The following is a 72,089-nucleotide window of genomic DNA, read 5'->3' as shown; positions in this document are numbered from 1 at the left end:
TGCAGGGTGGGATGAATCTAGGATGGAGCAGGGATTTGTAAAACCTTCCTTTAACCCAGGCTTGTCCAAACTTTCAGCTCCGGGGGACACATTTGCATATTTTTCACACTCAAGAGGCCCACGAACAAATTTCAGAAAGATAAGATTTGGCACAACAATAAACTGAATATTTTTTAAAAGCTGAAGTTTTAAGGGAAGAAACATTTGCTGAGCAGAAGTACAGTAATGTCATAGCAATAAACTGTTCAGTTAAAAAAGAGTAATTAATAAAAATGACCAGAGTGTGAGAGGGTCAGATTGTGTGTGTGTGTGTGTGTGTGTGTGTCTGTCTCACTCCCAGTCTCAGGGTGCTCAGTCACTCACCCACCCTCAACCACTGTGTGTGTGAATGTTGCTGTGTGGTTGTGGGAGTGAGTGACAAACCTGAGACTGGGCGCAAGGCAGGCTCAGACTCACCACCCCCCACACTCAGTCACTCAGTCACTCACATTCCTGAATCACTCAGTCTCTCACACTACCCGCCACACTCACTCACTCAATCTCTCACACTGGCCCCCTGCACACTCAGCCACTAAGTCTCTTGCATTCCCCCCGACCCACACATTCAGTCACTCAGTGTCTCGCACTCCTTCTCCACACGCTCACTGAGTCACTCACTCTTACTCCTACACAAACTCTTAGACACGCGCTCTCAGTCCCACACACACTCAGTCACTCACTCTCACCCCCACAGAGTCATTCAGTCAATTGATTTCACTCCCACATGAACACTCAGTCACTCACTCTCTCATATGCACACAAACAGTGCCGCCCACTCACACACACACTCTCAGTCACTCACTCTCACTCCTAAACACACTCTCAGTCACCCACCCTCACTCCCACACAATCGTTCAGTTACTCACTCTCACTCCCACAGGGTCAGTCAGTCAATCTTAGTCCCACATATTCACTCAGTGACTTGCTCTCACTCCCACACACACACTCAGTCACTCGGTCTCACTCCCACAAGCAGATAAGGTCACTCACTCACTCCAACACACACTCTCAGTCAGTCACTCTCAATACTACAAAATCACTCAGTCGCTCACTCTCACTCCCACAGTCAGTCACTCACTCTCACTCCCACATACACAATCGCTCACTCTCACCTCTACACACACAGGGGCCACATTTGCATATTTTGCACACTCAAGAGGCCCATGAACAAATTTCAGAAAGATAAGATTTGGCACAACAATAAACTGAATATTTTTTAAAAGCTGAAGTTTTAAGGGAAGAAACATTAGCTGAGCAGAAGTACAGTAATGTCATAGCAATAAACTGTTCAGTTTACTCACTCTTAATCCTACATAGTCAGTCACTCACACTTATTCCCACACAGTCACTCAGTCACTCGGTCTCACTCCCACAAACTTAGTCAGTTACTCAGTCTCTCAAACACACACACGTACTCATTCACTCACTCTTGCAAATGTACACATATGCTCAGTCACGCACACGCACACATACTCACACACTCTCACACACACACACTCACACACACACACACACACACACACTCTCACACACTCTCACACTCACTCTTGACTCCCACATTCTCACCATGGCGTCGTCTCCTCCCCAGGCCACCAAGCCTTTGCCCTCCCCGTGCCAGACATACATGGCTCCCCAGGCTCCAGCCCCACCATACCTACACCTCGGCAGCCCCGAGCATGCTCGCTGAGGCCAATGTTTGATGCTCCTCCAATCAAAGAGTGTTTATTTCCCACATTTGGAAAGAAACGGCCTGTGATTGGAGGAGCTTGATGCAGAATCTTCCATTGAAAGTCACCTATTTGACGGGAATTTTGAAAACTGGCTCAGGGGAGCACATAAAGGGGCTCCGGGGGGCCACATCCGGCCCATGGGCCATACTTTAGACAAGCCTGCTTTAAACAATCTCTTAGTGACAAATCGGGATTTAATTCCCAAACTTTGCAAGAATAATAAAATGGGCGATAGTGAGTCAACGTCCTGTTTTACATCACTCCCGGTTTTTAGTTTCTTACATTCATTTTAACGAGGTCAATTTATAATTCCTCTCATCACAGGACAACCCTCCTCATCCCAAGAATGAATCCCTTGAATCTTCACTACGTCACCTTTAAAGTGTGTACATCCTTCTTTAGATAAGGAGATCAAAACTGTACCCAATACTCCAGGTGTGGTCTCACTAAAGCCTTGTACAATTGGAGCAAGACTTCATTATTCTAGAACTCCAATCCCCTTTCAATAAAGGGCAACTTACTATTTGCCTTTCTAATCATTTGTTGTACCTGTATACAAACTTTCTGAATTTCTTGGATTAATACACCAAATGCCTCTAAATACCAAAATGGTAAGGTTTATTTTACCAATTTAAAAATTCTGATGTTCTTCCCATCGAAGTGAATAGCCTCACACTTACTCAAATAATGTTCCATCTGCCAACTTGTTACCCAGTCACCTAACCGGTATATATCTCTTGGCAGCAGAACAGAAAACACAACCTTTGGAACACCCGGTCTGAGCTGTGGAGAAGTGTATCGATCCACCGGACTGAACCTTAGGATGTAAACTATCAAATGTAGGGAACTGGTCAGATTTTAGTCTCATTCGTTTCTCTGGTACTTATTTTCTTCTATATTAATTACTTTAAATTCCACAATCTCTTTTGCGCTTTGGTTCCTCATTATTTCTGGTGTTTATTGACTCTTTAACTGTGAAGGCAGATACAAAATATTAGTTTAACATCTCGGTCATTTCCCTCTTCACCATTTTAATTTTTTCTGGTCTCAGCTTCTAAGGTGCCAACAGTTACTTTTGCTAAACTCTCCGCTTCTCACTTGTAGAAGCTCTTACAGTCTGTTTTAATATTTCTGACTAATTTACTCTCATCTTCTATTATTTTCCCTTTTTATCAATTTTGTCATCATTTGCTGGTTTCTAAAAGTCTCCCTGTTGTCAAACTTACAACAATTGTCACAAATCTTTTCATCTAATGCTATCGTTATTTGATGTGGTAAGCCGTGGGTGGACCAGTATTCCTGCAGAATTTATTGTTTCTCAATGGAATGTGTTTTCACTGAGAATTTGGAATTATTTCTTTAAATGTTTATCACAGTTTATCAACTTCCCGTAGCTCTTTCTGTCCATTATCCAATCCCCTATTCATGTTAATGACTCATGACACCCTTCGGGTGATGGAGGGCTGGGGGTTCCAGTGGTGGGGGGAGTAGTCAGGGTGTGGTGGTTAGTTTGTGTGGTAATCACGGGCTGGGAGGGCCAGGATGTAGTTGGAGGGGGTGGTTAGTAGTCAGGGTGGAGGGAGGTATTCATGGTGTGGGAGGAAGGCCTGGGATTTGGGTGGTGGGTGGTGTTGGGCAGGAGCTAGGGTAGTGGAGGGGTTAGTCAGTGGGTCGTGGGCCAACAATGTGGTGTGAGGACCAAGGAGTAGTCGGGGGGCGGGTAGGGAGTAGTCGGGGCCGGTGGGTTGGGGTGGTAACGGTTTGGGGTGGGATCTGGGGTTTGGGTGGTAAGGTTGGGTTGCAGTCAGGATTTGGGGGTAGTCAGGATTGTGGGCTAGTTTGGGGTATGGGATAGTTGGGGCTGGGTGGCTTGGATGGGAATTGGGGGCTAGATAGGGGCAGGGGTAGTCGGCGGTGGGGGGGTGGTAATTGGAGGGGCGGGGTAGTCGGCGGTTGGGGATTGGTAATTGGAGGGGTGGGGATAGTCGGGGATGGGGGGTGGTAATTGGAGGGGTGGGGGTATTTGGGGGTTGGGGGTGGTAATTGGAGGGGTGGGGGTATTTGGGGGGGTGGTGGATGGTAATTGGAGCAGTGGGGGTATTCGAGGGTGGAGGGGTGGTAATTGGAGGGGTGGGGGTATTCAGCGTTGGGTGGGTGGTAATTGGAGCAGTGGGGGTATTCGAGGGTGGAGAGGTGGGGGTATTCAGGGTTGGGGAGGAGGTAATTGGAACAGTGGGATATTCGGGGCTGGGGGTTTAGTCAGGTGGGTGGGGGGCTTTAGTTGTGGTGGGTGGGCAGTTGGGGATAGGGATAGTTGGGGGGTGGGATGTTTCAGGTGGTAGCCGGGGTGGTGGGTGGGGGGGGGTGCGGGTGGCTGCTGGAGGGTAGTCAGGCCTCTCACCGGGTTACTTTTTCACTGGCATTGCCAAGGGGCGCTGTTCCCCTGGCTTTGATCCCACTGGGTTTCTCTTTCCCTCGCACTGACTCTCACTGGGTTTCTGTTTCCTGGGCACTGCCTCTCACTGGATTCCTGTTTCCTGGCACTGCCTCTCACTGGGTTTCTGTTTCCTGGCACTGCCTCTCACTGGGTTTCTGTTTCCTGGCACTGCCTCTCACTGGATTCCTGTTTCCTGGCACTGCCTCTCACTGGGTTTCTGTTTCCTGGGCACTGCCTCTCACTGGGTTTCTGTTTCCTGGGCACTGCCTCTCACTGGGTTTCTGTTTCCTGGGCACTGCCTCTCACTGTGTTACTTTTTCACTGGCATTGCCTCTCACTGGGTTTCTGTTTCCTGGGCACTGCCTCTCACTGTGTTACTTTTTCACTGGCATTGCCTCTCACTGGGTTTTTGTTTCCTGGGCACTGACTCTCACTGGGGTGCAATTTCCCTGACACGGACTGACAGGGGTGAAAGGGAACCTGGAACGAGGGGGCACAGTGTAAAAATAAGGAGAAGCCTAGACATGTGCATCTTATTAATGTTTTGAGGGCTTCCTACTGGACAAAGAGGACAGGGATAGATAGTACAACCACTTGAGACTGTCGCTCCATTCAGGACCAACAGTCTATATGAGTGTCACTCCAGGATCCACTCAAAACCCTTGTCCACCCTCCGGTACAGGCGTCCCTTCACCTTCCCGAATTCTAATCACTTCTGGAACTTTTCCCTGAGCGCTTTCCCAATGCCAGGGAATTCTCTCCAGTCTCAAGTGGTGGCATTTTTTATGGTTCGACTATTTTTAGTTCCCGGCAAAGTAAGCCAATTCCCTTCAACTTATTGCTCATTTAAAGTCTCAACTCAGAGAGATTTTAAGCATTAAATGAACAAAGTCTTAAATTGGGTCCACAAATACAAGCCCTCTTCTCCAGAACTCTCAAAGCCCACAAAATTATCTTAGGACGGGACATATATTGAGGCATGTCTTAGTGGACCAACCTCTTTGAAAATGTACTAATATCAGCTCCTAGAAATCTTAATAAGACTTCTGCAGTACTGTATTTATGTGGATTGCCGAGATCATAAATATTTCAGACTACACGTTCCATATGCTTCAAAAACATACACATTTTAGTGAAGCCCATTTTAGTTTATAGCTTATAAATGAAGTTATAAGTGATAATCAAATCTAAACATAATGTGTCAATAAAAGCCTTAAATACATGAAATTTATAAATCCAACATGCCTGCAAATATTAAAACAGAAATACCGGGAAAAACTCAGCAGGTCTGGCAGCATTGGCGGAGAAGAGCACAGTTGACGTTTCGAGTCCTCATGAACAAACAATAACAATTAAGAAAGATATTTACTCACAAATTCAATATGGTGATATTGAAGTTTGATATATCTCTGTCTCAACCCAGGGTAATTCTCAAAAGGGAACTCTGACCCTTTATGTTCCAAAGGTGCCTGACTGACCTAATCCTCATGGTGTGAACTATTAAAAGCAGTGGGTGGAATCGCCTGTGCCCGCTGGCATCGGGCGTGTTCGGTGCTGTGAGCGGACAATATGGCAAGAAGGCCAAAAATGGGTTCCAGGGAGTTGTGAAACCAGTTTGCGATCATCCTCTCAGCTTGGATGTGGGGAACCTCAATGTCGTACACCTACATATCATTGTAAGGTTCACCTGTCAGACTCATTCCTCCCCCGGCCGGATCGTCCACCCACGCTGATGTGTTTCACAACAGCATATAAAAGGCGTGCACTTGACAGGCTGCACTTTGAGGCAAACTTGGAGGCGAGTGCACAGTAACATTGCAGAGCACTCACCAAGGACGCCTGTTAGATTTCAAGTTTCAGGCGTGTTTTTCAGGGGGTTTGGGGCAAAGGCTGCCCTGCAGTTGAAGGTAGTGCACAAGCCGGTGTGGGGTGGTGGGTCGGGGAGTGGGTAAGGGAAGCGGCCATGCATTAGGGACACCTTGTATAAAGTGACCCTTACTCTGCAGCTGAGACAGTTCAGGAGCAGCCACATTGATATGATTGGGGTTGGGCCTCGAGCTTATCTGCCCACTCAAGCAACACAGAGGCATTAGAGTGCCACCAAGTGCTCCAGAGTTTATTACCCCTCGGGCACAGACTGTAAACTAATGAGCGTTTTAGTGGACTGCAGAACAGTTGGATGACTGGACACATTGTACAATCTCCTTGCTAAAGCTGGTCATGGAGCAGTCACTGGTGGAGGTGCTCACAGCCCTTTGCATTGTCATCATCCCGGTTTGGACCAGTCTCCCCCATGGTACAAGCTAACAGGGCAGTTTTGCAGCACGGGTTAGGAGAATGCCTGTGCCTGAGCTGAGAGCACAGCATGCAGTCCAATGGGCAAAGCTGCCGCCAATCGGCCGGGTGGAGTGGGGTGGAGGAAGGTGGGGTTTCGGGCAGCCATGCAGCGCAATAATCTCTGGCCATCCAAGTGGTGACCAGCAACCTCCGGGATGTGTTAAGGGGAATTCAGACTTAACCCAGAGAGGCCCTTTGTGCAACCATGCTAACCCACATGTCTCTCTCTTTCATCCTGCAGGAGGACTACACCAGGATAATGGAGTTGGCTGAATTAGCTGTCTGTCTCATGGCTTACAGGGAAGGAAGATGATGGCGAAGAGAGTGACTGAGGCTCCTGGCTGTGCAGAGGGAGGAGTAGCACCCTCAGGAAGAAGGGGCGACTGGGACTCCCGCTCACGCCGCTGAAGGGCCACAGTGAGCCATCACTGGTCGGCACCTAGCTAGACCTAGGGACTATACAAGAGCCAGGATGCAAGAGTGATTAGATTTGTCCAGATCTCATGTTTCCCACATGTGCAGGGTGCCATCGACTGCACTCATGTGGCGCTGAGATCTCCGTCGCAACACTCGGTCCACTATGTGGGTTTCTGCTCCCTGTCTCCCTCCCTTTTGGAATAAAGAAGTTACATTTGTTATTTCCAAATCTAACGCACCCTTCTCCAAATATAGGAAATTTTGGAAAATTAAAACCTGTGCATCAGCTATCTCACTAGCCACTTCTGTCAAGACCTCACAGTGAATTCCATCTGTTCCTGGGGATTTGTCAGCCCGCAGCCCCAACAATTTTCTCAATACCACTTTTCTGGGGATTGTAATTTTCCCGAGTTCTTCCTCCCTTCCATTTCCGGATTTACAGCTAAGCCCATGATGTTACTTGTGTCCTCTATAGAAGATCGAAGCAAAATATCTGTTTAATTCATCCGCCACTTCCTGACTTTCAACTATCAATTCCCCCGACGCACTCTCTAAAGGACCAACACTTACTTTGTTAACTCTTATTTAAATATCCATAGACCAATCCATAGGCCAATCGGATGACCTGTTTTAGGGTTTTGTCTTTTGTGCCAAAGGGGAAAGGGCCGGAGTCAGAAAAAGTGTATAAACGTCAGAGCCCAAGAAGACATCAGCACTGCAGGTGGAGGATAGGGGCCTGGTCAGTCACTGGGAGACATGGGGAGACATCGTCCAGTGGGCCGACCACCTCAAGGGTGACCCTGTGCACGGGGAGTGACCAAGCACCCGGTACAGTGAGTACGAGCTGTCACTAGTGAATGAATAAAGGTTTCCCACCTGAAGTAGAAATTGCATCCAAGACTGGTTTTGTGTTGTTGATACCCAGAGAACAGGTCCTGAACCTTGTAGACTCCCTGCTTCTAGTGTCTTACACCTCCAGGACAACCGTTGCAGTTCAGAGCTGCATACAGCAGAACTAGACAACACCCTGGCTTGTCTGATGAGGGGTAAGGAAAATTCATGCCACCCAAGTGCCAGGCAATGACCATGAACGATGGCATTACCATTGCTGAGACCCAAGCATCAACCTCCTGGTTATCATCTTTGAGCAGAAACTGAAGTGACCAACCTCACAAACACTGTTTCTATCCGCCCAGATTAGAAACTTCATACTGGATCACCTCCTGCACACCCAATACTCACTGCAAGGCAGACGTCTGGGTGTAATGTAATCCTCACCACTTTCCTGGATGTGTGAAGGTCCAGCAACACTCCAGGAGCTGACACAACCGTCCACAACAAATCAAACCCTTTAACCAGCACCACATCTATTAGCTTAAATATCCACACCTTCCACCATCGGTATGTTGTAGCTACAGGCTGTAATCTCTACAAGATTCACTACAGCGAGTTACTAAGACTTCTTCTGCAGCCCCTCCCAATTCCACAACCTTCACCACCTAGAAGGACAAGAGCAGCAGGTCAATGCAACACCTTCACCTCCAAGTTCCCCTCCAAGTTCTCAATCTCCATTTTCTCACTGTCGCTGGATTAAATCCTGGAACTCCCAGTTTAACAATGTTGGTTTCCCTGCACCACATGGAATGCAGCCGTTCAAAAAGAGGCCTCACCACCATCTTTGGGCACCAAGGGAAGGATAATAAATACCAACCTTGTCGGCAACTCTCACATCCCAAGAAGCAATAATAAATACCATGTGACCATAATGTGCAATGACTCAACTAAACGTGTTCCTGGTTAAAGTTTTTACAGTTTCATGTTTCTATGTCATTGAAGGGCACTTGAACAATTTAAAATATAAAAAATCAGCTCCATCTATTACTCTGAAATGTAGGCCTGTAAATGTCCAGATGGACAATTGGGATGTGTTTTCAGATCTGCCTTTGGAGGCAGCTTTACTTCAGTGATCATTGGGTGGTCCAGATCTCACTGACATTTACAATGACCCTGTTTTTGAGTGAGGTACTCAGCTTATTTTATTACTTTGCATTGAGAGAGCCAAAAGTCATGTCTTGGCCACTCTTCTCAGGAACATTTACAATGTGCTTTGCATCTTTTGATGTAGAACTCATGAGAGATGAAGAAAAACAGCATCACAAGACCTCAAGTGACTTCATCTGCACCTGGACAAACCAAACACCTGAATTTTAATAATTGGAGATTTTACAACCTGAGACACAAAATGTACTTGTAATTCTCTCTGGCTCTTTATTCCCTGGGTTAGTTACAAAGCTTGTAGTCAAACCCGAATCTAGCAGACATGAGGAGGTGAGTGTTGGGTAGCAGTGCGATTGCACACGGCATGAAGGTGTCAATTAAGTTACATATTAGGTGGCGAATCTAAGATTTTAAACTGTTAATCCCAAGATTAGCAGCATCAGGTTAGAAACATAAAATGGCAGAATTAACTTTGGCTAGATAACTTGAATTATTGCCAATGTATTTATAAAACAAAGGAAGCTTCAGATGGTAAGAAATTGGAATGTATCCAAAATAGACATCTGTGCTCAGAGTCAGTCTGAACGCGAAATTACTTCAGATAAGCAAAAATTAAAAAACACTTAGTACAGCGAAACCTTAAAGTTAAATTACTTTTAGAAGGTAGCCAACCGGTCAGTCATTTCAAAACGCCCCATTACACAGGTTGGAAAGAAAACATTTAGCCTTCACTAATTCTTAAATTGATAAGATTTATTAACAAAATAGACAATAGGAGCTTGTTTCGTCTCTGCAGACTGTCTAGAAAAAGTACACACCATTAGCTTTCAGTCAGTCAGCCATCTTTGGAACATAAAGGGTCAGAGGGCAGTCTTTTGAGAATTCCCCTGGGTTGAGACAGAGATATATCAAAAGTCGATATGACCATAGTGAATTTGTGAGTAAATATCTTTCTTAATTGTTACTGTTTGTTTGAGTTACCCAACAATATTTGCTGATAAGATAGATTTATAAATTTCATGCATTTAGGGCTACATTATTTACATGTTATGCTTAGCTTTAGTTATCATTTATAACTTAATGTATAAGATATGATCTATAATGGGCTTCAATAAAATGTCTATGTTTTTGAAGCACATAGAATGTGTAGTCTGAAATATTTATTATCTCGCCAACCCACATAAATACACTACCCTAGAAGTCTTAGTCAGATTTCTAAGAGCTGATGCTGGTTAACTTTCAAAGAAGTTCGCCTACTAAGACAGGCCTTAATGTATGTCCTGTCCTAAGATAATTTTGTGGGCTTTGAGACTCCTGGAGGAGAGGGCTTGTATTTGAGGACCCAGTCTAAGATTATCTTCCCTTAATGCTTAGAACCCCTTTTAGTTGAGAATTTAAGCTGGCAATAAGTTGAAGGGAATTGGCTTACCTTGCTGGAAGTTAAACTTGTAGAACCATTAACAGCTGGCGCCCAACGTGGGGCTCGAGATAATTTTAATTAAAACCATCCTAAACTAGAGTTATCCTCATTGAGATAAGATATTTTAAAGGAATTCCTAAAAAAACCTCAATTATAAGCACTTACCTAGATAGGGCTTTAGCCTGGTGTAATAACCATGGCAACACAGCATGGAACAGGGCTGATTCACTCTTTAGGTGACACAGGCAACTGCTTTGGCAGTCAACAAAATCTGATTGCACTTCCAGAAGCTGATCATGTAGTAATTTCTGCTGTGGAGGGAGGCAGGATAAGATGGGACACAGTTAGACCACCAGGGATTGAGGAACTTATTTATTTATTGGTACAGTACAGAAGGAGGCCATTCAGCCCATTGTGTTTGTACTAGCTCTTTGAGCATTTTAACTTGGGCCAGTCTCCTGCCTTTTCCCCATAACCCTGCACATTGTTTCTGCTTAAATAATCATACAATGCCCTCTTGAATGCCTCAATCAAACCTGCCTCCACCACACTTCACAGAATCACAGAGTGCACCTCCAGGCAGTGCATTCCAAACTCTAACTACTTGCTGCGTGAAAAAGTATTTTCTCACCTCACATTTGCTTCTTTTTCAAAACACTTTAAAACTATGCCCTCTGATTCTTGGTCTGCTTACGAGCAGAAACAGTTTATCTCTATCTGCACTGTCCAGACCGCTCATGATTTTGAAAACTTTTATCAAGTCTCCTCTCAGCCTTCTCCTCTCCAAGTAAAACAGTCCCAACTTCTCCAAACTTTCCTCATAACTAAAGTGTCTCATCCCTGGAACCATTCTTGTAAACCTCTTCTACACTCTCTCCAATGCGTTCATATCCTTCCTACAGTGTGGTGCCCAGAACTGTACACAGTACTCCAGTTGAGATCTAACCAATATCTTGTATAAGTTCATCATTAGCTCCCTGCTCTATGCCCCTGTTAATGAAGCCTAGAATACTGTATGCTTTAGAAATAGTTCTCTCTCCCTGTCCTGCCACCTTTAATGACTTACGTACAAATACACCCAGGTATCTCTCCTCCTACACACACTTTAGAATAGTATCCTTTATTTTATATTGTCCCTCCATGTTCTTTGTTCCAAAGTGCATCACCTCACACTTCGCCGCATTGAACTTCATCTGCCACCTATCTGCCCACTCCACCAATGTGTCTGTGTCCTTTTGAAGTTCTACACTGTCCTCCTCACAGTTTACAATTCTTACAAGTTTTGTGTCATCCGACAACTTTGAAAATGTGCCCTGCACACCAAGATCTAGATCGTTTATATATATCAGGAAAAGTAAGTATCCCAATACCGACCCCTGGGGAATTCCACTGCAAACCTTCTTCCAGCCTGAAAACGACCCCTTAACCATTGCTTTCTGCTTCCTATCCCTCAGCCAATTTACTGCAAATGATGCTGGAATAGCACAAATCAACTGGCAGCCGAAAGTCACCTTACAGCCTTTAGACCAATAGGGTGTCTACTTAACAAATATACAGGCATTAGGTTACAGCCCATAAGATGCAAGCAGGACAGGGGCCCCAGCTTTTATCGAAGGGCAAGGCACAGCTTTCGCCCCTGGAGGGTTTGGTTACAGAGAAACCCCATGAGTGGCAAATTGTGATTTAAATGCTGTCAGACAAGCTTATGCAGTCTTAAAGGGTTTATTACGCCAGTAAAGATGCTTCAAATTTTGAAGAGGCCAGAACAGGCCACTACATTCAGATGGTCACATTATCACACAAAATACTTAGCAAATTTCTGGGAAGCCAAAAGGCAGGATGAATATTTAAAAATTAGAATGCATATTACAGAATTTAACTAAATTTAAGCTTGTACAAAACATTGGGGAAATGAAGACTTACACACAGTGGCCAGTCTAATTCCTGGCCCTGCGACAGTCCCTAAGCTGTACATCCTGGGAGCCAATTTATGGCCTTGTTTATAATAAAGCACATGGAAAGCCACTCATTTCTGAGATTACTCCTATGTTAGGAAGAATAACAGATGGACGTGGACTGTCTACAACCTATGAAATAGGGAGGATTTTAAATGACCATAACTGGAAATTGGGTCACAGGAGCCTATTGTGCAGCTATTTCGATTCAGCAATTAAATTAGACTGAAAAGGCATTAGCTCAAATCCCAGATCAACAGGAAAAATTCTTACGTGTCCATAGAATTATTGAAGAAGTTCATGCTTTGTCGAATATTCCACTCGTAAAATTCATCCTACTCTCCGTCAGGATTTTCGAATCTCTCTTTTGCTTTGTTGACCTTCATTGCTTTCCATTTCTCTCCTGGTGTTTGACAAGGTGGTAAACATCTCTTTGTTCTTTTGTCTGTGACATCTTTTGGTTATCTCCTCCTATCACTGCTTGCTTGTCCCAACAACCTCCCCCACCCACTTCTCTCCCACCCCCACCCCCTTAAACCAGCTTATATTTCACCCCTCTCCTATTTTTACTTAGATCTGTTGAAGGGTCATGAGGACTCGAAACGTTAACTGTACTTTTCTCCGCCGATGCTGCCAGACCTGCTCAGTTTTTCCCAGGTATTTCTGTTTCTGTTTCTGTTTTTGTTTTGTAACGGAGATTTACAGACAAGTTAGCATAACATTAATAGTGGGGAAAATGCTAGGGTCTATTCTAAAAGACGTGTTAACAGAACACTTGGAAAGCATTAACAGGATTAGACAAAGTCAGCATTGGTTTATGAATGAGAAATCATGCTTAACTAATCTACTGGAGTTTTTTGAGGATGTAACTAGTAGAATAGATAAGGGAGAACCAGTGGATGTGATGCATTTGGATTTCAAGGAGGCTTTTGATAAGGTCCCACATATGAGGCTAGTGGGCAAAATTAAAGCACAAGGGATTGGTGGTAATATACCAGCATGGATTGAGAATTGGTTGACAGGCCAGAAACAGAGAGTGGGAATAAATTGATCTTTTTCCGGATGGTGGGTGGTGACTTGTGGTGTACTGCAGGGATCAATGCTTGGGCCCCAGATATTCAGGAGAAATATAAATGACTTGGATGAGGGAACCAAATGCAATATTTCCAAGTTTGCTGATGACACAAAACTGGATGGAGTTGTGAGTTGTGAGGAGAATGCAAGGAGGTTTCAGGGCGATTCAGACAAGTTGTGTGTGCGGGCAAACATATGGCAGATGCAGCATCTTTTGAATAAATATGAAGTTATATGCTTCGGTGTGAAGAAGAGAAAGGCAGAGTATTATTTAAATGGTGATACATTGGGAAATGTAGATATAAAAAGGGATCTGGGTGTCTTTGTACACCAGTCAATGAAAGTAAACAGGCAAGTGCAGCAAACAATTGGGAAGGCACATGGTATGTTGGCCTTCATTGCAAGAGGATTTGAGTTCAGAAGTAGGGATGTCTTACGCAGTTATACAAGGCCTTGGTGAGACCACACCTGGAGTGTTGTGTGCAGTTTTGGTCTCCCTACCTAAGAAAGGATGTACTTGCCATAGAGGGAATGCAGCGAAGGTTAACTAGACTGATACCGGGGATGGCAGGACTGTCGCATCAGAAGAGATTGGTACGACTGGGACTGTATTCACTAGAATTTAGTAGAATTAGAGGGGATCTGATTGAAACATATAAAATTCTAACAGGGCTAGACAGACTGAATGCAGAGAGGATGTTTCTCCTGGTTGGGGAGTCCAGGGACCACACTCTCAGGATACGGGGCAGGCCATTTAGGGCTGAAAGAAGGAAAAATGCCTTCCCTCGGAGGATGCTCAATCTGTGGAATTCTCTACCACAGAAGGGTGTGGAGGCCAGGCCGCTGAGTATATTCAAGAAATAAATTGATAATTTTTTGGATATTAGGGGCATCAAGGGGTATGGAGAGAAAGTGTTGAGATTGAGGATCAGCAGTGATTATATTGAATGGTGGAGCAGGCTCGAAGGGCCGAATGATCTATTCCTGCTCCTCGTTTCTATGTTTCTTGTGCCACAGGAATCAGTGCTGGAGCCTCAACTTATCACAATTTATATAAATGACTTTGATGAAGGGACCTAAGGAATAGTTGCTAAATGTGCTGATAACACAAAGATAGATCGGAAAGTAAATTGTGAAGAGAATGTAAGGAGGCTACAAAGTGACATAGGTAGGTTAAGTGTGTGGGCAAAGATCTGGCAAATGGAATATAATTTGGGCAAATGCGAACTCGTTCAATTTGTCAGGGAGAATAAGAAAGAAGCTCATTATCTAAATGGTGAGAGATTGCAGATCTCTGACATTCAGAGGGATCTGGGGATCTTAATGCATGAATCATCTGGAGTATTGTGTACAGTACTGGTCTCCATGTTTAAAGAAAGATGTAAATGCGTTAGAAACAGTTCAGAGAATATTTACTAGACTAATGATAGGAATGGGCAGTTTGTCTTATGAGGACAGGCTGGACAGGTTAGGCTTGTATCCACTGGGATTTAAAATAGTAAGAATTTACTTTATGGAAACCTTTGAGATCCTGAGGAGCCTTGACAGGGTGGATGTGGAGAGGATGTTTCCCCTTGTGGGAGAATCAAGAATGAGAAGTCACTGTTTAAAAATAAGGACAGCTCATTTCATACAGAGAGGAGGGGAGATTTCTTCCTCTCAGAGAGTTGTGAGTCTTTGGAACTCTCTTCCTCCAAAGGCGGTGGAAGCAGAGTCTTTGAATATTTTTAAGGCAGAGCAAGATAGATCCTTGATTTAAAAAAGGGGTGAAAGGTTATCAGGGGTAGACAGGAATGTGAGGTTCAGTTTACATTCATATCAGCCATGATCTTATTGATTGGCAGAGCAGGCTCGAGGAGCTGAGTGGCCTACTCCTGCTCCTAATTCGTATGTTCATTTGTATAAGCCAAAATTGAAAGAAGCACAGTGTACAGCTAAACCCTGAAGCTAAATTACTTTTGGAAGGGAGCCAACCAGCCAGTCACTTCAAAACACCCCATTACACAGGTTGGAAAGAAAACATTTAGCCTTCACTAACTCTTCAATGATAAGATTTATGAATAAAATAGACAATAGGAGCTTGTTTTGTCTCTGCAGGCACTGGGCGGAATCGTCCCAGATTTGCTTTAAGTGCGGTAGCGGGCGGGTAAAACGACATTTTACCCATCGGCCGGAAAACAGCTTATTGTCCCAAACCCACCGTGTTAATTATGCATTCCCAGGAAACACACCATTTCCATGCCAGGCGGCCTCTCATTTGCCCTCCACACCATCATCTCACCGCTTCACACCCGGCACCATATTGAAAGTGTAGCTGCGGCAAAACCTCTCAGTGCTTCCAGCCCACGGCTGCTGCCATAGACATAGTCCTGAATGGAAAAAAGACTGCAGCCCTCCCAGTTCAATGACATGTCTCTCGAGCACCTTTTGGACGTAGTGGAGACTCACCGTGATGTCCTCTAACCCCCGCTCTGGCCTCAGGATGGGCAGCAACATCACCAATCCGGCTTGGCAGGCTGTGGCAGTGTGGTCAGTTCCAATGCCCTGCACAAGAGGACTGCCACCCTGTGCCACAAGAGGATGAATGACCTTCCCCATTCCACCAGGGTAAGCCTACCCTTTCTCCTCACAGCGTCAGCCAGGGGCCCTTGGGCACCCATAGGGGGGAGGATCAGCAGGTGCACACCCTGAGGCCATCCATCCAGGTGACGCCGGGAGTGTCCGGCACATCTGAATCCCCTCTTCCTGTGGCCTCAGCAGCTCCAGCGGCAAAGGCTGAGGAGGGCTCCACTGCCACACAGCAGGACCCCGAAAGCAGGCCGGGGCCCTCCAGGTCTCAGCCTCCAGAGGACGCCAATCCTCTGTCTCCTTGTTCTGATGAGCACTGTTCATGTCACTCAGATGTGAAACTTTTCTGCACAAGATAAAGGCAGGAGACTCAGCCCATGGCCTCTCCCCTGTTCTCTGTGCAGCCTTCAGACTAAAGTAATGGTGTATCCTCACGTTCCCTGGACACATTCCTGATGCCTGCACCTCGGCTGTGCTTGTTATTGCTGCCGGAATGTCGTGGGCAGGCATCCCAGAGATCCGTCATTCTCTCTGTGTGTTCTCAGCACCTTTAAGGTGGGGCTGGCCCCCATATCCTCAGCATCTGTGACCAGTGACGCTGTGCTCCTGAAGGGCTCAGTTTCTGAAGGTGGACAAAGGATCAGATGCTCCTTAAGATTCAGGGCTATGTCTCTTTGATTTGACCCTGATCACAGAGCGGAAGCGAGCTGCCCTTAGCCAGACAGGAGTCAGACATTCTCAGAGGCTATGTAAAGATATTAGGGGAGTCCTCACTGAATTTCGTCACCATCCTTCTGCAATCAAGTGACTATTAGGGCCTCCACTGCCATGTGTTCTGCCATAAGCCAGACTGGATTCAAATATTCATAGCTGTAATGTGAGGATCTTATGGTGTCTCTCCACTGCATGTTGTCATCATCCTCCACAAGTCTAGAGGCTATGAGGGCCTCCCGAGCACATCTGCCTGCTCTGGCCAGTGTGAGGGCCTCATCCTAGTCATGGTTGCCTTCAAGGCCCTCCTCACCCTTATCACAGTCGATGTCCTCAGAGGTGATGGAGGAGGAGGAGACCTCCAGTTCCTCCATCTCCTCCTCAACCAGCTCCTCTCCTGTTTGCAGCACCAGGTTGTAAAGGGTGTAGCAGGCGACGATGATGGGAGACACACACTGGGGACTGTGTTGCAGGGCTCCTCCAGACCGGTCCAGGCACCGGAACCTCCTTTTCAGCATCCCGATGGTTTGCTACACCAGGTGGAACCTCCATGAGCCTCACTATAGCGTTGCTCTGCTACAGTCTGAGGCCGCCGCACGGGTGTCATCAGCCAAGTCCTCTGTGGGTAGCCCTAGTCCCTGAGGAGCCATCCCTGCAGCCTCTGTGGACCCTGGAAGACATCAGGGATCTGTGACTGAGTGAGAATCTAGGAGTTGTGAACACTCCCTGGAAACGGTGCACGGACCTGCAGGATGTGTTTGTGGTGGTTGCACATCAGCTGCACATTCAGCGAATGGAATCCCTTATGGTTCACATAGTGGACCGTGTGTAGCGACGGAGATCTGAGCGCCACATGAGGGCAGTCGATGGCACCCTGCACCTGTGGGAAACCTGAGACCTGGACAAATCTAATCACTCTTGCATTCTGGCTCTCGTATAGTCCCTAGGTCTAGCTAGGTGCCGACCAGCGATGACTCACTGTGGCCCTTCAGCGGCGTGAGCGGGAGTCCCAGTCGCCCCTTCTTCCTGAGGGTGCTACTCCTCCCTCTGCACAGCCAGTGCCTCAGTCACTCTCTTCTCCATTGTCTTCGCTCTCTATAAGCCATGGGACATACAAGTAGTTCACCAGGCTCCATGATACTGATATACTCCTCCTGGTAGATGAAAGAGAGAGAGGCGTGGGTCAGTATGGGTGCACAAAGAACCTCTCGGTTAAATTTGAATTCCCCTTAACACATCCCGGAGGGAGCTGGCCACCACTTGGATGGCCAGAGATTATTGCGCTGCATGGCTGCCCGAAACCCCACCTTCCACCACCCCACTCCACCCGGCCGATTGGCGGCAGCTTTGCCCATTGGACTGCATGCTGTGCTCTCAGCTCAGGGGCAGGCATTCTCCTAACCCGTGCTGCAATACTGCCCTGTTAGCTTGTACCATGGGGGAGACTGGTCCATTCCGGGATGATGACAATGCAAAGGGCTGTGAGCACCTCCACCAGTGACTGCTCCATGGCCAGCTTTAGCAAGGAGATTGTACAATGTGCCCAGTCATCCAACTGTTCTGCAGTCCACTAAAACGCTCATTAGTTTACAGACTGTGCCCGAGGGGTAATAAGCTCTGGAGCACTTGGTGGCACTTTAATGCCTCTGTGTTGCTTGAGTGGGCAGATAAGCTCAAGGCCCAACTCCAATCATATCAATGTGGCTGCTCCTGAACTGTCTCAGCTGCAGAGTAAGGGTCACTTTATACAAGGTGTCCCTAATGCGTGGCCGCTTCCCTCACCCACTCCCCCACCCACCACCCCACATGGGCTTGTGCACTACCTTCAACTGCAGGGCAGCCTTTGCCCCAAACCCCCTGAAAAACACGCCTGAACCTTGAAGTCTAACAGGTGTCCTTGGTGAGTGCTCTACAATGTTACTGTGCACTCGCCTCCAAGTTTGCCTCAAAGTGCAGCCTGTCAAGTGCACGCCTTTTATATGCTGTTGTGAAACACATCAGCGTGGGTGGACGATCCGGCTGGGGGAGGAATGAGTCTGACAGGTGAGCCTTACAATGATATGTTGGTGTACGACATTGAGGTTCCCCATGTCCAATGGATGGAAATGCGGCCCGCCATCGATGGACTGAGAGGACGATCGCAAACTGGTTTCACAACTCCCTGGAACCCATTTTTGGCCATCTTGCCATATTATCCACTCACAGCACCGAACACGCCCGATGCCAGCGGGCACAGACGATTCCACCCACTGTATTTAAAAGTTCACACCATGAGGATTAGGTCAGTCAGGCACCTTTGGAACATAAAGGGTCAGTGTTCCCTTTTGAGAATTACCCCGGGTTGGGACAGAGATATATCAAAATTCAATATCACCATATTGAATTTGTGAGTAAATATCTTTCTTAATTGCTCCTGTTTGTTTGAGTTATCCAACAATATTTGCAGGTAAGTTGGATTTATAAATTTCATGTATTTTCAACTATTATTGACACGTTATGTTTTGCTTTAATTATCATTTATAACTTCATGTATAAGCTATAAAGCATAATGGGCTTCAATAAAACGTGTATTTTTTTGAAGCATGTGCAACATGTAATCTAAAATATTTATTATCCCGGCAATCCTCATAAATACACTACTCCAGAACACTTACTAAGATTTCTAAGAGCTGACATTGGTTGACTTTCAAGGAACTTGGCCAACTAAGACATGCCCCAATTTATGCCCCATCCTAAAATAATTTTGTGGGCTTTGATACTCCTGGGGGACAGGGCTTGTATTTGAAGACTCAATCTAAGACTATGTTCCGATAATGTTTAGAATTTCTTTTACTTGGGACTTTAAACGTGCAATAAGTTGAAGGGAATTGGCTTACCTTGCCAGGAGCTAAAAATAGTAGAACCATTAAAAAGGCCACCACTTGAGGTTGGAGAGAATGATCCCTGGTATTGGGAAAGTGGTCAGGGAAAATATCTGGAAATGATTGGAATTGGGGAAGGTGAAGGGATGCCTGAACCGGAGGTGGAAGAGGGGTCTGAGTGGATCCTGGAGTGACACTCAGATAGACTGTTGGGCCTGAATGGATGGTCAGTCTCGAGGGGTTGTGCTATCTATCCCTGTCCTCTTTCCCCAGCCTTCAAAACATTAAAAAGATGCACATGTCTAGGCTTCTCCTTATTTTTACACTGTGCACCCCCCACCCTCCCATTCCAGGTTCCCTTTTACCCCAGTCAGTCAGTGCCAGGGGAATTGCACCCCAGTGAGAGGCAGTGCCCAGCAAACAGAAACCCAGTGAGAGGCAGTGCCCAGCAAACAGAAACCCAGTGAGAGGCAGTGCCAGGGATAAATTAACCCAGTGAGAGGCTGTGCCTAGAAAGCTTTTTTTAATTATTCATTAAGGGAAGTGGGCTTCGCTGGCTAAGCCAGCATTTATTGCCCATTCCTAGTTGCGCTTGAGAAGATGTTGGTGAGCTGCCTACCTGAACCACTGCAGTCTGTGTGGTGCAGGAACACCTGCAGTGCTATTAGGAAGGGAGTGCCAGGATTTTGACCAGGCAACAGCGAAGGAACGGCAATATATTTCCAAGTCAGGATGGTGAGTGACTTGGAGGGGAACTTCCAGGTGGTGGTGTCCCCATCTATCTGCTGCCTTTGTCCTTCTATAAGGTAGTGGTTGTGGGTTTGAGAGGTGCTGTCTAAGGAGCCTTGTTGAATTCCTGCAATGCATCTTGTAGATGATACACACTGCTACTACTGTGCGTCGATGGTGGAGGAAGTGAATGTTTGTGGATGTGGTGCCAATCAAGCGGGCTGCTTTGTCCTGGACAATGTCAAGCTTCTTGAATGTTGTGGGAACTGCACTCCTCCAGGCAACTGGGGACTATTCCAGCCCACTCCTGACTTGTGCCTTGTAGATGGTGGATAGGCTTCGGGGAATCAGGAGGTGAGTAAAATGTGGCAGGATTCCACGTCTCTGACCTGCTCTTGTAGCCACAGTATTTATATGGCTGGTCCAGTTCAGTTTCTGGTCAGGATGTTGATAGTGGGGGATTCAGTGATGATAATGCCATTAAACGTCAAGGGGCAATGGTTAGATTCTCTCTTGTTGGAGATGATCATTGCCTGGCACTTGTGTGGCACAAATATTACTTGCCACTTGTCAGCCCAAGCCTGGACATTATCCAGGTCTTGCTGCATTTGGACATGGACTGGTTCAGTATCTGAGGAGCGGCGAATGTTGCTGAACATCGTGTAATCATCAGCGAACCCAAGGCAGTGTCAGGAACTGGACTTCAGTGGGAGTTGTTACCAAGGGTTATGTACCTCAGCCAGTCTCAGTTACCTCAGGAGAGGAGGGGAAGAAACAAACAGGAACAATGTGAAATGCTCAAGTCATTGGGCAGTGATACCCACACCAGCTTCACCTACTCAGTGAGGAAATGGCGGTCTGTCCCGCGGTTGGAGTGCAGCCTGGCCACTGGGTTCCCACTTTCAGCCATTGCAGGAAACCCAAGAAATGAAACTGTGCAGACATGAAACCCGAATGTGAAATTCTTTTCTCCCGGGTCACTAACACCAGCGACCGGCAGATCAATCTTCCATTCCAGGCGACTCCCAAACAGGGAGGGTTGACAATCCTGAATGTGTGAACTGGAATCAATTGTAAAATAGCTTCCCGAGTGTTCAGACTTCCCGGGAACCGGCACTCAGAGAGTTAATAGTTTCTAACTTCAAGTAACATTTCCATAATGAATCAGCTAGTGCGTTTCTTCAACACATAATGTTGCTACCTGCAGCTTAACTTTATTCAAAATCATCTTCATAAAACAGTATAAAAAGACCTGAGCTCTCTGCTCAAACTGCAGATCCACCTGAAGGTGCTGAGAGTCATTCAGTGCGTTCACCAGTGATCTGAGCGGACACCAGGATGCTGAGACTCTTCCTAACTGTGTCTCTCCTCTTCTGGCAGCAACTTGCTGGTCAGGATGAGGTGGAGAACTTCTGTTATGAAAATGACTGCATTGAGCCCGCAGAAGTCATTGTGGACAAGGTAAGTATTGTTCAGAGTTTACTGCGTTCTGTCATGTTTGTCCTAGGGGAAATTATTCAATGCCCGTTTTTGGGGTAAATAACCTGCGGTGAATCGACAGCGCATCCCCCAACCCTGAAACATGAGGCTGGGCTGAAATTGGTCCTTGCATCTCGGTAACATTTTATACATGAGCTGCTGTCGGCTGATTGGTCTCCACTGCCAGCTTGTGTAGTGAGAATATCAGGGTTTCTGTCTCCAGCAGCGGGTCTAAAGTGGGGTTGGTGTGGAAACAGAGAGGTTAGAGGGACAATGCGAAGGACTGTAGAGTCGGGACACATTCCTGTTACTCCTGTATTCACTGAATTTAACCCAATTTCTGAAATTTATAACAGACTTAAGATCACTATGTTACATCTGTAAGAAACCAAGTCTTGTTTTAGGTGATACCCCCACACCACAGATACCTGGAAAGTCACATCAATACAGCAGTGTCCTTAAAGCAGGTTTGGCTATGAGAATTACACTCCGTCCTTGCTAGGGTAATATAAACCGGGGAGTTTTACCCAAGAGGTTCCCCTGAAGATGTGCCGGGGACATCCCGGAAGTCCCCATGCAAGGACTGCATGGGATATGTCCGGGAATATTTAAGCTTGTGATGGGCAATTATCCTGTACTGGGAACTATCCGATACTCCAACTTCTATCAGTGACTTTAGATGGTTCCGACTCTCTTAGCAGAATAGTTACCTGGGAAAAGTTAGACAGATTAAACCCACTTCTACCCCCTGTGGTACTGACCCTTCAACTCCCCACTGAAACACATCCCCCCGAACACCAACCACCCCCCCACTGCCCAACTACCCCTATCCCCAATCCCAAACTACCCACCAACCATAACTAACCCCCCACCCACTGACTAAACCTCCCACCCCTGACTACCCCACCCCTCCAATTGTCACCCCTGGACTAACCATCCCACCCCCAACCATTTCCCAACTGCACTCACCCCTCAAATTTCCACCCCCGGACTAACCATCCCACCCCCAAACATTTCCTGACTACCCCCACCTCTCAAATTACCATTCCCCCACCTCCGACTACCCCCACACCTATTTAGCCCCCAATTAGCATCCAAGCCGTTCACCCCCAACTATCCCATACCCCAAACTAGCCCACCATCCTGACTACCCCAATGCCCTGACTGGATCCCAACTCTTCCACCCAATCCCCAGATCCTCCCTCATACCATGACCACCGACAACCACCCATCTACTCCCCACTACCCCCCGACAACCCCCTGGTCCTCCCACCCCATGGTTTGCCCATGATGCACTGACTTACCCCCCCGACCCACTACTCTACCTGATACCCCCACCACCCAAACCCCAGACCCTCCTCCCACACCACAAATACCTCCCTCCACCTCAACTAAACCCCACCCCCTCCAAATACCCCCTGGCCCTCACACCCCCTGGTTACCCCACAACTCCACAAACTAACCCCCACACCCTGACTACTCCCACCGCCCCAACGACAGGACCCACCCCCGCCCCAGCCCCCCTCCACCCCAAGGAAGTTGTGAGCCATTAGCACGAATGGGGGTTTGGATAATAGACAGAAAGAGGACAGAAAGACCTTCCACCACTCTGACCACTCACCACCACCCCCCACCATTATCCTCTGACCCTCCCACTCCCTGATTACGCCACAACCCCCTGACTAAGCCCCACATCCCACCCCTTTGAACACTGGACTCCCCGCCCCTCCTTCAATCCATGACTATCCCAAAACACTCTGAATACATCTCACCCCTGACTATCCCCCAACCACCACACCCCTTTTCTACTTTGATGACGCTACAACTAACCCAGAGATAAAAACAAAATACTACTGCGGATGCTGGAAATCCAAAACAAAAACAGAATTACCTGGAAAAACTCAGCAGGTCTTGCAGCATCGGCAGAGAAGAAAAGAGTCGAGGTTTCGAGTCCTCATGACCCTTCAGCAGAACTGAGTATAGTTAGGAGAGGGGTAAAATATAAACTAGTTTAAGGTGGGGGGGGGTGCGGTGGGGAGAGAAGTTGAGGGGGGTGTTGGTTGTAGGGACAAGCAAGCAGTGATAGGAGCAGCTAATCAAAAGATGTCACAGACAAAAGGATTAAAGAGGTGTTGAAGGTGGTGATATTATCTAAGAAAATGTGTTAATTAAGAATGGATGGCAGGACACTCAAGGTACAGCTCTAGTGGGGGTGGGGTGGAAAGACTGACAAGGTATTAGTTGTAGATTTTAAAATAATGGAAATAGGTGGGAAAAGAAAAATCTATATAAATTATTGAAAAAAACAAAAGGGAGGGGGAAGAAACGGGGTGGGGATGGGGGGAGGGAGCTTAAGATCTTATGTTGTTGAATTCAATATTCAGCCTGGAAGGCTGTAAAGTGCCTAGTCGGAAGATGAGGTGCTGTTCCTTCAGTTTGCGTTGGGCTTCACTGGAACAATGTAGCAAGCCAAGGACAGACATGTGGGCAAGAGAGCAGGGTGGAGTGTTAAAATGGCAAGCGACAGGGAGGTTTGGGTCTTTCTTGCGGACAGACCGCAGGTGTTCTGCAAAGCGGTCGCCCAGTTTGCGTTTGGTCTCTCCAATGTAGAGGAGACCGCATTGGGAGCAACAAATGCAGTAGACTAAGTTAGGGGAAATGCAAATGAAATGCTGCTTCACTTGAAAGGAGTTTTTGGGCCCTTGGATGGTGAGGAGAGAGGAAGTGAAGGGGCAGGTGTTGCATCTTCTGCGTGGGCATGGGGAGGTGCCATAGGTGGGGGTTGAGGAGTAGGGGGTGATGGAGGAGTGGACCTGGGTGGCCCGGAGGGAACGATCCCTACGGAATGCCGCCAGGGGGGGTGAAGGGAAGATGTGTTTGGTGGTGGCATCATGCTGGAGTTGGCAGAAATGGCGGAGGATGATCCTTTGAATGCGGAGGCTGGTGGGGTGATAAGTGAGGACAAGGGGGACCCTATCATGTTTCTGGGGGGGAGGAGAAGGCGTGAGGGCGGATGCGCGGGAGATGGGCCGGACACGGTTGAGGGCCCTGTCAACGACCGTGGGTGGAAAACCTCGGTTAAGGAAGAAGGAGGACATGTCAGAGGAACTGTTTTTGAAGGTAGCGTCATCAGAACAGATGCGATGGAGGCAAAGGAACTGAGAGAATGGGATGGCGTCCTTACATGAAGCGGGGTGTGAGGAGCTGTAGTCGAGGTAGCTATGGGAGTTGGTATGTTTGTAATGGATATTGGTGGACAGTCTATCATCAGAAATTGAGACAGAGAGGTCAAGGAAGGGAAGGGAAGGGACGCTACCTTCAAAAACAGTTCCTCTGACATGTCCTCCTTCTTCCTTAAGCGAGGTTTTCCACCCACGGTCGTTGACAGGGCCCTGAACCGTGTCTGGCCCATCTCCCGCGCATCCGCCCTCACGCCTTCTCCTCCCTCCCAGAAACATGATAGGGTCCCCCTTGTTCTCATTTATCACCCCACCAGCCTCCGCATTCAAAGGATCATCCTCCGCCATTTCCGCCAACTCCAGCATGTTGCCACCACCAAACACATCTTCCCCTCACCCCCCCTGACGGCATTCCGTAGGGATCGTTCCCTCTGGGACACCCTGGTCCACTCCTCCATTACCCCCTACTCCTCAACCCCCACCTATGGCAGCTCCCCATGCCCACGCAGAAGATGCAACACCTGCCCCTTCACTTCCTCTCTCCTCACCGTCTAAAAGCCCAAACACTCCTTTCAAGTGAAGCAGCATTTCACTTGCATTTCTCCTAACTTAGTCTACTGCATTTGTTGCTCCCAATGCGGTCTCCTCTACATTGGAGAGACCAAACGCAAACTGGGCGACCACTTTGCAGAACACCTGCGGTCTGTCTGCAAGAAAGACCCAAACCTCCCTGTCGCTTGCCATTTTAACACTCCACCCTGTTCTCTTGAGCTAGAGCTGTACCTTGAGTGTCCTGCCATCCATTCTTAATTAGCACATTCTCTTAGATAATATCACCACCTTCAACACCTCTTTGATCCTTTTGTCTGTGACATCTTTTGATTATATGCTCCTATCACTGCTTGCTTGTCCCTACAACCAACCCCCCCGTCAACTTCTCTCCCCACTGCGCCCCCCCCCCCCCACCCTCCACCTTAAACCAGCTTATATTTCACCCCTCTCCTAACTATACTCAGTTCTGCTGAAGGGTCATGAGGACTCGAAACGTCGACTCTTTTCTTCTCCGCCGATGCTGCAAGACCTGCTGAGTTTTTCCAGGTAATTCTGTTTTTGTTCTACAATTAACCCACACTGACCCAACTCTCCTACCAGCCCCGTTGATTATCACCTGAACTCCCATCCCTCCATGAATAACCCCCACCTCCTCTCACTGCTCCCTACCCTTCCCGACATCCTGACCCTCTCCACACTTGGGTGAGTGAAAAGGAGCGGAGTGGCATCCGAAGGTGATTATCACTCCCCGGATGTTGTGAGCCATTAACATGAATAGGGGATTGGATAATGGACAGACAGAGCTATGGGATTTTGATAAACTGTGGTCAACATTTAAAGAAATAATTACAAATTCTCAGTGAAAACACATTCCATTGAAAAACAATAAATTCTGCAGGAATACTGGTCCACCCATGGCTTACCACATAAAATAATGGGGAGCGAAAGGGTGAAAGAGAGTGTGGAATTTAAAGTAATCTATCTAGAAGAAAATAAGCACTAGGGAAACTAATGGGAGTAAAATCTGACCAATTCACTGTACTTGATAGTTTATATCCTTGGGGTCAGTTCAGTGGATCGATACGATTCTCTGCAGCTATGACCGGGTGTTCTGAAGGTTGTGCTGTCTGTTCTGCTGCCAAGAGATATATACCGGTTAGGTGACAGGGCAACAAGTTGGCAGATGGAATATTTTGTGAGCAAGTGTGAGGCTATTCACTTTGATAAGAAGAAAAACGGAGGGTCACCAGAATGGTAGGGTGGTAATTAGTGAGGAGGGTTGCCTTAGATTACAGGAGGATATAGGCAGGAGGGTCAGATGGGCTGATCAGTGGCAAATGGAATTTTATTCGGATAAGTGTGAGGTGATGCACTTGGACAGGACAAACAAGGCACGGGAAGACACGATGAATGGTAGGGCCCTGGGAAGTATAAAGGATCAGAGGGACCTTGCTGTGCATGTCCACCGGTCCCTTAAGGTAGGATGGCAGGTGGATAAGGTGGTTAATAAGGCATATGGGATACTTTCCATTATTAGCCGTGGCATAGAATAAAAGAGCAGGGAGATTATGCTGGAACTGTATAAAACGCTGGTTAGACCATAGCTAGAGTATTGCATGCAGTTCTGGAATCCGCATTATAGGAAGGATCTGATTGCACTAGAGAGAGTGCAGAGGAGATTTACCAAGATGTTGCCTGGGCTGGAGAGTTTTACTTATGAGGAGTGATTGGATAGGCTGGGGTTATTTTCCTTGGAGCAGAGGAGATTGAGGGGGACATGATTAAGTTGCATAACATTTTGAGGAGCATAGAATAGGGTAGACAGAAAGGAACTCGTCCCCTTGGTGGAGGGTTCAATAACTAGGGGGCATAGATTTAAGGTAAGGGGCAGGAGGTTTAGAGGGGATGTGAGGAAGAATTTTTTTGTCCAGAGGGTGGTGTGAATCTGCAAACTCAATGTCTGAAAGGTTGGTATTGGCAGAAACCCTCATAACATTTAAGAAGTATTTGGGTGTGCACTTGCGATGCCATGGCATACACCGCTATGGGCCTAGTGCTGGAAAATGGGATTAGAATAGTAAGGTAACTGTTTGACCAGTGCAGACTCGATGGGCCTCGATGACTCTTTAACTCTAATTTTTTAATTGGTATGAAGAACATTTCCATTTTGGTATTTAGAAGCATTTGGTTTCTTAATCCAAAAAACTCAGAAAGTTTGTATTTGGGTATAACAAATGATTAGAAAGGCAAATAGTAAGTTGCCCCTTATTGAAAGGGGTTTGGAGTTCTAGAATAATGAAGTCTTGCTCCAATTGTACAAGGCATTAGGGAGACCACACCTGGAATACTGTGTGTAGTTTTGATCTCCTTATCTAAAGAAGGATGTACACACTTTAAAGGTGATGCATGAAGATTCACGGGGGTGATTTCTGGGATGAGGAGGGTTGTCCTGTGATGAGAGGAATTATAAATTGGGGCATGCTCTCTGGAGTTTAGTAGAGTGAGAGGTGATCTCATTGAGGCTACAAGATTGTGTAGGGGCTTGGCAGGGCAAACACAGGGAGGCTGTTTCCCCTGATTGGGAACCGAGAACACGGGGGGACAGACCCTGGTTAAGGGGTTAATCATTTAGGGCTGAGAGGAGGAGAAATTTCTCACTCAAAGGCTTGTGAATCTTTGGAATTCTCTATCCCAGAGGGTTATGGATGTTTAGTCATTGAGATAGATTTCTGGATTCTAGGAACATCACAGATGGGGGCTGGGTGGGAAAGTGAAGTTGAGCTAGGGGTGCGGGAGGGTGGTGTGGGTTGGGAGGTCACTTTTAAGGTTTAGTACCAAAAATTAATACTGTACATTTCTAAAAATTCCCTTTTCAATTGAAACCAACATTCCAATAGCGTTATAACTTTTCATGATGTCCTAAAGTAGGAACAATTCGAATGACATGCTGTGTGGTGTACCAGAGGCTTGAGAGTCTTGGACCTCATTGAAACGAGTGGTATAAAAGAGGACATTGACTCACTTATTGCTCTTGCAAAGTCTGGGAATTAAATCCTTATTTGGCATTGACCTAGGCACTACAAACGACAGTGGGAATCGCAGCCCTGTCGACCCTGCAAAGTCCTCCTTATTAACATCTGGGGGCTAGTGCAAAAATTGAGAGAACCGTCTTACAGACTAGTCAAGCAACAGCCTGACATAGTCATCCTCACAGAATCAGACCTGAAAGGTAATGTTCCAGACACCACTGGAAGTTTCCCTACCACTGACGTGAGACTCACTGATCTGTAGTTCCCTGGCTTATCTCTAAAACCATTCTTAAATAGCGGAACCACATTAGCTGTTCTCCAGTCCTCTGGCACCTCCCCCGCGGCCAGAGAGGAATTAAAAATTTGGGTCAGCGCCCTTATGATCTCCTCCCTTGCCTCCCTCAGCAGTCTGGGACACAAATCATCCGGACATGGAGATTTGTCCACTTTTAAGCCCGCCAACACCTCCAATACCTTGTCACTCCCTAAATCAATTTCCTCAAGAACCTCGCAGTCTCTCTCCCCGAATTCCACACCTTCATCCTCATTCTCCTGGGTGATGACGGATGTGAAGTATTCGTTCAACACTCCAGCGATGTCCTCTGGTTCCACCCATAGATTGCCACATTCGCCCCTAATGGGCCCTACTCTTTCCCTGGTTATCCTCTTCCCATTGATATACTTGTAGAATATCTTGAGATTTTCCCTACTTTTCCCAGCCAGAGCTTTCTCATATCCCCTCTTTGCTCTCCTAATTGCTTTCTTAAGCTCCACCCTTCACTTTCTGTACTCCACTAATGCCTCCGCTCTTTTACTCCCCTTGTTCCTGCTAAAAGCCTCTCTTTTCCTTCTCATCGTATCCTGAATATCTCTGGTCATCCATGATTCTCTGGGCTTGTTACTCTTTCCTATCACCCTAGAGGGAACATGTTCAGCCTGTACCCTCCCCATTTCCTTTTTGAACGCTCCCCACTGCTCTTCTGTAGATTTCTGCACAAGTAGCTGTTCCCAGTCTACCTTGGCCAGATCCTGCCTTATTTTACTAAAATCTGCTCTCCCCCAATCCAAAACACTTTTTTGCAACTTGTCTATTTCTTTGTCCATAAGAAGTTTAAATTGTACCATGTTGTGGTCGCTATCACTAATCCACTCAGCAAATGTTTCTTTTCTGAAAATTTTCAATGAAATTCAGTTTATTTTTGTGCCAAATCTTATCTTTCTGAAATTTGTTCATGGGCCCCTTGAGTGTGAAAAATATGCAAATGTGGCCCTCGGAGTCGAGAGGTTGGACAAGCCTGGGTTAAAGGAAGGTTTTACAAATCCCTGCTCCATCCTAGATTCATCCCACCCTGCACCATCCTGTTTAAAATCTAGCAGAATGTGGTCACACTGTGGGACTAAAATGTCCCTGGGGAGGACTATTCCTGATCATTCGTTGTAGCTTTGGCAAAAAAAAATTAATTGAAATCCCAGAGAAACAGCATAAAGTGCTTTTATAAAAAGGGTCTTTACAGAAAACAACCCTATGACTGGAGTGCTTCTAGAAATGATTTCTCTCAGGATATGAAGATGCAATAATACAAAATAGGAGCAGAAGTAGACCATTTGGCCCCTCAAGCCTGCTCTATCTTTCAGTAAGACCATGGCTGATCTGCTTGTGTTTTGATTTCCACATTCCCATCTACAACTGACAACTTTGATTCCCTTGCCTAACAGCAATCTATCTACCTCTGCCTTAAAAATATTCAATGACCCCGCCTCCACCATCTTCTGAAGCAAAGAGTTCCAAAGTCGCACAACCCTCTGAGAGAAAAAAAATTCTCTTCATCTCTGTCCTAAAAGGGTGACCCCTAATTTTAAAACAGTGCCCCCTAGCTCTGCTCTCACCCACAAGAGGAAACATCCTTTCCATGTCAACCATGTCAAGGCCGTTCAGGATCTTATATACTTCAGTCAAATCACCCCTCACTCTTCTAAAGTCCATTGGAAACAAACACAGTCTGCCCAACCTTTCCTCGTAATACAATCTGCTCATTCCAGGTATTAATCGAGTAAATCTCCTCTGAACCGCCTCCAATGCATTTACATCCTTCCTTAAATAAGGAGACCAAATCAAAGAATCACAGAATCACAGTGCAGAAGAGGCCCTTTGGCCCATCGAGTCTGCATCAACACGTGAGAAACACCTGACCTACCTACCTAATCCCATTTACCATCACTTGGCCCATAGCCTTGAATGTTATGACGCACCAAGTGTTCATCCAGGTACTTTTTAAAGGATGTGAGGTAACCCGCCTCCACCAGCCTCCCAGGCAGTGCTTTCCAGACCGTCACCACCTTCTGGGTAAAAAAGTTTTTCCTCACATCCCCCCTAAACCTCCTGCCCCTCACCTTGAACTTTTGCCCCCTTATGACTGACCCTTCAACTAAGGGGGACAGCTGCTCCCTATCCACCCTGTCCATGCCCCTCATAATCTTGTACATCTCGATCAGGTCGCCCCTCAGTCTTCTCTGCTCCAACGAAAACAACCCAAACTGCAGCAGTATTCGAGATGTGGTCTCACCAATGACCTGTATAGCTGACGCAAAACATCATTACTTTTATGTTTAACCTCTCTCGGATTAGAGGATAACATTCCATTAGCCTTCTTAATTACTTGCTTTATTTGCGCACTAACTATTTGTGACTCCTGCACTCGAACAGCTCGATCCCTCGGCACCTCGGAATTCTGCAGCCGTCTTCTAGTTAAGTAACACTCTGCTTTTTTATTCTTCCTGCCAAAATGTAAACAATTTCATATTTTCCTACATTACATTCCATCTGCCAGATTTTTGTCCAATCGCTCAACCTGTATATATATCTCTCTGCAAACTCCTTGTGTCCTCTTCACAACATACTTTCCTACCTATCACCTGTAAATTTAACTACCGTGCCTTCACTCCCCTCATCGAGGCCATTAATAAGTTGTAAAATGCTGAGGCCCCAGCACAGAGATTTGCAGAAGCCCACTCATCACATCCTGCCACCAGAAACAGACCCATTTATGCATACTCTCTGTTTTCTGTCAGCCAGCCAATCCTCTTTCAATCCTAATATGTTACCAGCTACACTTTGCGTTTTTATTTTCTGCAAAAGCCTTTGGGTGGCAGTTTATTTTTTGTTCATTGATGGGATGTGGGCCTTGGTGAATTACTGCAATGCATCTTGTAGATGGTACACACTGCTGCTATTGTGCGTCAATGTTTCAGGGAGTGAATGTTTGTGGATGTGGTCCCAATCAACCAAGCTGAACGGTGTCAGGCTTCTGGAGTGTTGTGGGAGCTGCACTCATCCAGGCAAGTGGGGACTATTCCATCAGACTCCTCACTTATGCCTTGCAGGTAGTGGACAGGCTTTGGGGAATCAGGAGGTGAGCTACTCCTCGCAGGATTCCTTGTCTCTGACCTGCTCTTGTAGCCACAGTATTTATATGACTCATTCAGTTCCGTTTCTGGCCATTGGTAACCCCGAGGGTGTTGATAGTCGTGGGGGATTCAGTGATGGTAATGCCATTGAACATGAGGGGGCAATGGTTGGATTCTCTCTTGTTGGAGATAGTCTTTGCCTGAAACTTGTGAAGCTCAAATGTAACTTGCCAATTGTCAGCCCAAGCTTGGACGTTTTCCAGGTCTTGCTGCTTTTGGACCTGGACGGCTTCAGTATCTGGGGATTTGCGAACGGTGCTGAACATTGTGCAATCAGCAGCGAACATCCCCACTTCTGACCTTATGCTGGAAGGAAGGTCATTGATGAAGTAGCTAAAGATCGTTGGGCCTAGGACACTTCCCTGAGGAACCCCTGCACTGATGCCCTGGAGCTGAGATGACTGACCTCCAACAACCACAATCATCTTCCTTTGTGCCAGGTATGACTCCAACCAGTGGAGAGTTTATTCCTGAATCCCATTGACTCCAGTTTTGCCAGGGCCACACCCAGTCAATGCTGCATAGGTGTCAAGGGCAGTCAATCTCGGGAGTTCAGCTCGTTTGTCCATGTTTGAACCAAGGCTGTAATGAGGTCAGGAGCTGAGTGGCCCTGGTGGAACACAAACTGGGCATCAGTGAGCAGATGATTGCTAAGCAAGTGCCTCTGATTAGCCTTTTAGTCATTCGCTGCCATTCTTTGTATTCTGACCAATCACCTGACTGCCACTCAAATTTGTACTGTTATAGGCTTTTTTCTTCAGTTTTATACTTTCCTTAACTTCTTTAGTTAACCACGGACAATCGGTCCTCCCTTTAGAATTTTTCCTTAGAGTAGGAATATATTATTATATTATATTCTGAGTATTCAGAAATATCCCCTTAAATGTCTGCCGCAGCTTTTCTATCGATCCTTCCCCTGTAGTCGAGCAAGAACCAGATCCTACAGGTGAAAAAGTGAGAAAAAGCAGAATTGCACCTTCCTCCCTTCCTCACTGAACTCCCAGCAGTGCGCTGAGGTCACACTCCAGTGCTAAGTTGCACTGAAATGTTTGAATTCATGTGCTCTGAAAATAAAGGCACTAGCTGAGCCCAGGTACAGAAAAACATTGCAAGCTATCTACAGCTGTGCCCCAGTGGTTAGATACTCTCTCCCTGCTTGGGGCCCCTGGATGAGATTTAGAATTTAAACAGTATTGGCAGTTAAATGTTAAATGCTAAATATAAACATTATTAGACGTTTAGAAAGGGATTTAATGTTCTCTCAACTCACCAAACTCTCGGGACTCTGTTGAGGTCACACTCCAGTACTCGGTCACACTGAAAATTGCTGTCATTTTTTTTTTTCCTTTTGGAGATTCTTCTTTATTAATTACACTTTTCCACTTAATTTCCCTGTTTTTCACACATCTCAAAAGCAACCAGAATTAAAAAAAAGATACTATTTGCACATTTATTTCATAGAAATAAAATGCAACATCACATTGAACCTGTGGATAGGCTGTAAATTCAACACAACTTGTACGACAGCTTCTGGGCGCAAGGGAATCAATCCAGTTCTTGAGTGATGGCCGTACGGAATGTTTGTACCATGTATCATTCTACTCTGAAACATTCAGATCAACGATTCTCTCTACATTTTTTCTGAGCTGCTGGTAAATGTCTGATTGACAAACCCTTGGATAGTGGCATTAGCATACAAGGGACCAATGCCATTTAAAGTATAATATGAGTTGGTGCCAATGAAGTCAGATGGAAAGGTTATATTGTTACAGAGTTAACTTGTTTTGTAAATGTAGTGTTTTCTTTGTAGCCACTTTGCTAATACTAGTCGATTGCTCTGTGATTAATTATCCTAAGAGAATCAGCATTGGTCCTGCAATATCACCATTGCTACAGTCACTCTGCCTACTGAATGCAGGTGTAATGAAAGAACGTTAAACATGTATTTATACAGCACCTTTCACAATGTCTCAAATCACCTTCTAGCCAATTAAGTGCTTTTGAGAGGTAATCATTTTTATAGTTTAAGGAATGTTATTAAATGGCAGAGCAAGCTCAATGGGCCAAATGGCTCACTCCTGCTCCTAATAGTATGTTTGTGTGTCATTCTGGATGGATCTGATAAGCTGGTCTAGATTACCTTTATCATCCATAATTATCTTGTCGTCAAGGAGTTCAATCATTGCTGGAGTTCTGTTTATTTTTTTGCCAATGGAAGTTTACTGTGAGCAGGCTTTGTGGGGTGAAATTGCAAGGACACAAGAGCGTAATGGGCTCATAGTGAATCTGTAACCTGTTTTACACTCTACATGATTCTCAAAAGTCTTTTCCATTGACTTCAATCTTGTCTTTTAATCTACTTACCTATTACCTCACTCTGTCTTGGTGCTTTTATGAGTTTCTTGAGGCATTGAAATATCATGATAAAGTTGTATTGCATACTAGATATTAAAATATATATCCTAGTAAGAAGCAGCAATCAGAAGAGTCTTCAGACTTCCTGAACAAGAAAATAAAAATACAAATGTGAGCCATTCAGACTTTGTCCTTTGGCCTCTTAAATGTTGCATTGCACAGAGACACATTAGGGCTCCAATGCTTCTCACTGACAGTGAAGACCATGTTGTGCCATCATTCCACTTTATTGACAAGGAGGTATTTGATATTTCTATCCTGTGAGTTTACTGGTAAAGTAAAATCTATTAAGGTAAGGGGCAGGATGTTTAGAGAGCATGTGAGGAAGAATTATGTCACCCAGAGGGCGGTGGGAATCTGTAACTTACTGCCTGAAAAGGTGGTCGAGGCAGAAACCATCATAACATTTAAGAAGTATTTGGGGATATTTACAACCAGATGCCAACAACGTGAGTTACCATTTTACTGGGACCTTTCTGTGATTATTTGGTGAACTAATTGATGAATCTTGAATGGGGATAAATGATCATGCATCATTGAGGGGGGAATGATGTGGTGGTGGGGGAAGCGCATGGGGTGTAGGTGGTGTTGGGATTAAGGGGCACGGAGACAGGTGGAGCACTAGGGCTCATGTCTCCTCTCTCTGGCCCTGAGAACACTAAGAGGGAGGTGACTCAGTGTGAAAGGCTGTCAATAACAATCTCTACTTTCTTTATTGAAAACCCAAGGGGAGGAGCAAGGCCAATAGTGCAGGAAACGCTAAAGTTGAAAGACTGAAAGAGAATAGAAAATGAACCAGGAAGTGTTAATGCCAAGAATTCCATCAAAACCCCTAACTCTCTTTCAATCCCAGTCCATCCAGGACATGAATGCTGCTACCACACCTGGGAAATTAGCATGTCCTCTGAACACTGACGCTTTACAGAGGGACTTCAGTTGTGTCATATGGTAATACATTCTCCTCTTTTTGTCTTAGAATTATGAAGAGAAAAAATTCCTACACTTTCAAGCTGTTGCAACAGTGGTTACTGGAATGGATATGAATCGTGCAATAGAGACCGGCCTGGAGAGACTTTTCAATTATTCACATTTCTCTAATGCTGCAGGTACATCAAATGTTCCCTCAAAATAACAAAAGAATAGAAAACAACCTTTCGATCTTTGATCTGTCTTGTTTCAAACTTAGTGTGTAGACTGAGACACTGACCGAAAAATCCCCCCATTGTCAATCCCAGAGGCTTCCGTGTTCACTTGTTCCCAGTGGGTAGAAGTGCCACTTGGGCTATTTCTTTGATATTTGCAGACTTTATGCTCCCAGAATCGGAAGGTTTCCCACATATGGGGCGGAATCATCCCAGATTTGCACTCAGTGCCGAAGCAGGCAGGTAAAACGATGATGGGTTTTCACGCCGTATCATCCCAAGCCCACCACATTATTTATGTACTCCCGGGAAACGCGCTATTTCCATGACGGGAGGGCTGTCATTCGCCCTCCCACCATTACCCCGCCGCTGCATCACGCCGGGCACCACATTTAAAGTCCAGCTGCAGGCATACATCTCAGTGCTTCCAGACCACAACTGCTGCACCTAAGACATGGCCCTGAAACGGAAAAGACTGCAGCCCACAGGTTCAGCGACGCACCCCTCGAGCACCGTTTGGATGCCGTGGGGGCTCCCGGGATGTCCTTTCCACCACTCTGGCCACAGCAAGGGCATCAACAGCACTAACCCGGCTTGGGAGGCAGTGGCAGCAGTTGGCAGTGCCAACGCCCTTCAATAGAGGACAGCCACCCAGTACCGCAAGAGGATGAAATACCTCCTCCTTTCTGCCAGGGTAATTAGGGGAGGCGGTGGTGTAGCGGTATTATCACTGGACTGGTAATCCAGAGGGTAATGCTCTGGGGACTTGGTTCAAATCCCACCGCAGCAGATGGTGGAATTTCAAATTTGAATTTAATTAATATCTGGAATTGAAAGTCCGGTGACGACCATGAAACCATTGTCAATTGTCATAAGAACCCATCTGGTTCAGTAATGCCCTTTAGGGAAGGCAATCTGCTGTCCTCAGCTGGTCTGACCTACATGTGACTCCACACACACAGAAATGTGGCTGACTCTTAAAAATGCCCTCTGAATAAGAGTAATTAGGGATGGGCAATAAATGCTGGCCTAGGCAGCAACGCCTACATCCCATGAACGAATAAAAATAGAAAGGTCACTCATCATTTTCAACTCACACACTCACAAACCCATTGCACATCCAGAGGGTTCTGGCACTTGGAGGACTGCTGGAGGCCAGAATTGTGCTGAGCCCGAGTCAGATGATGAGCCTCTGGACTCGGTCATGTCACAGTTGCTGGAGCTGCAAAGGCAGGCTCGGGAACAACAGGAAGGGATGTCCGCTGCACTCCTCAGTTTGAAAGGCATGATGGAGGAGTCCGTCCGCCTTCAGCCTGAGGTGACGGTGCCGACATGCCAATGCACTGAGGTTAACACAGGTAGGACGGCAACCACCATGGAGACCTTGGTCCAGGATGTTGCTCCTGCACTGCTATGTGGGCGCAACTCCATCGCTGATGCCATAGTGAACCTCCAACAATGCACCCAAGATGGGTGCCAGGCAGCTCGATCTCAGCCTGGCTACCCCTGCTCCTCAAGGGGTCAGCCTGGGACCTCTAGGCACCGACAGGGAGGAGGACCAGCAGGTGCACTCTCCAGGCCCATCCATCCAAGTGGCCCATGGAGCATCCAGCCCACCCGACTCCCAAGAATATTTCCCTGCCTATGGCCCCTTGTTCTGATGAGCAGTGCTTTTGTCACTCAGATATGAAACCTTTCTGCACAAGATAAAGGCAGGTGTCTCAGTCCAGGGCCTCTTCCCTCTGCTCTGTGCAGCCCTCAGAGCAAAGTGATGGTCCGGCCTCACACTCCCTGGGGCAGAAATTTGCCCTCATTGGGCAGGCTGGCTGGGGGCAAGTGGAAGTGGTCGGGGAGCCAACAGCCGCCCGTGAATGGGCCATAATCGTTATTTGACGCTGGCGGGCCAACTAAGGCCTGCCCGGTGTGAAAGGTGCAGGACAGCGCTCAGCACTGCCTGTGTAGGGGGAGGGGGAGAGGAGGGCCAGCACAGAAGTTCACACATGCACACGGTTAAGCAAAGGAAAAGCTCCCTGAGGCTCAGAGCTGCCTCACGGAGATGGAGATTCTTGGAATAAAAAGAAAGATTGTAAAAATTTTAATAACATGTCCCTGCTCATGTGACACTGTGAGATGAGCAGGGATGTGTTAGAAATTAGTTTAAACATTTAAGTATTTTTTGTTGACTGATTAAAACCTCATTCCGCCCGTGGATGAGGTTTCACAAAAAATCCAAAGGCCGCTTGGCCTTTTCACCCACCCACCAACCGTAAGGTCGGACGGGCGGTGAAACATTTCATTCAATTGGACCTTTAATGTCCTTAATGGGCCTGTTAATTGTCGGCGGGTGAGCTGCCGACTGCTGCACGCGCCTGCCCACTGAAATACCGCGTGAGGGAGCGATGACGTCGGGATGCTCGCCTGATGTCATCCTGCATCATTTTACACACGTTCAGATCGGGCGCGCACCCGCACGACAAACGGAAAATTCTACCCCGGGAAATATTACTGATGTCTGCACCTCGACAGTGCTTGTCATTGCTGCCAGAATGTAGTGGGCAGGTGCCACAGAGCTCGCTCATTCTCTCAGTGTGCTCTCAGCACCTTTAAGGAGGGGCTGACCCCCGTCTCTTCAGCATCTGTGACCAGTGACGCTGTGCTCCTGAAGGGCTCAGGTGCTGACGGCGGACAAATGATTAGATGTTTCTAAAGTTACATGGCTGCGTCTCTATGATATGTCCCTGATCACAGAGCACAGCCGACCTGCCCCTCAGCCAGACAGGAGATGACATTGTCAGAGGCTATGTGAAGATCTATGGAGTGTCCTCACTGCAGGTCATCATCATCCTCCTGCAATCAAGCAACTATTAGGGCCTCCACTGTGTCTCCATGACAGGAGCATTATCACAGAGGGTATTTGCACTGCCATAAGCCAGACTGGAGTCAAACGTTAACAGATGCGATGTGAGGATCTATGGTGTCTCCTCACTGTATGTCGTCACCATCCTCCACAAATCTAGCAGCTATGAGGACCTCCTGAGCACGCCTGCCTCATCTAGTCAGTGCGAGGGCCTCATCCCCATCATTGTCGCCTCCCAGGACCCCCTGACCCTCATCCCTGTCGGCGTCCTCCTCATCAGAGGAGACGTGCAGCTCCTCCATTTCCTCCTCAGCCAGCTCCTCTCCATGTTTCAGGATCAGGTTGTAAAGGGCGTATCTGACGATAACAATGTGTGTCACCCGCTGAGGACTGTATTGCAGGGCTCCACCAGACTGGTCCAGGCAGCGGAACCTCATCTTCAGCATCCTGATGATCTGTTCCAGTAAGTTACGAGTTGCAGCATGAGCCTCAATATACCGTTGTTCTGCTGCAGTCTGAGGCTGCCGCACGGGTGTCATCAGCCCCGGCCTCTGCGGGTAGCCCTTGTCCCCGAGGAGCCAATCCTGCAGCCTCTGTGGACCCTGCAAAACTCCAGGGATCTGTGACTGACTGAGGATGTAGGCATTGTGCACACTCCCTGGAAACCGTGCGCAAACCTGCAGGATGTGTTTCTGGTGGTCGCACACTAGCTGCACATTCAGCGAATGGAACCACGTGTGGTTTATATAGTCCACTATGTTGCAATGGAGACCTGAGCACCACACGGGTGCAGTCAATCGCACCCTGCACCTATGGGAAACCCGAGATCTGGGTGAATCCAATCGCTCTTGCTTCCTGGCTGTCCTGGTCCCTGGTGAAATGCTCAGAGTTGTGTGCCCTCGTGAAGATGGCATCCGTGACCTCATGGATGCATTTGTGGGTGGAAGCTTGTGATACCCCACAGAGGTCACCTGTGGAGCCTTGAAAGGAGCCACTGGCATAGAAATTGAGCGCCACTGTCAATTTCACGGCCACTGGCAGCGGATACCCTCCATGTCCTCGTGGCACCAAATCCTACAGGATCCGGCAGATGGGACCGACCAGTTCCCTAGACATGTGCAGTCTTCAGCAACACTGGTTCTTGGTCATCTGCAGGAATGACAGGCAGCGTCTATAGACCCTGGGTGTGGCTAGGCACTGGCCTGCAATGGCTCGTTGGGGCTCTTGGGTGATGTTTGTTGGAGCACCAGCCGCCGCTTCTTCATGAGGTTGCTGCTCCTGCCTCTATGCAGCCAGGATCCTCAGTCGCTCTCTCCTCCGTCGTCATGACATCCTGTAGGCCATCAGGCACACAGCTAGTTTACCAGGCTCCATGATCCTGATGTACTCAGCCTGCAGGATGAAAGTGAGAGACATGTGGTTAGCATGGGTGCACTAAGAACCTGTCCTGGTTAAGTGTAATGGCCCCATAACACTTCCCGGAGAGTGCTGGCCACCACTTGGATGGTCAGAGAATAGTGCGCTGCATGGCTGCCCTATTAGCTTGAGCTATTGGGGAGATAGGTCTAAACTGGGATGCTGACATTGCAAGGAGCTGTGAGCGTCTCCTGCAGTGACTGCTCCACGGCCAGCTTTAGCGAGGAGATTGTACAACGTGCGCAGTCATCCAACTGCTCTGCAGCCCACTAAAATGCTCATGAATTTGCAGTCTGCCTGTGGGGTGGGCTGAGGGTGGGTGGGGCGGGTGTGGTGTACATGGAGTTCTGGGGTACTTGGTGGTAATTTGCTGCCTCTGTGTTGCTTGAGTGGGCAGGTAAGCCAGGAGCCCGACCCCAACCATATCAATGTGGCTGCACCTGAGCTGTCTCAGTTGCAGAGGAATGACCACTTTATGCAGGTTCCCTAATGTGTAGCCACTTCCCTCACCCACCCTACCCACCCACACTGAATACTTGGGCACTATATTCAATGCCAGGCCTGCCCTTGCCCGTCCTCCAGCCACCAGTCGCCTCAATGGCAGGTCCGCCCTTAAACCCGAACCCCCCGATTCTCCTGAAGCTTAAAGTCCAACAGGTGACCCTGGCGAGAGCTGTACAAAGTTACTGTGTACTCACCTCCGAGTTCCCCTCAAAGTGCAGGCCACCAAGCTCACTCCTTTTACGTGCTGTTGTGAAACACGTTGGCGGACTATCCTGCTGACATGGACGGATGACCCGGGGGAGGGGGGTACGATTCTGGCGGGCTGGATGATAATGATATGCAGATGTATTACAATGAGTTTCCTAATGAGTTACAATGATGTCCGATAGCGGGCTGAGCGGGCAATCGCAAACTGCTTTACTGCTGTCATGAAACCAATCGCGCCATATTATCCGCTCACGCCACCGATCATGCCGACTCCAGCGGGCACAGAAAATCCTGCCCATGGTGGGATGGGATTCCAAACTCATGTTCCTACTCCAGCAGTGGCTGCTGAATTTTCCTAGTATAATAAAGGCTCCATATGCCAGGCATGAATCCCACTACTGCAGTCGACATGTACCCTTGTGGAAGCTGATACATTGCATCTCTCTCAGGTTACTGGATGCTGCTGGAATGCTGGGTCCAGACTGAGGCTCAGTGGCAGGAAATTCTGTCTTGTTACAGATAAATCATGTTTGACTAGCTTCATTGAGATATTTAATGGTTAATGTTGGATGAGGGTAGTTGATATTATGTCTATACACTTTCAAAAGATGTTTGACAAATTAATATATAATAGACTGTTCGTAAAATTAAAGCCCATGGGATTAAGGGGATTGGCAGTGTGGATACAGAATTGGCTAAGTGACAGAACACAGAGAGTAGTGGTGGACAGTTGTTTTTCAGACTGGAAGGAAGTTTACAGTGGTGTTCTCCAGGGGTCAGGAACTATTACACATTTCATAAATATTAATGATCTAGAATCGGGTATGCAAGGCATAATGCCAACATTTGCAGATGATATTAATGTTGGGAAATGCAGTAAAAAATAAGGAGGTTCTAACAGGACATCCAATATGAACGTAGGAGCATGGGAGCAGGAGCAGGCCATTTGGCCCTTTGAGTCTGCTCCACCATTCAATAAGATCATGGCTGATCTGGCTGTGCTCTCAGCTCCACTTTCCTGTCTGCTCCCCCATAACCCTTGACTCCCTTGACTTACAGAAATCTTCTAACCCTGCCTTAAATAAATTCAAAGACCCAGCCTCCTCTACTTTCTGGGGAAGAGAATTCCACACACCAACGATCCTTTGGGAGAAAAAGTTTCTCCTCATCTCTGCCTTCAAAGGGAGATCTCTTATTTTTAAACTCTGTTCCTTCATTTTAGCTGCCCTACAACAGGAAACATTCTCTGGGTATCCACCTATCACATCTCCTCAGGATCTTGTATGTTTCAATAAGATCACTTCTCATTCTTCAAGACTTCACTGGGTATAGGACTAACCTGTTCAACCTTTCTTCATAAGACAACTCCCTCATGCCAGAGGGTTCCAGTGAACCTTCTCTGAACTGCTTCTAAAACACTTATGCCTTATTTTAAAAAGGGAGATCAAAACTGCCCAGTTCTACAGATATGGCCTCACCAAGGCCCAGTACAGCTGTAGTAAAACTTTCTGACTTTTATATTCCATTCCTCCTGCAATAAACACCAACATTCCATTTGCCTTCCTAATCACTTGCTGTACCTGCACACTAACCTTTTGTGATCTATGTATGAGGACACCTAGATCCCTCTGTAGGATCGGGTTATGCAATCTCTTTCCAATTAAATAGTATACTGTATAATACTATTCTTCCTGCCAAAGTGAACAAGCTCACATTTGTCCATGTTACACTCAATCTGCAGTAATTTTTCCCACTCACTTAATCTGTTTATATCCCTTTGCAGACTTATTACCTCCTCTTGACAACTTACTTTCCTACATACTTTGGTGACCTTGGCAAATTTAGCTGACATGCATTTCTAAAAAAGCATTCAAGGGATGTGGGCATCGCTGGCTAGGCCAGCATTTATTGCCCATCCTTAATTGCCCTTGAGAAGGTAGCGGTGAGCTGCCTTCTTGAACTGCTGCAGTTCCTGTGGTGTAGATACACCCAAAGTGCTGTTATGGAGGGAGTTCCAGGATTTTGACCCAGCCACAGTGAGAGAAATGGATTTGCATTCACTCCCTTCATACAAGTCATTGATATAGATTGTAAACAGTAGAGGTCCCAGCACTGAACTCTCTGGCACTCCACTAGTTTCAGCTTGCCAAATGGAAAACGATCCATTTATCCACACCCCCTGTTTCATGTTAGCCAATCAATCTTTTATCCATGTTAATATGTTACCCACTAAACCATGTGCTCTTATCTGGTGTCGTAACCTTTGATGTGGTCCCTTATCAAATCCCTTTTGGAAGTCCAAGTGCACCACATCCACAGGTTCCCCTTCATCTGCCTTGAGCGTTGCTTTGTCATAAAATTCGAACAGATTTGTTAAAAACGATTCCCCTTTCACAAAGCCATGTTGGTTCTGCCTGATCAAGTATCCTGCAGTAGCCTCCTTAATAATGAATTCTCGCACTTTCCCTTTGACTGATATTTGGCTAAATGTCCCATAGTTCCCTGCTTTCTGTCATCCTCTTTTCTTGCATTAATGTGTTACTTTAGTTATTTTCCAGTCCGTTGGATCCTTTTCAGAATCTAAAGAATTTTACAAGATTATAACCAATGCATCTCTAATCTATGCCACCGCTTCTTTTAAGACCCTCGGGTGCAGGCCATCCGGTACTGGGGGCTTCTCAGCCTTTAGGTCTTGTTTCAGCTGCAGCTGATGTTAATGCTCAGCAAGCCAGGTCTCAGATTGAAACCCATCTCGGCTGATTGTAATTTTCTTTTTCTGTATTGTAGAAATGAGGAGGGAAAGCTACAGAACACAAAAGTACAGGACTTCAGTTATTACTTTTAAAATTTTAAAAATTAACATGTTTATTGAAAAAAAAGATAAAGTAAAACTTAAACACACAAGATAAAAGTTACAGTAAGAAAATAAATTGTACAAAATGACACCCAAAATGCTTGATCAAAGTTACACAAAAAAACTATTTTTCCGCAACAACTCTTATAGATTCTTAACCATTAAAACCAGGAAATATTCCCCAAACCGAAAAATTGCTTTTGCTTTAAACAGAAGTACAATCCATGACTTCCCATAACAAATCCATGCTTCTGTGGTTCTTCCAAAGGGAGAGTTCGAACAAATTGTTTCTAAGGACACATATTCTCCTGGCCCAAAACTGAGCTGCTTTCCTCAATTAAAAGGTTTTCAGAGCTTTTCTGCACACTCCAAAACACTGGGATTGGCCTTCGGTGGGACGTCCCCCACAGCAACTGCTACAGCTGAAAACCCATTTGTATAAATACCTTTTCACCCCTTTCTTCATGGTTCTCCATTGTCTTTAATTATCTCCTTGAAAACTCAGGCTCCCAAATATCAAAACCTTGCATGTTCCTATTTTATCTCTATTTTGGATCCATAAAATTTAAAATGCCTGCCCCTGTTTACTCACAAATCTCCTGTAAAATGCAAATGTTCTTGTATCTTTGAGCCTCGTATGAAATGCAGCAACTTCAAATCAATTTCAAAACTTATCCCCAAATGCTCATTTCAGACCAACTCTGTTTCCTTGTAATTTAACACTCACTATAAGGCCTCTTTACGAAATGCAAGAAGATAACACCCTTAGTCTTTTGTGCGTTACACTCTACAGAGAATCTGACTCCCACAATCTCACATTGATTAACTCTGGACACAGACAGACACAAGTTACCCTTACCTACACAGAATATACACATAAACACAGGAATATAAAAATGTACTCCTATCATCATAGTCTAATAGTTTAAAAGCAAAATATTATGTATGCTGGAAATCTGAAATATAAACAGAGAATGCTTTAAAAATTCATCAGGTCTAGCTGCATCTGTGGAGAGAGAAACACAGTTGACATTTCGAGTCCACATGATTCAGCTCTGAGAAAGAATTGTACAGATTCAAAAGGTTAACTCTGTTTCCCTCACCACAGACACTGCCAGACCTGCTGAGTTATTCTAGCATTTTCTCTTGTTATTTCAGGCCAAATAGTTCTCCTAGCACCCTTTCCCAGGTGATGGTGATTGTATTATGTTCATCCCTCCCTATCATTTCTTGATTCTCAAGACTCCTTGGAAAGTTTTCTAAGTCCTCTACTCTGAAAACAGACACAAAATACCTGTTCAACGTCTCCACCATTTCTTTGCTTTCTGTTACTGATTCCTCACAATCACTCTCTAGATTTAGTTATTTTTGCTAACTGTTTTTAGATTACTAGCGAGCTTTCTCTCATACTCTGCTTTCTGCCAATTTATTTTCGTTTAAGTCATTCTTTGCTGGTTGTTAAAATATGTCCATTCCTCTGGCCTACCACTAATCTTGCAGATTTCTACAGTGTTTCTTTCAATTTGAAACTATCATTTTAATATTCCCTTAAATTTTGTTACTGCAACTTTACTGCATTAAGTTTTAGTTTTCAAGTTCACCTAAGCCAATTCTGCCTTCACACTCACCTTTATTTGGGTGTAAAACACTAGGCATGGACCAACACTTCTCCATTTTAAACTGAACATGAAATTCTATCAAATGATCCCTGTCCCTAGAGGCTCCTTTACCATGCGGTAAACCCTGTGTCACTGCACATTACCAGATTTTACCTGTTCCCTGGTTGCCTCGAGAATGTACTGCTCAGAGAAATTGTCCCGAAAACTCTTGGTTCCAGGCTACATTTGCCAACCTGATTTTCCAAATATAAGTGTAGATTAAAGACATCCACGATTATTGCAGTATCTTTTTTACACACCCCATTTATTTCTTCCTGTGTGCTTTGTCCTACAGTATCATTATGTGAGGGGGCCTATAAACTCCTCCCACAAGTGACCTCTTGCCTTTACTATTTTTTATCTCTCCCCAAACTGATTCTACATCTTGCCTTTTCAAGCTAAGCTCTTCTCTCAGTATTGAACTATTGCCCTATTTAATTTACAGGGATACACCACCACCTTTTCTTAGCTTCCTCTCATTCCGATTTATCAAACGTGCTTCACCATTCAGGCCCCAGCCTTGGACCCGTTTCAACTATGTTTCTGTAAGCCCTATCAGGTCATCCATATTTATCTCTAGTTGTGCTAACAATTCATCTCTTTTGCTACAAATGCTGCGTGCGTTCAGATGCTAGGCCTGAAACTCTGCTTTCCTTCCCATTTTCTGCTTCATCTGCTGGTGCACTCTTATGATTGCATTTTCTGTCCCTTCCTACCACACTCTGGAACTCATTCCCCAAATTTCTGCCCTGCTCCATTGCATTGTTGTTTCCCTTTACTTTACTGTATATCCTTACATATGACCCCTTCCCCTCACTATTCAGTTTAACGCTCTCTCTCTACCACCTTAGTTATATGATTCACTAGAACACTGGCCCCAGCACGGTTCAAGTGTAAACCATCACAATGGTACGTCTCCCGCTGCCTGCACCCCATGAATCAAAACCCATTTCTCACACACCAATTCTTTGAGCCATGAATTCATATCTCTAATCGCAATTACCCTGCACCAATTTGCTCGTGGCTCAGGTAATAATCCAGAGATTGTTAACTTGATGTTCTGCATTTTAATTTAGCCCCCAGCTGCTCATAATCCATGAGGAGGGAGGAGGGGGTGGCATAGTGTTATTGTCTGGTATTACAGAGACCCAGGGTAATGCTCTGGGGACCAGGATTCGAACCCCACCACAGCAGATGGTGAAATTTGAATTCAGAATGAATCTGGAATTAAAACACAGATCATGACCAAGAAACCATTGTCGATTGTTGTAAAAACCCATCTAGTTCACTAATATCCTTCAGGGAAGGAAATCCGCCATCCTTACCTGGTCTGGCCTATATGTGACTCCAGGCCCACAGCAATGTGGTTGACTCTTAAATGCCCTCAGAATAAGGACAATTAGGGATGGGCAATAAATTCTGGCTTAGCCAGCGATGCCCTCATCCCACGAATGAGTATGAACAAAAATGTAGAACCTCTTATCTATGTCATTGGTACCTACATGGATCACAACCACTGAATTCTCTCCCTCCCACTGCAAGTTCCTCTCCAGCCCAGAGCAGAAAGTCTGAACCCTGGCACCAGGCAGGCAACACAGCTGCCTGGATTCATGTTCTCAACTGCAGAGAACTGTAACTATCCCCCTGACGATACTGTCTCCTATCACCACCACATTCCTCTCTGCTCACCCACTTGAATGACATCCCTCACCACGGTGCCATGGTCAATTTGCTCATCCAACTTGCAACCCTTCTCCTCATCCACACGGGTAGCAAACACCTCCACTGGGGAACTCCACTATGCACCTTCCTCCAGTCCGAAGAACAGGCTGTTTCTGTTTCCTGTCTCTCAGCCAATTTTGTATCCATGTTGCTACTGCCCCTTATATTCCACGAGATAAATCCTTGCTCACAAGTCTGTTGGAAGTCCATGTACACCCACATCAAAAGCATTAACCTCATCAACACTTTCTGTTACCTCGTCAATTAACTCAAGCAAGTTAGTTAAACACGTTTAGTGCTTAAGAGGTCTGGGCTGGTTTTCCTTCATTAACCCACGTTTGCCGAATTGGCCATTAATTTTGTCGCAAATTATTGTTTCTGGAAGTTTCCTCACCTCCGAGTTTAGCCTGTAGTCGTATTTATCTTGATATTCTAATTTGAACAATAGTGTAACATTTGCAATTCTCCAGTCATCTGGCACCACCCCTGAGTCTAAGGTCGGCTGGATAATTATGGCCATTGCGTCTGCAATTTTCTCCCTAACTCCCCTCTGTCTTCTTGGGTGCATCTCATCTAGTCCTGTTGCCTGATCAACTATAAATACAGGCAATCTATTCAACACCTCCTCATTATCAATTTTAAAGCTTCCAAGTGTCTGAATTACCTCCTTTTTCACTATGACCTGGTCAGAAACTTCTTCTTTGGAAAAGACAGATGCAAACTATTCATGTAATACCTCAACCCTGCCCTCTACCTCCACGCATTCATTCCCATTTGATCCCTAATTGGCTCCACTCCTCCTGTTACCACTCCTTTACTATTTATATGCCTACAGAAGGCTTTTGGATTCCATTTTATGTTAGCTGGCAGCCTCATCTCATTCTCTCCCTTTGCTTCTTTCATTTCCTTTTTCAATTCCCCTCTGAACCTTCTATATTCAGCCTGGTTCACAGCTGCATTACCAACCTGACACCTGTCATGTGTACACTTTTTCTTTTTCAGCTTAATCTCTATCCATTTTATCATCCAAGGAGCTCTGGATTTGTTAGCTCTAACTTTCCCTTCTCTGGGAATATACCTTGATGGTGACTGAACGCTCTCTTCTCTAAAGGCAGCCTGTTGTTCAATCACCTGCTAACTTGTGAGTCCAGGTTTTCTGGGCCAGATCCATTCTTACCCCACTGAAGTTGGCTTCCCCCTGTAATTATTCTGACTATGGATTGTTCTTTGTCTTTTTCCATCATCAACCTATTCCCAATGATTACTGTCTCCTAAATGTTCCCCTTCTGACCCACTGGACCCACCGCATTCCCAAGAACCAGATCTAGCATTTCCTCCTTTCTCTTTGGACTAGAAACTTACGACTGATGAAAATTCTCCTGAAGACAATCTAGGAATTCTTGCCCCTCACTGTCCTTTCCACTCCTACTATCCCAGTCTATATTCTGATAAAGATCCCTATTATAAATACTCTGTAATTCTGACACCTCTCTATAATCTCCTTGCAAAATGTACATGTTCTCCACTAGTTGGTGGCCTTTAGACTACATCAAACAATGGAAATCACAAGACTTTTTCTTCCTTAGCTTTAGCCAGATAGATTCTGTCCTTGACCCCTCTGGGACACACTCCCATCCAGCTTTGCAATGTTCTGATTAAACAATGCTGCCACCCTCCCCCTTTCCTATCTTTCCTGAACACCATGTATCCAGGAATATTTAATACCCACTTCTGCCCTCCCTTGAGCCAGGTCTCTGTTATAGCCACAATGTCACATTACCATGAGGCTATCTCCACCTGTAACTCACCAATCTTATTAAGCACACTCCAGGGGCTGAATCTTCCCCCCTTTCAGGGGGGGGGGTGAAGTTGAAGGGCAGGTGTGTAGAGGCGCCCTTCCGATCAGCGTCCCTGATCAGAGGCGCACCGCCATTTTACGTGTCTATCTGCTCCCTGTGCGGGGGCGTATCCCAAATTCGAGAGTGCGCTCTTTGGCGCACGCGCACAAAAGAGCGCACTCATCTCCCTGAGGCTAAGTGCAGCCTCAGGGAGATCAGTTGTAAATGGAAAAAAGATAAAAATAGAAAAATAAAATATCCCTAACATGTCCCCTCATGTGACAATGTTACATGAGTTGGAACATGTCCATAATTTTTACAAAAACTTTATTAATTTTTTTTAAAACCTACATGAAACTTCATCCCGTCCGTGGTTGAGGTTTCATGTTATTTCTAGTTCCCACTGGGGCTCCTGGCCTGATCGCCAACCTTAAGGTTGGACGGGCAGGTCCATTAATTACTTAATTGACCCTGTCAATGGCCTCAATTTTTTTTTTCAGTTTTTAATTTCCCAGCTGCTTAAACTGTCTCCTTAAATTTGGAGACAGGGAAACAAGCTACAGTAGTCACAAGCCAATCAATTCATACTTTCCAGTGATGTGACATTTTGGTTTATTTTTTTCTCTCCTATTTAATTTCAAACTCCAGCATGCCCAGGCCCACTCCTCCTCCGCAGACTCTCCTTGAGGAATGGAATGGAATATAAAAGTAGGGATGTTTTTCATGTAGCTTTACAGGGCATTGGTGAGACCACATCGAGGAAACTGTGTACAGTTCTGGTCTCCTTTTTTAAGAAAGGACATAGTTGCGTAAAAATCAGTTCAGAGAAGGTTCACACGACTGATTCGTGGGCTGAGCAGATTATCGTATGAGGAAAGGTTGGGCAGGTTGGGACTGTATCCATTGAAGTTTGGAAGATGGAGGTGATTTTATTGAAACATATAAGACCCGGAGGAGGCTGGACAGGGTGGATGTTGAGAGGATATTTTCCCTTTTTGGAGAGACCAGAATTGGGGGACACAGTTTAAAATTAATGGGTTTCCCATTTAAGAGAGATGAGAAGAATTTTTTTTTTTCTCAGAGGTTGTGCGTCTGTCTAACCCACTTCCCCTGAGATGGGTAGAGGCAGGTCATTGAATATTTTTAAGGCAGAAATAAGTAAATTTGTGACCAACAAGGGAGTCAAAGGTTTCAGGCGGTAGCTGTTCAGATTCTGTCAATCGCACCTCCTCCAGGCACATCTTTGTTTCTTTACAATAGGAAGGAAATCAAGGCCTTGGAGAGGGTGCAGAAGAGATTTACGAGAATGATAGGAGTGTGGATGGGCCTCAGTTACAAGGAGAGGCTGGAGAGGTTGGAGATCATTTCACTAGAGCAGAGAAAGTTGCCGAGTGATTTGAGAGAGGTTTGCAGAGCCAGGAAGGGTTTTGACAGAGTAAATAAGGAGAAACTGTTTCCAGTGGCAGAGCGGTCGATAACCGGAGTGCATAGAATTTAGATGATTGGCAAAAGGATCAGGTGCAACATTTATTTAAACAATGAGTTACTGTGATCTGGAGAGCACTGCCTGAACTGGTGGTGAAGCAAATTCAAGAGTAAAATTCAAAAGACAATTCTTGAGATAATGGGAAACATTTTTGTGTGTCTGTGGGAAAAGAGGAGGTCAGGGTGATTAGTGGGATATGTCTACCAAACAACACAGGAGCAGCCTGCCTGGAAGCTGTATCATTCTGTGTGTCTATGATTCAATGTAACCACATCAGTGTTTTCCACATCTCAGCAAAGTTTCCCTGACTCACCATTAGCAATATTTTGCCTCAGTTTTCACAGTGGAGGACACTAGTACCACCCCAATAGGAACAGGTAGTGCAGAGGATATAGAGAAGGAGGAACTTAGAACAATCACCATCACTGGAGAAAAAGTACTGAGCAAACTATTGGGATTAAAGGTTGACAAGTCCCCAGGACCTGATGGCCGACATCCCAGGGTCTTAAAGGAAGTGGCAGCGGAGATAGTAGATACATTGGCTATAATATTCCAAAATGCCCTGGATTCTAGAAAGGTCCCGTGGATTGGACAAATGCTAATATAACGCCCTTATTCAAAAAGGGCGGGAAGCAGAAAGTAGGAAACTATAGACGAGTTAGTTTAACGTCTGTTGTTGAGAAATTGTTGGAATGCATTATTAAGGAAGTAACAATGGGGCATTTGGAAAACCAAAATGCAATCCAGCAGAGTCAGCGTGGTTTTACGAAGAATAAATTGTGTTTGACTAATTTGCTAGAGTTCTTTGACAATGTGACAGGCAAAGTGGATAATGGGCATCCTGTAGATGTAGGATATCTGGACTTCCAGAAGGCCTTTGATAAGGTGCTGCACAAAAGAATAATACACAAGATAAGATCACACTGAGCTAGGGGTAATATATTATCTTGGATAGAGGATTGGCTAACCAATAGAAAACAGAGAGTCGGGATAAATGTGTCTTTTTCTGGATGGCAAGCTGTAACTCGTGGGGTGCCACAGGGTTCGGTCCTTGGGACCCAACTATTTACAATCCTTATTAATGACTTGGATTCATGGTTAGAAGGTACTATAGCTAAATTTGCAGATGACACCAAAATAGGTGGGAAAGTAAGTTGCAATGATGAAATAAGGAATTTACAAATGGACATGGACAGGTTCAGTGAATGGGCCAAAATTTGGCAGATGGAGTTTAACGTGGATAAGTGTGAGGTTATCCATTTTGGTCAGAAGAATAAAAAGGCGACTTATTATTTAAATGGAGAGAAACTTCAGAATGCTTCAGTGCAGAGGGATCTGGTTGTCCTCATGCATGAATCGCTGAAAGCTAGTATGCAGCTGCAGCAGGTAATAAGGAAGGCAAATGGAATTTTGGCATTTATTGCTGAAGGAATAGCGTATAAAAATAGGGAAGTGTTGTTGCAGCTGTACAAAGCATTGGTGAGGCCGCACCTCGAGTACTGTGCACAATTTTGGTCCCCTAACTTGAGGAAGGAAGTAGTTGTACTAGAGGCAGTTCAGAGGAGGTTCACTAGATTGATTCCAGAGATGCGGGGCTTGTCTTATGAGAAGAGATAGAGCAGTTTAGGCCTATACTCACTAGAGTTTGGTAGGATGAGAGGAGATCTAATTGAGGTATATAAGATGCTAAAGGGGACCGACAAAGTAGACGTGCAGCGGATGTTTCCCCTTCTGGGGCTTTCTAGAAGGAGAGGCCATAGTTTTATGCTAAGGGGTGGTAGATTTAAATCAGAGATTACTTTGATTTACTTTTCTCAAAGGGTCATGAATCTATGGAATTCACGACCTCAGAGTGCAGTGGATGCCGGGATGCTGAATAAATTTAAGGAGGAGATAGACAGATTTTTAATTAGTAATGGGTTATGGGGAGATGGTGGGAAATTGGAATTGAGGCCAAAATGAGATCAGCCATGATCGTAATGAATGGCAGGGCAGGCTCGAGGGGCTGAATTGCCTACTCCTGCTCCTTGTTCTTATGTTCTTATTAGCAATGCTGTAACATTGTGTTTCTTTGTCTACAGGTACAATTGTTCCCATCTCTGCACCTTGGACAGTTTCTGGATCCATGGAAAAAGGCACAATGGAACAGACATTCGTTATATCTGTTTTGATAGTTGCTGAAGTCATCAGTCCACCAGAACCAACAGATCAAACAGTTCAACTATGGAGTGGATCTTCTGATTGGTACTATGTCAGGTGAATTCAGTTACTGATACATTGTGTTTGATATTGCTTTAACTCAGCTTTCGTGTCAACATCACTCAACCTAGAGTCGGACTGTGATAAATGGGCTTATCCGGGTACATAGGAACATTGGTCAATATTAATTGTATAATGGAGTGATTCATATCTCACAATCTGCAGTTCCTTCTTCTGAGAACACAGCGAGACCTCCCCATTCACATTAGTCAGGTTCATATGGAGTTGGCTCCTGTTTTTCCGACATTCTCACATCCACCACCTTGTGCATTTTTGGAAGAACAAATTCACATCCTTGTTATATATAGATACAATAAGCATAGTGGGAGAGGAAGTATTGGAGGGACTGGCATTCTTGAAGGTGGATAAATCACCAGAGCCGGATGAATTGTATCCAGGCTGTTGAACGAAGACAGGGAAGAAATCGCAGATGCTCTGAGGATCACTTTCCAATCCTCACTAGACACAGGCGAGCTCACAGAAGATTGTTGGCTTGCAAATGTCGTACCATTTTTTTTAAAAGTTGTGAGGTATATGCCAGAAAATTACAGGCCAGTCAGTCTGACTTTGGTGGTGGGCAAATTATTGGAGACAACTCTGAGAGACAGGATAAACTGTCACTTAGAAAGGGGCAGATCGATCATGGATAGTCAGCATGGTTTTGTCAGGGAATATTGTGTCTGTTGGCTTAATTAAATTTTTGAGGAAGCAACAAGGAGGATTGACGAGAGTAGTGCGGTGGATGTTGTCTATATGGATTTTAGTGAGGCATTTGACAAGGTCCCACGTGGAAGACTGTTCAGAAAAGTGAGAGCCCATTGGATACAGGGGACGGTGGCTGGTTTGATCCCAAATTGGCTCAGTGAAAGGAAACAAAGGGTTTCCAGTGGTTTTCCACTGGGCTCAGTGTTGGGACCTTGCTGTTTGTTGTATTTATTAATTATTTAGATGTAAATGTGGGAGGCATAATGAGGAGATTTGTAAATGACACAGAAATTGGCAGTGCAGATGATAATGAAGCGGACAGCTGTTGACTCCAGAACTATATCAATGGTTTCATTGAGTAGGCGGAGAAATGGCAAATGGAATTCAATCCGGAAAAGTGTGAGGTAATGGATTTGGGGAGGGCAAAAGAAGCAAGGGAATATTCAATAAACGGGAAGTTATTGAGAAGGGTTGAGGAAGTGAGACTTTGGAGTGCATGACCACAGGTCCTTGAAGGTAGGACAGGTAGACAATGTGGTTAACTTTACTGGACGAGCTATTTAATATAAAAGCAGGAATGGAACTTTATAAAATGCCGATGATGCCACAGCTGGAATTCTGTGCACAGTTCTGGACACCACATTACAGGAAGGACATAATTGCTCAGGAGAGAGTGCAGAGGAGATTTACAAGAATGTTGCCAGGGCTTCAAAATTGCAGCTATGAGGAGAGATTGGATCGGCTCAGGTAGTTTTCCTTAGAACAGAGGAGGCTAAGGAGTGACCTAATTGAGGTTTACAAAGTTATGTGGGGCCTAGAATGGGTAAACAGGAAAGACTTGATTCCCCTGGCTGAGGGGTCAATTAGCAGAGGACATAGATTTAAGGTGATTGGTAGGAGTATGAGAGGGGACATGTGGAAAATCTTTGGGATTCACTGCTTAAGTTGATGGTTGAGGCTGAAAAGCTCAACTCTTTTAAATGGTACCTGGACCTGCATCTGAAGCGCTGTAACCTGCAAGGCTACGGACCTATTGCTGGAAAGTGGGATTAAAATGAGCGGTTAGTTTTGTTTTCCTCTTTTTTGGTTGGCGCAGAAATGATGGGCTGAATGGCCTGTTTCTTCACCGTAGCTTTTCTATGGTTCTATGGTTAATCAGAGCCTCACACAAAACCATTTCATTTCATCATCTCATTGAGATATCTGATGTTCTATTCTAATTAATTTAAATGTCTCTTTATCTGCTCTTTCTGTGCTTAGTCATAAATGGCACAGTTGCAATGTTACTGGCTTCCCTCCCATACCCTTTGGATGGGACATTTTCCTAATATGTGTCTGGATGATGAATGTCGGTGTGATTTGCTGATCTCAGAGAGGATCAAGCTGGGCTCAGTCCTTTCCTCACTCAACATTCACTAATTCACACTATCAGTGAGGGTCACTACACAGGACGATCTCCAATGTAGACATTGTCCTCCTGCTGCAATGGACAGTGATGCTATTTTGTCATCTGTAGTGTTTGCACATTGAGCTTTTACAGTGAGCAGTTGTGATCACAGAGATTGCTATTTGGTAAAATTACGGCCTAGTTTTCACTCTGTTTAAATTATTGATAGAAAGTCAGACTTGGGGCCTATGAATTCCCAACCAGTGACCCCTGTGAACAACAATTCACTCCAGGAATTCCCGATCACAGATTCTGTCCTCATATTTTAAACAATCAAAGAAAATGGTAGTGTTCCATTCAAAGAGGAAAAGTTGGGGTGGGAGGAGTTTCTGAGATATCAGCTGGGTGTGGGTCATCCTTTATATGGGTTGGCAGTATGTGGTAGATTTGTAGAGAGCAGGAAATGCTGCAGGCAATTTGTGCACAGCAAGATCATACAAACATACAAATTAGGAGCACGAGTAGGCCATCAGCCCCTGGAGCCTTCTCTGCCATCCACTAAGATCATGTCTGATCTGATTGCGGCCTCAATGTCACTTTCCTGCCTACCCCCTGTACCTTTCACTCCCTTAATAGTCAAGAATCTATCTCCCTCTACCTTAAAACTATTGAATGACCCTCTTCTGCTCTCTGGGGATGAGAGTTCCACTAACTCAAGACCCTCTGAGAGAAAAAAAGTTCACTTCATCTCCATTTTCAATAGGAGAGCTCTTATTTTTAAACTTTGCTCTCAGGTTCAGGTCTCTCCAACAAGGGGAAACATCCTCTCAGCATCCACTCTGTCAAGCCCCCTCAGCATCTTTTATGTTTCAATAAGATCACCTCATTCTTCGAAACTCCAAATGGCCCAACATGCTCAACCTTTCCTCATAAGATAACTCATCACAGGAACCATTGGAGTGAATCTTCTCTGAACTGCTTCTAAGTCAATTATGTCCTTTCCTAATTTAGGAGACCACAACTGTCCACAGTACTCTAGATGTGGTCTTGCCAGTGCCCTGTAGAAATGTAGCAAAGGATCCCTCCTTTTATATTCCAATAACGATACCATTTCCCTTTTCTAATCACTTGCTATATCTGTATACTAGCTTCTTCTGATACATCCACCTGGACACCCAGATCCCTCTGCACCTCAAAGTCCGCAATCTCTCTCCATTTAAACAATCTGCTGCTTTTCCATTCTTCCTGCCAAAGTGGACAAGTACCAAAATGGGCAAGAGGAATTACATTCACTATTTTCCAATCTGATGGGACCCTTCTAGAATCCAGGGAATTTTGGAAACTCAAAACTAATGCATCTATTATCGCAGCAGCCGCTTCTAAGACTGTAGGATGAAGTCCATCAGGGCCTGGGGGCTTGCTTGCCTTTACTTACTATAATTTCCTCAGTACTCTTTCCCTGGTGATTGTAATTGTTTTAAGTTGCTCCCCCACTTTCATGTCTTGGTTCACAATTATCCCTGGGATATTATGTTTTCCTCTACAACTCAGGTGGATGGAAAATATCTGTTAAATTCACATGCCATGTCCTTATTTTCCGTTATTAATTCCACATTCACTCTATAGAGGACAAACATTCACCTTAGTTATTCTAATACTTTTAAAATAATTGTAGAAATGCTTATTATTCATTTTTATGCTTGCAGCAAATTTTCTCTCATATTCAAATTTCTCTTTATTATTATTCTTATTATTATTTTCATTGTTCTTTGAGTCATTCTTTGTTGATTTCATACTCAGTCCAATTTTCTGATCTTCGTGGAGTTCTATGCTCTTGCTTACAATTTGATCCTATCTTTAACTTCTTTAGATGGCCATGGATGGTATGTTCCTCCCCTAGAATCGTTCTTGCTCACTTTCTCACTGGAATGTATCTTTGCTGAGTGTTATAAAAAATCTTCTTAAATATCTGCCACTGATCTCCATTGACCTATCTCTAAACCTATTTCCCCAGTTCACATTAACCAGCTCTGTCGTCATACCCTCATAATTGCCCTTATTTGAGTTTAAAGCATCAGTCTTAGACCCGCTGGCCCATAACTTCTGTTCTCCGGGGCGTCAAACCCAGGAGATAGCCCAGAAGATGCACTGGGGCATCCAGCGGAAGTCCCCAATCAAACATTGTATTCAAGTTCAAACTTCCCATTGGCAATTACCCTGCACTGGGAAACATCATATACTCCAATTTAATTGAGAGACTTTGGATGGTTCCAACTCTCTCAGCAGGATAGTTACTCAGGAAAAGTTAGAATAATTAAAACCACATCTAAATCCTGGCTAACTATCGTACTAACATTCCCCTCCCTGCCCAGAAACAGCCAGGGGCTGCCCTTGTCACCCACAACCCGCAACTACCCCCTGAATCTCCTGATTGTCCCCAGACTCCTGACTACTCCCCAACCAATTACCGAGGTCCCATCCATCGCCCCGACTGCACTCCAGACACGCCGACCACACACCACTTCCCTGACTACACTCACTAACCCCCTACAAAACGGCAGCACACTGACTACACTCTCTAACCCCCGACAAAACGGCAGCACACTGACTACACTCACTAACCCCCGAAAAAACGGCAGCACACTGACTACACTCTCTAACCCCCGACAACACGGCAGCACACTGACTACACTCACTAACCCCCGACAAAACGGCAACACACTGACTACACTCACTAACCCCGACAAAACGGCAGCACACTGACTACACTCTTTAACCCCCGACAAAACGGCAGCACACTGACTACACTCTCTAACCCCGACAAAACGGCAGCACACTGACTACACTCTCTAACCCCCGACAAAACGGCAGCACACTGACTACACTCACTAACCCCCGACAAAACGGCAACACACTGACTACACTCACTAACCCCGACAAAACGGCAGCACACTGACTACACTCTTTAACCCCCGACAAAACGGCAGCACACTGACTACACTCTCTAACCCCGACAAAACGGCAGCACACTGACTACGCTCTCTAACCCCCGACAAAACGGCAGCACACTGACTACACTCACTAACCCCCGACAAAACGGCAGCACACTGACTACACTCTCTAACCCCCGACAAAACGGCAGCACACTGACTACACTCACTAACCCCCGACAAAACGGCAGCACACTGACTACACTCTCTAACCCCCGACAAAACGGCAGCACACTGACTACACTCACTAACCCCCGACAAAACAGCAGCACACTGACTACACTCACTAACCCCCGACAAAACGGCAGGACACTGACTACACTCACTAACCCCCGACAAAACGGCAGCACACTGACTGCACTCACTAACCACCGACAAAACGGCAGCACACTGACTACACTCACTAACCCCCGACAAAACGGCAGCACACTGACTACACTCTCTAACCCCCGACAAAACGGCAGCACACTGACTGCACTCACTAACCCCCGACAAAACGGCAGCACACTGACTACACTCTCTAACCCCCGACAAAACGGCAGCACACTGACTACACTCTCAAACCCCCGACAAAACGGCAGCACACTGACTACAATCTCAAACCCCCGACAAAACGGCAGTACACTGACTACAATCCCAACCCACCAACTAATCCTCTAACAACCCCCTCCCCCACCCCCAGACACCCTTCCGACCCCCCTGACAAACCCCTACCACCTTCCCACTACTCTCCTAATCTCTCAACTACTCCCTACCCACCCCCAACTACTCACCCAGCAACTGGTAGAACCCTCCCCTTCCCATGACCAACTCCCATCCTCCCCGGATAAACTCCCACTCCCGTGCCTGCCCCTGGCTCACCCTACAATCCCACCATCCCCACTGACCACCAGACCTCCCCCGATCCTACCCACTTACCTTGCACACTTACCTTCTCTCTGGCTTCTCAAAATGGCTGGGTCCAAAACTTCATAAGATGTAGGAGCAGAAGTCGGCCATTTGGCCCATCAAGCTTGCACAGCTATTCAACGAGATCATGGCTGACCTGATACTCCTCAACTCCACTTTTGTGCTTTTTCCACATAATCCTTGATCCCCTTACTGATTAAAAATCTGTCTATCTCAGCCTTGAATGTATTTTGCAGCTCAGCCTCTTCAGCTCATTAAACTTTAAACTTACCTGCTTTATAGCAGCTGCTGCCAAAAAAAGGGGTCTGGCCTCCTCTCGAATGATTCTGCTGCCCTCGACTGAAGGCCTCGGGAACACGCTGCACTGTACATTTCTCACCTGGCCCGAGGTGAAAGGTCGGGAGAGGAAGGTGCAGCTGCTGAGTAAGGTCGGAAAAAGGATCAGAGTGGCAATCAAATAGTCGTTGTCAATTCTCGAAAGTTCTGGCCCAAGTTCTCTGCCTCAAACTGAAAGCAAAATTCAATCATATTATGGTCACTGCTGCCTAGATGTGCCTTTACTGTTACGTACCATTAAATAACCCTGTCTTGCTGCCCATGACCAGATGTAGCATTGTCTGCTCTCTGGTTGGCTGTAGAATGTGCTGCTCTAAGATACTGTCCCAAAAACACTTGATGAGAACAGCTTGCCAACCTGATTCATCCAATTTATATGTAGATTAAAATTACCCATGATTATCACTGTACCTAGATGGTAGCGATTGTGGGTTTGGAAGATGCTGTCTAAGGAGACTTGGTGAGTTCCTGCAGTGCATCTTTTAGATGATACACACTGCTGCCACTGTGCACCAGTGGTGGAGGGAGTGAATGTTTGTGGATGGGAAGCCAATCAAGTGCGTTGCTTTCTCCTGGATAATGTCAAACTGCTCAAGTGTTGATGGAGCAGCACTCATCCAGGCAAGCGGAGAGTCTTCCATCACATTCTTGTAATTGGTGGACAGTCTTTGGGGAGTCAGGAGGTAAGTTATTCACCACAGGATTTCCAACCTCTGACCTTCTCTTGTAGACACAGTATTTATATGGCTAATCCAGTTCAGTTTCTGGTCAACGGTAACCCACAGGAAGTTGATAGTAGGGGATTCAGTGATGGTAATGCCATTGAATGTCATTTCTCTGTATTAAATCCAATCTGCCACTTGTCTGCCCATTGGGCTAGCTTATCTATCATGTTACTACAGCTGTGGATGAACTGGATGGTGGAGGGTCCTCAGTGTACTGAATGTCCTGACAATCCATTTGGCTTCCATAAGGGCTTTGTCAGGAGGAACAAAAATGAAAATTATATATTCTTAATTCTGTTGCAGAGCTTTTGACCAGAAACTTGATGGGCAACAATATGAAAAACTTGTGACTGAATTCCTGAAGGACTTGGAACAAGACAATCAAAACTTTGGTCCAAGATTTCACATTTCTTTTTATAACACACATGGGCTCATGCATATCGCTTTTAGAAAGATAGTACATCCTCTCGGGTAGGTTTGGTTATCTCTGTAGACATCAACAGTGAGATGTGCTTAACTCTATTCTTAATCTGACTGAACCTTCCACTAATTACACTTTGGGTTTAAGCTGGAGTACTGTGCAAAGTTCTGGTCTCCTTTCCTAAGGAAGGATATATTTACCTTAGAGGGAATGCAATGACTGTTCATTAGACAGATTACATATATGTGCTGGGATTGGGATTGGTATTGGGACACATTCAGCACTGGGACCCTGTTTAGAATATTGCCCTCTACTGACAGATAACTCTGACTCCCACACACACTGCTGCATTTAATCTTCATTCAAAATTATACCAACACGTTAGCATCAACAGTGAGCATTCCTTCCCCATTTACATAAACTGGTCCCTTTAGTTGTTTTGTTCAGTGATTCTAAACAACGGCTCTTTCCTGGTGTCCAGTTCAATGTCTCTCCACATTGTCCTGTGACAGACAGATCTTGTTTCTCACCAAATTTGACGAAAAACAGGGGCACTTCAACCTTGTTCCACCATTCATAAAGATCAGAGCTGATCGTCTACCTTAACTCCACTGTCTAAACAATGGCTCTTTCCGGGTGTCCAGCTCAATGTCTCCCACACTATCCAGTGACAGACAGATCATGGTTCTCACCAGGGGCTGTCCCTCCTTGTCTTTCCCAAAGTCAAATAAAACAGAGGCTCTTCAATCCTGCTCCACCATTCAGTAAGATCATGGCTGATCTTCTACCTCAATTCCACCTTCCCACACTATCCCTCGAGTGTGTAATCTGTCTAATAAACAGGCATTGCAGTCCCTTTAAGGAAAGTTCATCCGCCCTTAGGTAAGGAGGCCAAAACTACAGGTGTGGTGTCACCTATATAATTGAAGCAAAATTTATTTTCTCTTAACTCTCTTTGTAATAAAGGCTAAGATACCATTTGTTTTCCTAATTGCTTGTTGTAACTGCATATTACCTTCCTAGGCTTCATGTGTAAAGACACCCAAGTCCCTCTGAATACCAACATTTTCCAGTCACTCACCCATGCAAAAGATTCCACTTTTATATTTTTCCTATATTTGGCTGACTTCACACATCCCCAAATAAGATTCCATCTGCCACATTCTTACCCATTCACTTAACCAACCAAATTTGGAGAAACCACATGGTCTTCTACCCCCACGTTAACTAGACATGAGGATCCAGCCCTGGCAGATCTGACTGTCCCTGACAGAGGAGTCCTGACTGCTCTTGTTGCTTTTCATATTGTTTATAATTAGGTTCCTCCTTCAATTCCAAATTATTTGGGACCCTCTTCTCCGGTGGGGATTGGCTCCCTGCCTGCTGGAGATTGGGTCGGTCCCGCCCGCACGACAGGCAAAATATTCAGCCCCTTGAGTTCACCTACAACATTCCAATTACCCCTGCTGAGAGTGATCTCAGACAATCTCCTTTACAATGCATAGAAGGGAGAGCCAGCTGAGCCAGCAACTTCAGCCATGTTCCACAGAGCGGTGAGTGCAACACTGGACACTAACATAAACATTCAATAAAGAGTGGACCAAAAAACACCTTTATTGTGGAAGAGATAATATTGTGTCTCCCTAATTCTTCTGTAACCATCAAGGTGTGCCAACTATGAGCTGTGCCAGGACATTGAGCTTTCTGATTAAATTAGTCTCAACAAATAACGATGGTGCCGTCATGAATAAAGAGAAACCAATGTAACGTGAAATACTTACAAGTGAAGTTTAAATTTGAAAAACACGCAGCCCACCTTTCTGCTCTCAATAAATCTCCTGTTAGTAACAATAGAGTTGGGCGGGAATGTTGTGGTCATGATGAAGATCCTCCCTTTTTGTCCAGGAGACTCTTTTATAACCCGCCTGTACCTGCTGCCTTGTCAGCTGACAACAGTATTCACCACTGAATAGCTTCCCCGCAGCATGGTCACACACGTCTCTTATGCACACCATTTTCATTAGAATCATGAGGAAACTGAAGGTGAAGATTTGACGACTCTGGTTTGAAGCAGCATAAAACTGAGAAAGAATCCCAATCTAAAATTAGAATCCAGAGACTGAACATGGAATAAAGTTCAGATTCCCATCTCCTCACACCCGTACTGGGAGCTCACATTCGGAATATCGACAGTCTGAACCAGTGATTGAGAACATGATCTATTCAGATATTACCCCTGTTAACAGGTGACCCATATACAGGCTTCTCTCATGGAGTAAATTAGCCATTGTCATCTTGCCTTTGTTTGTCTTTTGTTTTTCAAACTGCTGGGAATGTATTCTCACTGTGAAATAAAGAGGGTGATGCATTTCAACATTTGGTCTCATGTTAGATTCTTACTCAAAAATAAGTCTGGGTCACTCATTTATTATTTTTGGGGAGATAGTGGTGTCGTGGTAATATCACTGAACTAGTAATATAGAGACCCAGGTTAATGCTATGGGAGCACATGTTTAAATCTCACCATAACAGCTTCTGAACTTTAAATTCAGTTAATAAAATCTGGAATTGAAAGCTTTTAATAGTGATAAAAGCAAAATTCTGCAGATGCTAGTAATATAAACAGAAAATGCTGGAAAATATCTGCAGGTCTGACAGCACCTGTCACCCCTTCTTTAAAGATCATATGGATGGGAAGCATTAACTCTGTTTCTCTCTCTGGTAGACCTGGTGAATTTTTCCAGCATTTTCTGTTTTTATTTCAGATTTCCAGCATCCGCAGTCTTTTGCTTTTATCTTAGTGTTTAATTCAGTGCCACTTCTCTTCCAGGAATGCCTGCATTGAAGAAGTACTGCTCTTCTCTCAGTAATAGTGACTCTGAAACTAACATTGATTGTTGCAAAAACCCATCTGCTTCACTAATGCCCTTACCTGGTTTGGTCTACATCTACAGCAATGTGGTTGGCTCTTTACTGCCCTTTCAAATGGCTGAGCAAGCCTCTTAGATCAAGGGCAATTAGGGATGGGCAACAATATGTGAGCCTTGCCAGCAACAGTAGAGATAAGCCAGGGATCTACAGGCCAGTGAGTCTCTCATCAGTTGTACGGAAACGATTGGAGAAAATTCTGAAGGAGATAATCTATCTCCACTTGGAGAGGTAAGATTTGATCAGGGATAGTCAGCATGGCTTTATCAGAGGGAGGTCATGCCTAACAAAGTTGATTGCATTTTTTGAGGAGGTGACCAGGCGTGTAGATGAGGGCAGTGTAGTTGATGCAGTTTATATGGATTTCAGCAAAGCCTTTGACAAGGTCCCACATGGGAGATTTAGAATGCACATGGGATACAGGGTAATTTGATAAGGTGGATTCAAACTAAGATTGGCTTAGTTCTAGGAGACAAAGGGCAATGACACAAGGATGCTTCCGTGACTGGAAGCCAGTGCCCAGTGTCATGCCACAGGGATCTATGCTGAGTCCACTATTATTTGTCATTTATATAAACGACATAGGTGACCTTGTGGGGGTAGGATTAGTAAGTTTGCAGATGACACAAAGATTGGCCGTGTGGTTAATAGTGAGGTTGAGTGTCTTGAGCTGCAGGATGATATAGACGGGATGGTCAAATGGACAGCTAAGCGGCAGATGGAATTTAACCAGAAAAGTGTGAGGCGATACACTTTGGAAGGAGTAATTTGACAAGGAAGTATGCAATGAACGGCATGACACTAGGAAGTTCCGAGGAACAAAGGGACCTCGGTGTGTGTGTCCATAGATCTCTGAAGGCGGAGAGGCATGTTAGTGGGGTGGTGAAAAAGGCATATGGGACACTTGCCTTTATAAAAGGAGGCATAGATTAAAAAAGTAAGGAGGTCATGTTGGAGTTGTATAGAACCTTGGTGAGGCCACAGCTGGAGCACTGTGTGCAGTTCTGGTTGCCAAACTATAGGAAGGATGTAATTGTACTGTGGGGGGTGCAGATGGAGATTCACCAGGATGTTGCCTGGGATGAAACATTTAAGTTATGTTTTTGTTGGAGCAGAGAAGACTGAGGGGCGACCTGATCAAGGTGGACAAGATTATGAGAAGCATGGAGAGGGTGGATATGGAGCAGCTGTTCCCCTTAGATGAAGGATCACTCACAAGGGGGCATAAGTTAAAGGTGAGGGGCAGGATATTTAGGGGGGATGTGAGGAAAAACTTTTTTACCCAGAGGGTGGTGACGGTTTGGAATGCGCTGTCTGGGAGGGTGGTGGAGGCGGGTTGCCTCACACCCTTTAAAAAGTACCTGGATGAGCACTTGGCACGTCATAACATTCAAGGCTATGGGCCAAATGCTGATAAATGGGATTGGGTAGCTTTATGAAGTGTTTCTCACATGTCGGTGCAGACTTGATGGGCCGAAGGGCCTCTTCTGCACTGTGTGATTCAGTGACTCTGTGAACACCCAAATCCCAAAAAAGATTAAATAAAAATCTTAGATAAACTCTCCACATTTCAGTGAAATGATTCTGTCAAACTATTAAGGTGTACGAGGAAAGAATGAGAAGGGATGAAGAGACAGAGAGTAATTTCTTGAGAGATGTGACACTTGGAGAGTGAGCTCCATATTCTCCAGGTGACAGCTCACACCCCGTGCAGCCTGACACTTCAACCTGTCAAACTCCACTCTGAACAGGGTTTAAAACTCTCTCAATGGGATTTCACTGATAAACTCCCAGGATATACAGAGTCCAACACACAACAATTCATGGATCAATCATCGGCCGGGTGTTGTGAAATTCATCTCGCTTGGAAACTCTCCCAATCTGGGCAGGTAAGGGAGGATTCTGGGGAGGGACCTGGTTAATCCGGGTCTCATTCCCCTTTCCTCACTTGTTCAAATTTCCACCCAAGAAGGGTCCGGAACTCCTTCCCTCCACACTTTCCATTGCAGGGGTCACAGGAAGAGATTGAACTGATGGGAGAATCTCATCAATTGGGAATTCTGTCAGTTCCACCTCCATCGTGTGAAAGCTGCTTCTCCCTGTAGGAAACTGGGAGACTAGCATTCCAGGGCCTGATCCTGGCTGAAGTGGGACCTGCTTTCCATCTAAAGGACACTTTCCCTGCTGCAAAAACAAAACATTTAAAATCAAGTGTTGTTATTTTTTTAAGGGTCTTTGTTCCAGGGAAGAGGCCCCACTTACATGGCAGCAAGATCACACAGTGATATCCCTCCAAACCCCACTCAGACAGACACACCAGTTAGTGAGGAAATCACAGCCACAGCCCCAATATATTCCAATCGTCCTGATCCTGGAATTCCAGGCAGGGGCAGCAGCATATCCATGGGGCAGCCGGATATTCTGCTCCATGATGATCATTCCCAGGAAGCAACCACTGAATTCTAGTATGACTCCCAGAGATTGGGAGCTAGGGTTCTGACATTGTGTTTTGAGTGTAGCCTCCATCAGGGTCAAAACTGGGTCAGGATGAAGTGGATTATAATCCTCGACCCTCTTTAGGCTGTTCCAGATCAGACACACTCCTCAGATGATTACTTTCACATCAGGTTAAGAGAATGAGGCCTCACAGATATTTAGAGCTGATCTAACTCTCCCTGAATGAAAGGAACTACCAGAGAATATTGCTGTCCTCCAGATAGCCTTTTTAACAAGTTTAAACTCGATTATAACAGCCCAGATATTATTGAGGTTCGTGCATCTCTCCTCAACAATATAACTCTCCACTGAAGGCTGTACAGAGATGTGTTTCCGGGTTTGGATATAGAAGGTGATATGAGACAATATACTTTCTTAATTATATAAATGTTTATTCAGGAACTGAGCATGCAATTCATTTTTATGGTAAATCAATCACAACATTGACAGTTCGAGGAAACTTAGTATAATCTTGTCTCTAACAGAAAATGCAGTCTTATTAGTATTACAATATTGGTAGTAGGGAACATGATTATTGCTGAAAACAGAGACATGTCAAAGTTTTTCATTTTATACTCATCAGGACTCTTCTCAAGAATAGCAATATAAGGGGAAAACAATAATTTATACTGTATGAGAAGAGAGTGCTGATTGATTGGCAAGTGGACTCTGACTGTTAGAGGTGTTGCCAAGACGTGAATCAGTTTTCATTGAACTTATGACCGTGACAACTCGCGCAGTTGAGTTCAGCTTTGATGACATCATGTAAGCCCAAATAGATGGTGTTGCCATGGGGTCAACTCAAGGCCCAGCTCTCTCAAACATCTTTTTTGGTTTCCATGAGAAACGTGTCTTTGATGGAGTGACACTGAGCCTCCTACCCCTTGTTAGGACAATATAATAATTTTAACTGATGAAGAGTCATACAGACTCGAAACATTAACTGTATTCCTCTCCGCAGATGCTGCCAGACCTGCTGAGTTTTTAAAGCTATTTCTGTTTTTGTTTCAGATTTCCAGCATCCACAGTATTTTGTTTTTGTTATAATAATTTTTTGTTTGGTATCGCAATTTATTGTAAGGTAGGACTTAATTGAATTAAAGATAGCTGGTCTGAAGGATTTGATGTAACTGAAGAAAAACTGGGTTTGAAATTATAAATAGTTAAACATGGCTGAAGTTTTAGAATGTGATGTGTAAAGGGAAATTTGCATTTTTAGATAAACCAGAGTAGTTTGAATTTCAAAATTGGCGTTAAAATGTTATACTCAACCAGAAGAAGCCAAACAGTGTGTTTATTTTCCCCAAAGCTTACTGATAAAATAGGAACTGTGAAAGATCTTTAAAAAATATTTTTATTAGTAAAATAGAGTTGAAAGGCATATTGGGACAATGGGATTTTTATTAAAAAGGGAGAAACCTGTACAGAGGAGATGCGGTTCTGTGTAAGAGGAAGGCATTCTAAGATCTAACAAGTGTGAAAAGCCTCCAGCCTCTTAGCCTCAAGTTGCTTCTATATGAACTGAAGTGAAGAAAACTCACTTTGAATTCTACTGTTCAGGGCATCATGTTACTTTGCCTGGGTCACTTAAAATCTCTGTGTTTTACTGTTGCCTTAATGGAAGTGTAACTGGGAGTTTGATTAACCAACGGATCCTGGAGCTTTCATAGTAGCAATTTGTAAACCGATATATGTGCTTAAAATCATTTTTAAAAAGAAAGGTTTAATTTGGATGTACAAGGAACCTATAAAACTTGGTGGTCCTATAAGTATTGAATTTAAATCACACAGCTTGAAATAAATAGAAATTGTAAAATAGTTGTGGCAGTTGTTTCAAGTTTCCCTCTGGGATTTGAACAGTTCAGCATTTACCGTCCGCTGTGCCATAACACCATTGCAATTTCCTGATATGTGGATGGCCCGTTTGCTACATTTAAGTCCTTAGCTGCATGTAATAATTTCCTAACATTTCTTAATAGGCTCCATCCTTTCCTCAAATTCACTTGAGAAATGGAGCAGTCAAATTCACTCCCCTTCCTTGATGTGCCAGATCAGAAATCTGCCATGAGTTTCTCTACCAAGGTCTACCACAAGCCTACCTGCACTGGTCAGTTACGGCGTTGGGATTCTTACAGTTCCATACGCTATAAGATTGATCTTATCTGCAACCTTCTTAATAGGGCCCGAGCCATTTGCTCCCCATGCAAGCTTGATGCTGAAATAGGGCGTATCAAAGATATCCTGCAGGAGAATGGCTACCCTGATCAGATCAGTTCATCACGCAAAGTGATGAATGGTGCTAAGGTTGTCGCTTACATCCCTGGAAAGTGCCCAGTCTACCTCTGATTACCCTGGAAGGGCAAAGTACCCCAATCATTTGTGCAGCAGCAACAAGAGTGGTATTCACTAGTAGCAGGATGCTGGCATCAAGCCAAAAAGTCATTCTGCCTATCACACAAACCAGTAATGTGGTCTGTGAATTTCAGTGCCAGTGTGATGCAAGGTATGTGGGCCGTACATGCCAAAGGCTGTCAGATCGTATCAAACAGTCTGTCCCAGACGCTGCTTAGAACGGGCAAAGTCCAGACCGTACCCGACCAGCCCGTGCTTGTAAAATTCAAAACACCGTGTCCAACATTAGACGTGATTCCGCGATTGGACAACATTTGTTAATTAATCCTCTGTGTGCTAAGAATTACACTGACAACCAATTTAAGGTTGTCAGTCGGGCTCACAGTATGGAGCATTTGTGTGTGCTGGAAGCTACAGATATTAATATTAAAGGCCCTGTCCTTTGCAGACAGAAAGAGCATGTACACACATTGCACCTGTTTCATCTAAACAAGATAAGTGACGCTATTCGCTGACTCATTCCTCAGGATAATGCTTCAACCAATCAGGCTCAAGATAACTTAAATGGTTTAAATTTCAAACAATGCGTGGCAGTTAACTGTCAGTCATCTTTACCGATGCATTCTCCATGGTAATGCCTCTACCAATCAGATTCCACTTGCTAACCAGTTAGCACTCTCTTCACATTCATTAATATTTATTGCAATGATCATGAAGCTATTAATGTCTGTAATATTATTGGAAAAGATTTTTCTTTTAAAATAGAGCTTTAGTTTGTGGGTGAGTCTTAATTGGATTAAAGCCAGCTAGTCTGGGTGCTTTGATGTGTATTGGTTTTGATATGTAAGAGAGAGCGTGCATTTGCATTTTTTGAATGGAGCATTCAAGAAGTGGGGTGAAAAATGATACCGATCCAGCGGATACCAAGCCATATGTTTATAATGCTAATAAAATTGGTATGATGAAAGGGGTTTTATTGTTAGAGAGGTTTAGTTCAGAGGTTGTTGATACAATGAGAATTAACTTTAAATGAGCAGTGCTAGGTACAACTTTAGCAGTTTTCGGGTGTGCATGGCAGAGGCAATGTGAGATCCCATGGCAGCTGTCAGACCCCAACTGTCTCCACAGGAACTAACGTGAAAATAACCTCATTTTGAATTTGTAAGATGAAAATGCTTTGCCTGGTGTTTGGTTAAGTCTATGGGTTGCTGTTGCCATGATGGAGATTAGTTTGGGAATTTGTTAAAAGTTATGTTAGTAGTAATTTGAAGCCATGTGTATATATATATATATATATTAAACTGTGTTGATTAATAAAATGTTCATTTAGTTTAATGTAAAACCTCAAGAACTTGTGGTCTGATTCCTGAATTTAGAGTTGCATCTTAAACATAACACTTAAATTATCGGTTATCACAGTTGTTTCAAGTTTCCCTCTGGGATTTTTAAATAACTACACTTTAACAACTGCATCGGTCATAACAGTACATTCATTTCCCTCACCCAAGTCATGAACATATATTGTAAATAACTGTGGCCCCAGCACTGATCCCTGTGACACTCCGGTAGATACAGGTTGCCATCCTGAAAATGTCCCCGGCAGGCACATGAAGCTACAACACAGGACTATTTGATTGGCAAACAGCAGAAGCAGCAAGTGATTTAAAGAGCTAAGTGCTTCCATTACCAACAGATCAGACCTAAGCTCTGCAGTCCTGCCACATCCAGTCGTGAATTAGATTAGGAGAAATAAACACGAGAGGACATGGCTTTAGGGTGAAAGGGGAAAGGTTTAGGGGGAACATTAGGGGGAACTTCTTCACTCAGAGAGTGGTGAGAGTGTGGAACGAGCTACCATCTGACGTGGTAAATGCGGGCTCACTCTTACGTTTTAAGAATAAATTAGATAGATACATAGATGGGAGAGGTCTGGAGGGTTATGGACTAAGTGCAGGTCAATGGGACTAGCGGAATAATATTTCGGCACAGACTAGAAGGGCCGAATGGCCTGTTTTCTGTGCTGTAGTGTTCTATGGTTCTATAGTTCTATGGTGGTGGACAATTAAACAACTCACTGGAGGAGGAGGCTCCACAAATATCCCCATCCTCAATGTTGGGGGAGCCCAGCACATCAGTGCAAAAGACAAGGCTGAAGACATTGCAACAATCTTCAGCCAGAAGAGCCGAGTGGATGATCCATCTCGGACCCCTATGGATTCCCCAGCATCACAGATGTTAGTCATCAGCCAAGTCGATTCATGTCACCTGATATCACAAAACGGCTGAATGTACTGGACACTGCAAAGGCTGTGGGTCCTGACAATATTCTGGCAGTAGGACTAAAGAATTGTGCTCCAGAAATTGCCACTCCCCTAGCCAAGCTGTTCCAGTACGGCTACAACACTGGCATCTGCCCGGTAATGTGGAAAATTTCCCAGACATATCCTGTACATAAAAATCAGGGCCAATCCAACCTGAGCAATTACAGTCCCATCAGTCAACTGTCGATCATCAGTAAAGTGATGGAAGGGGTCATTAACAGTGTTACCAAGTGGGTCATGCTTAGCAATAACCTACTCACTGATGCTCAGGTTGCTTTCCAGCAGTTTCACTCAGCTTCTGACTTCATTAGAGACTTTGTTCAAGCATGGATAAAAGAGCTGAACTCCAGATGTGAGGCAACAGTGACTGACATTAACATCAAGGCAGCATTTGACTGAGTATGGCATCAAGGAGCCCGAGCAAGACTGGAGGCAATGGGAATCGGGGGAAAACTCTCCAATGGTTGGAGTCATACCTAGCACAAATGAAAAATGTTGTGATTGTTGGAGGTCTATCACCTGTGTCCCAGGACATCACTGCAGGAGTTCATCAGAGTCGTGTCCTTGGCCATCTTCAGCTGCTTCACCAATGACCTTTCTTTCATCATGAGGTCAGAAGTGGGGATGTTCCCTGATGATTGCACAATGTTACATACGAGCATCTGAACAAGGAGCAGGAGTAGGCCATTCAGCCCCTTCAGCCTGCTCTGCCATTCAAAAAGATCACAGCTGAGCTGATAATAACCTCAAATCTGCATCTCGCCTACTCCCGATAACCTATCATCCACCTTGCTTATCAAGAACCATCCACATAAGCCTTAAAAATATTCAAAGCCTCTGCTTCCACTGCCTTTTCAGGAAGAGAGTTCCAAAAGCTCACGACCATCTGAAAGGAAAAATGTCACCCCATCTCCATTTTAAATGGATGACACTTTATTTTTAAATAGTGACGCTTATTCTAGATTCTCCCACAAGAGGAAACTTAACCTCCACATCCACCCTGTTAAGACCCTCTAGGATTAAACATATTTCCATCAAGCTGTCTCTTACTCTTCTAAACTGCAGCGGAAACAAGCCTAGCCTGTTAAACCTTTCCTCATAACACAACCCACTCATTCTAGGTATTAGACTAGTAAACCTTCTCTGAACTTCTTTCAAAACATTTATATCCTTCTTTAAATATGGTGACCAAAACTGTACACAGTGCTCCAGATGTGGTCTTACCAGTGAACTATTTAATTGAAGCATAACCTCTCAACTTTTGTGTTCACTTCTCCTCACAATAAAGGACAGCATTTCATTAACTTTCCTTATTACTTGCTGTACCTGCATCGTAAACTTTTGCGATAGATGTACTAAGACGCCCAGATCCCTCTCCATCTCAGAGTTCTGAAATCTCTCACCATTTAAATCATATGCTTCTCTTTTATTCTTCCTGCCAAAAATGGACAATTTCACATATTCCCACATCATACTCCATTTGTCAGATCTTTGCCCACTCACTTAACCTATCTATAACTTATTGTAGCCTCCTGAGTTCCTCCCACTCTTCCACATCCTGATTTATAGCTGCTTCTGGGATGTTACTTTTATCCTCCATAGTGAAAACTGATGCAAAATACCTGTTCAATTCATCTGCCATTTCCTTGTTTTCCATTATCAATTCTCCAGACTCACTTACAATAGGAAAAATGCTCACTTTGTTAACTCGTTTCTCTTTTCAAATATTTATAGAAACTCTTGCCGTCTGTTTTTATATTTCGGGCTAACTTTCTCTTGTATTCTAATTTTCCCCACTTATTAATCTTTTAGACACCCTTTGCTGTTCCTTGTATTCTGTCCAATCTTCTGGTCTTCCACCCATTTTGTACAATTATATACATTTTCCATAAGTTTGATACTATTTTTAACCTTTCTGATTAACCACTGATGGTGTGTCCATACCTTGAAATTTTTCTTATTCGTTGGAATGTAACTATACTGTGCATTCTGAAATATCCCCGTAAATATTAGTCACTGTATCTCTATTGACCTAACCCTTACCCTAATCTGCCAATTCACTTTAGCCAGCTCTGCTTTCATGTCCTCATAATTACCCTTATTTGAGTTTAAAAACATAGCCTTAGACCCGCTCCTCTCACCCTAAAACTGAAAGTAAAATTCAATCATATTATGGTCACT

At 45.1% G+C, this 72,089-nt stretch overlaps 1 protein-coding gene across 1 annotated transcript; it reads left to right on the top strand.

Annotated features, from left to right (window-relative positions):
* The first annotated feature begins 21,614 nt into the window (after window positions 1-21,614).
* On the top strand, window positions 21,615-59,865 carry LOC144680391 (heme-binding protein 2-like). The gene is made up of 4 exons (XM_078541360.1): window positions 21,615-21,737; window positions 35,372-35,501; window positions 52,161-52,335; window positions 59,694-59,865. Exons 1-4 carry the CDS (start codon window positions 21,615-21,617, stop codon window positions 59,863-59,865), a joined length of 600 nt encoding a protein of 199 aa, XP_078397486.1.
* Window positions 59,866-72,089: the final 12,224 nt, after the last annotated feature.

This window comes from Cetorhinus maximus, chromosome 5 (assembly GCF_964194155.1).
Source record: "Cetorhinus maximus chromosome 5, sCetMax3.hap1.1, whole genome shotgun sequence".
Taxonomy (NCBI): Eukaryota; Metazoa; Chordata; class Chondrichthyes; order Lamniformes; family Cetorhinidae; genus Cetorhinus; species Cetorhinus maximus.
This window is presented reverse-complemented; position numbering and strand designations above follow the sequence as displayed.

Excerpts from the sequence above, each read along its gene's own strand:
- LOC144680391 (XM_078541360.1), top strand. The coding sequence starts at position 21,615 with ATGCTGAGACTCTTCCTAACTGTGTCTCTCCTCTTCTGGCAGCAACTT. Across the intron at positions 21,738-35,371 it reads CAGAAGTCATTGTGGACAAG|AATTATGAAGAGAAAAAATT; the intron begins GTAAGTATTGTT and ends TTTTTGTCTTAG. Across the intron at positions 52,336-59,693 it reads TCTGATTGGTACTATGTCAG|AGCTTTTGACCAGAAACTTG; the intron begins GTGAATTCAGTT and ends ATTCTGTTGCAG.